We start from the raw sequence: 71,677 nt of genomic DNA, 5'->3' as shown, positions 1-71,677 counted from the left end.
CTTAGAACAATGTCATACAATGAAATGTGTGTTTAATCTGATAGAGTTTGGAGAACTGAGATATGTACTTGTGTTGACGCACCTTGCTACTGATGCATATTCAGAATTCCAGTGGGCCTTGAATTATGAAAAGGATGATTCTGAGACAACACAGCTACTAGAAATGGTGACTGTCTTGTAAATGCCTTTGATGATCAGAGCTAATGTTGCACAGGCCGATATAGTCATTAGAATACAACCGTTTTAAATACATTATGGCAAAAAGCCTGTTCCTGATATAGTTTACAATCCTACAGGTCCAACCATTATGGAGAAATCAAACAAAAATTTAAGGGAGGTGTTCCTACAACAAAGGGAGGATAAAAGTCACCCAGGGTTACATTAAATGATATTTTATTGACTTTAAATATTTTAAAAGTCAATGAAGCAAGTAACACAGCTATTAAAAAAAACTCACTAAGATGTTAGAAAGTACTGCTGAATTATATTAGTCTATAGAAATCCTGATTACAAAATGGAAAAAGGGGGGGTTGGAGATGAGGTGAGGACACCATTGTGAACTATGTTCAGCTAAGAAGACATGCATAGGTAGAGAAATGATTATAGGCATCAATGTATTCCATGCCTCTGAAAGGGATGAGATTGAATAGAAATAACTACTGCATGCTGCCTTGATTTCCAAATATTCTTCAACAAAAGAAAGAAAGAGAGGGAATATGGGAGGGGGAGGGAGGGAGGGAAGGAGATAAAGAAGAAAGAAAAAAAAACAAAAGGGAAAAATATTACCAAATGCCTACCAAAGGACTACAAATATTCACCCTGTAAACCCAATATAACCACATGTAAATATCAGAGAAACCTAAATTGAGGAACAGTGTACAAATATGTCTCCCAATTACTAAGGTTGTCATAAACAAAGTCTAAGTATCTCTCACAGACACTTTGCCTTCTGGGGCCTGTGATTATTCCTTCCTTTCTACTCCTACTCCTCTGCTGAATGTGAGCTTTAATCCATGACTTGTCTGTGATGAGTTGATGAGTCGGAAACAGGAAAGGGGAGAGGCAATATTACCTTGGGGAAACTGGAAAACACTGGTCTGTCCAGTTGCCAAGGACAACATCATTGTGGTGAGTCACTTTGAAAGAAAGTACTCCCAGTATGTTACAATGAGAATGACACGGTCCCTGTGTTCTCCTCCCCAAACCCTGCAAACCCAATATAACCACAAGTAAATATCAGAGAAACCCAAATTGAGGAACAGTGAACAAAATACCTGACCAATAGGTCTCCCAATTGTCAAAGTTATCAAAACAAAGTCTGAAATTTTCTCACACACCAGAAGAGGTATCTAAAAGTGATGATGGTATTGTTTATCATATGATCCTAAAACAAAGAAAAGACATTCATGAAAAACCTAATAAAATCTAAATAAAGTATGCCATTCCCTTAGTAATGATACTAATCTTAGTAGTCGTAGTGGCGGTAGGTTCTAAGTTTTGGAAGCATATCATTGTATTAGTTATTTGTTGCATTGCTATGATCAGATATCTGATAAGCAACTTAAGGGAGGGTGGATTTGTTTTGTGTCAGTTTGAAGGTATATCCCATCATGATGGTGAAGGCACAGAGGGAGTAGAGTTCTGAGCTATGGTGTCAGGGCATGAGGCTCACAGCTGGGAAAATTAGTAAGCAGAAACCATACAAGAAATAGGGTTAAGAGCACTGACTGCTCTTCCAGAGGTCCTGAGTTCAATTCCCAGCAACCACGTGGTGGCTCACAACCATCTGTAATGAGATCTCGGATGCCTCTTCTGGTGTGTCTTAAGACAGAGTACTCATAAAATAAACACATCTTTAAAAAAAAAAGAAAGGGAGGAAGGAAGGAAGGAAGGAAGGAAGGAAGGAAGGAAGGAAGGAAGGAAGGAAGGAAGGAAGGAAGGAAGGAAGGAGCGGGGTGGGAGGGAGGGAGGGAGGGAGGGAGGGAGAGAGAGAGAGAGAGAGAGAGAGAGAGAGAGAGAGAGAGAGAGAGAGAGACCCCAGTAACAATGTTCCTCCAAGTTGGCACATCAATCTGAGGATTACAAAACTCAGAACAACATCACTCGCTGGGCACACAGTCCACATGATGAGGGAGGTACGGCAGCAGGAAAGGGAAGAGTCTGCTCACACTGAGTCTGAAGTCAGAAGGCAGAAAGTACTGAATGCTGGTCTCAACTTTCCTTCTCCTTAGCAGTCACTCTGGTACCATAGCCCGAAGAGTGAATGGTACCACCCACATTTAGGGTGGGTCTTCCCAATTAACCCAACTGAGAAACTCCCTCATGGACATGCCCAGATGTTTATCTCCTAGGTGTACTTCCTGCCTCTGGAAGGGGCGAGACAATCAATAATAATCACCTTCTAATTTCTTTACCCCCTATAAGATTTTATTTCAGGGCTCCCCATTCCTCTCCAAGGGTTGATGTCTTTGTCCTTGTTGGGTTTTGTTTGCTTGTTTTGTTTTATTTCATTGTCAACGTGGCACAAGCTACAATTATCTGAGAAGAAAAAGGATAGGCAAGCCTCTGGGGCATCTTCTTGATTTATGATTGATGTGGGAGGGCCCAGTCCATAAGGAGTGGAACCACCCAGGGCAGATGGTCCTGGGTTGTATAAGAAAGCAGGCTAAACAATTTAGCAAGTAGCATTTTCCCATGGGTTCTGCTCATGTTCCTGCCAACAGGATTCTGCCTAGAGTCCCTTTCCCGCCTTCACTCAGTGATAGAGTTAGTTACTTGCTAAGTGTCAGATGAAATAAACCCTTTTCTCCCCAAGTTTCTTTTGGTCGTGGTGTTTTATCACAGCAATAGAAACCCTAACTAATACAATCTGTCTTTATGAAATTAGGAAATATCAGACTTCCAACTTTTTGTTTCTTTTTTAAGGTCTTTTGGCTATCCTGGAACCCATGAGATTTTGCATACATTTTTAGGATGCATATTTATGTTTCTGAAAAAAAATAATTTTGATAGGGATGGCATTCAATCTGTGGATCACTTTGGGTCATACTACTTTTTATGTTAGCCAATCTTTTGTGTCTGTAACAAAATAATCTGAAACCAAGAACAGCAACAAGAAAATCCTAAAGGAGAGAAGATTTATTTTGGCTGATGGTTTCAAGGGTTTTAACCCATGGTCACATGGTCCAGCTCTTATAGGCCTGTCTCGAGATAGAACATCATGGTGGAGAAAGCATGGCAGAACAAAGCTGCTCACCTTATGAGTCCAGGAAGCAGAGAAAGAGAGAGGGGGACAGAAGTAGGAAGGAGTTGGTGTCAAAAGACACATTTAAAGGCAGGGGTCCAGTGACATACTTCCTATAGCCAAGTCTATACTCTAACAATGAACTCATCAACAGGTTAGCTCATTGATGAATGGAGTCAGTGCAAACAGAATACAATTGGCCATCAGCAGCACCACCAGCTGGTGCCTAAGTCTTTAACATACAGGACTTTTGGAGGAATAGAAAAATATCCTAACAATATTAAGTCATAATTCATAAACATGGGTGTCTTTCTGTTTATTTGGCCCATAAATGAAATGGAAATTTATGGTTTCTTTGGAAACTCACTTGCATCATGTGGAGTTTTATGAAAGCTGTCTGATGAGATGATGTTCTGCTAAAGCAGACATGTAAGAGGATGTTTGGCTGAGGCAGACTCTTAAGAGGATGTGTGGTATTTGGAAAGAGAATAATATAAACTAACAGACATAATATATATTCTATAGTTTCCTTATAGTGTTGCTGTCAGGCTTTGGGACTAATAAAATAGTGGCATCTTGAAATGATTAGAATCCCCTTCCTAGTTTGGGGACAGATTAGACGATGACTGGTTGTGTTTCTTAAATTTGGTAGAATATGTCAATGAAGGCACCCCAAGCTTTTCGTCAATAGGTGCTTTCATAGGTTTTTCAATGCTGGGTCAATCTCATCACAAGTTATAGAGTTTCCTCATGACTCATTCTTGGAAGGCCTTTTATCTGTGGGTGTCCATTCATTTAGGTTATCCAACTTGTTGGTGTCTTGTCATAGCTCTCTTTTATAATCTTATATCTTTCTGCAGAATGGGCACAATAACCTTGCTGCCATTTCTGATTTTAGTAATCTGAGACTATTTAATCAATCTAGTTAAACTTTTATTGTTTATTATTGTTGTTGTTGATTTTTTCCTTCTTTCTTTCTTGCTTGCTTGCTTGCTTTCTTTCTTTCTTTCTTTCTTTCTTTCTTTCTTTCTTTCTTTCTTTCTTTCTTTCTTTTTTTTTTTTTTTTTTTTGGTTTTTGGAGACAGGGTTTCTCTGTGTAGCCCTGGCTGTCCTGGAGCTCACTCTGTAGACCAGGCTGGCCTTGAACTCAGAAATCTGCCTGCCTCTGCCACCCAAGTGCTGGGATTGAAGGTGTGCATCACCACCACCTGGCTTGTTGTTGATCTTTTTAGGAGCCAACTTTTGGCTTCTCTGATTTTTTGTATTGTTTTTCTATTCTCTGTTTTGTTTATCTCTCCTATAATCTATTATTTCCTTCCTTCTGCTGGCTTTGGATTTAGTTTGTTCTTCTTTTTCTAGTTCCTTAAAGTATAAACTTAGGTTGTTGATTTGAGATCTTTCTCAATGTAAGCATTTATAGCTATAAATTTCCCATTCAGCAGGATTTTTGCTGCACCCTGCAAACTTGGATGTTGTATTCTAATCACGCTTGTCATTTCCTCCCTGATTCATCGTTTTCCTTCAGAGTGTGCAGCTTAATTTCCTCGTATTTGTGAAGTTTTCAGTTTTCCTTTTGTTTTTGATGGGACGACAACAGAGTTTGCAATCAAACCCAGGACTTCTCATAGGCTAGGCAAGAATTCTGCCAGTGAGCTGTGCCCTCAGTGTTCCTTCCTTTATTAATTCTAACCTCTAGTGTGTCCAGAGGAGACTTTGTTGAATCTTATCAAATATACGGAAACTCTTTTGATGACATAACATACCTGTATCTTAGAGAATATCACGAATGCCTTTGAGAAACATATATACTCTATCGCTGTGAGGTGAAGCGTTTCATATATCAGCTATTGGATCACAGTGATGCTTGACCCTTCAGTCTGAATGGCCCTAGCTTCACTATTGAAGTGCACAGCTATCACTGTAGAACTATTGCTTCTCCTTCACAGAAGCTCATGTTTGCATCACATCTTTGGAGATTGCAAATGTTTGAGATAGTTGTCACATACAAACTGTTAATTAATGTGAAATTCTCCTTTTGTCTTATAAACTTTTAATGTCTGTTTTGTATGCTATTAGTACACTTCCTCCAGATATCTTTTGGTTACTATTTACACAAAACATATGTTTCATGATTTTATTATCAGTAGCTTTTGTTTCTCTGAATCTAAAGTATAGATACCATATAATTGGATCTTATTTAAAATTCCACCACACTCTGTTTCGGTATTCAAGAAAGAAGTCTATATTAAAAGTTTTCTAAGAAGAGACTTATTTTAGCTATTTGTTTATTTTTTTCCTATGAAGTTTATAGTTTGTTTGTTTCTTGCCTTATTTTGGGTTATTTGTACATAAACGATATAGTTATATTTTATACCCACCACAGGTCTTATATTCAGTGACTCTAATGTCTAACAGATGGATTTGGATTTAAGCCTGTCTATGCTCAAAGGCATTCAACTCTGGATCCACCTTTAAGTTACTGATGTTAGAAACTGGGCAGATTCAAGAACAATCACACACAATGTTTTGGTTTTTTTCTGTGTGTTTGTCTATTGGGTTGAACAGGAAATTGAAAGGGGAGTTTAAAAAGCAACATTAACTTATACTAACTTTAAAAATGAAAACACCAAAGTCAGACCTCCACACTCCTTTACAAAAACTACCACTGTGAAGGCAAGCAGTGATTTGTTGACAAACAGGAACGAAGGAAAGTCCATCCTGATGTCTCACTGCCTGACTACCATGTCCTTGTCATTCACTCACAACTCCACATCCCCCAGAAGTGAGTGGTTTTCAGTGTAATAAACAGAAAATAGTAAACTTTACGACTGTAAGTATTGTTGTTGGAAACCCTTAGCAATACACAGCATTTCTTGGTAGACTCCTCAATATGTAGTCTTTAGAGTGGCATATTAACTGTGACCCTCATCAAACAAGCGATGATGAACACATTCCTATTTCATTTGGACAAATCCTGCTACATCGCGTTCTATTAGTCATGACTGTCACATACAAAAGTCAAGCATACCATATTTATTTTTACTTTGGAACTTTCACATGCTGAAGTGTACTTAAAATACCTAACATACTGATCGGGTTAACTCAGCAACCAGGGAATCATCAAGTTTGGTTGTCACTTTTCATATTCCTGGAACTTAGTAGGAATTAGTTGTACTTGCTGCCCAGAACCAGGAGATGACGGCATTATACATCTATAATCCAAGAAAAGACCCAGACTCAAACTTTGAAATCGATTTTCCATCTACCCATTACTGTTACATCATGATGAAAGAAAACTATCAAGTTGTACCAGTGTCAGTTAGGAACTACGGGAAACAAGGAGTGTTTTTCTCACTTAGAGTGTAAAAAGTCAGCTGGTGAGATGGCCCAGCTTGCTGCCAAGCCTGAGAACATGAGTTCAACCCTTAGGTTCTGCATGATCGAAGAGAGAAAACAGACGCCTCCCTAGGTGAATGCTGTGGCATGCATGCACCTATTCACAACCATACAAACACAAGTTAATAAATGAATATAATAAAATAAAAGTAAAAGCCAGATGAGCCATGTAACTATATATTTTCTTGAGCTTATTAGAGGCCTGAAGTAAGAGGGTACAAAAATAGCTTTCTCTCTTATAATTTATAAAACATGAATTAATTGAGATTATATTATATTGAAAGTATGAATATGTATCTCTTATATGAAATATTAATATAGCGGGGACAATTTTTTGTCTGATAATATAACCACAGAGCTGTTACTGAGAGGGAATTTGGGGAGAATTGGGAGTCATCTCTCTCTCTCTCTCTCTCTCTCTCTCTCTCTCTTTCTTTGTTCGTTTTGTTTTTGAGACAGGGTTTCTCTGTGTAGCCCCGGCTGTCCTGGAACTCACTTCGTAGACCAGGCTGGCCTCGAACTCAGAAATCTGCCTGCCTCTACCTCCCAAGTGCTGGGATTAGAGGCGTGCACCACATGCCCAGCAGGAGGATCTGTGTCCCCCAGGACTGTCTAATGGCCACAGTTAGGATAATAAGAACTACTGCACATCCAAATTATTGAGATGAATTAATTATTCAGAGCTAAGGTTCTATAAGGCCATCCTCAGGGCATTCATCTATCATACATGGGTACCATCACATTATTGTTTCCACACATTGCATCATATGGCTAACTTCCTCAGTATTTACCATTAATTTAAGCTTTCAATGTTCAAACATTAGGCAAGGAGGAAGCCTCCTGTAGGACTTGGTGATCTGCCCTATGGTGGTACTTGGGAGCTTTGCCTTCAAGCCGCTCACTCTCGCCTTCACATCAGGACCCAGCTGGGGACATTAGAAAGCACTGTGTCCACACAGATTCCTCATCCAGCACTCCAGCCTCTTTCTCACCCTGAGTTAATGTTGGGATGCCATCATTACCTCTTCTATGATGAGCATTGTATTCACTGTTTGCTCTTGCCTGCTTATTTCCCAATCCTCTGAGATCATTAGGAGCTAAAATAGTAACTCCAATGGATCTAGTAGTTTAAAGCACAACCCTAGGAGACCTTAAAGATACAGAGAGAAAAATGCCATGTTGTATCAAGTCCTACCTCAAAGACCTTGTTTTACCTTAATTACTCTGATAAAAGCTTTAATTCTGAATCCAGTCTCAAATGTGAGCAAATTCTGAGGTGCTAGCTTAGAATTTCAATACATAAATTCGAATGCATACATCAGCTCAGACCTAATTTCCCCCAACTCCAGTTCCTCCTGGGCTCCAACCCATCCATTCTCTCTGTTCTCTCTATGGACCTGATAATTGGCAGCCACTGTTCATGGCCCCCAGTAAATGAAGCCTTTGACAGCTTGGGTCCCACCAAGCTTGGCTCACCCGTCATTAAGTAGAACCTCTCTAAAGTTTCATGGCCTCTTTGGTTTACTTTCCCACCCCGATGATGTAACTTGCCTTTCTTGCTGCACTCCAACACTTAGTGATGCAACTGACTTCTCCTCAATTTTCCCCATGGGGCTAAAAGTTCATTAGAAGTCAAAATGATGATGCTTACCTTCAGTGTCTTTAGGTCAAGTTGTGTCTGCTCTATGTAGGCAATAAATATTTATGATACCGCTTCCTCACTGAGTAAGGCAGTCCTATCTGCCCTAGCCTGGCACGCTTAACCTCACCAACAAGACTACAGAAGCTGAGTTTAGAGTCTAAAGACTCCATCATGTGTCAGACCTTGAGTCTTTAGTTGCTGTAAAGCTGGAAGTGGGAGAATTTCCAGGGAGGGGCTGGTGATGGGGTGAGAGGCTGGGACAGCAAACATTTTCTGATTTTTCTTCCTTTGAGTGGCCTTTTTTTTTCTTTCTTTTTTTTTTTTTCTTTCTTTTTTTTAGGTTTTTCGAGACAGGGTTTCTCTGTGTAGCCCTGGCTGTCCTGGAACTCACTCTGTAGACCAGGCTGGCCTCGAACTCAGAAATCAGCCTGCCTCTGCCTCCCGAGTGCTGGGATTAAAGGCGTGCACCACCATGCCCGGCCTTGAGTGGCCTTTTTAAAACGTCTCTTTGTACTCCAATAGGCAAGTGATTGGGAGTAGGATGTGATGATCTGTAAAGGCCTTCTGACTCTACAACTTCATTTCTGTTAAAGTCTGCAAAGGTGGATTTGATAATTTAGCTTCATAACTTCCAAAAGCTAAGTGTAGGATAAAAGGTTTCTCTCCAAAACTCGCACACTACCAATTTGCACATGCACAATGAGCTACCTTTACTATCTATATTTGTGACTGTTCTTAAGTCCAAAGGGCTTTTTTTTTTTTCTTTTCTTCCTTTCTTTCTTCCCTTTTAAGACAAGGTTTCTCTGTGTAACTCTGGCTTTCCTAGAACTCTGTAGACAAGGCTGGCCTTGAATTTAGAGATCTGCCTGCCTCTGCCTCCAAAGTGCTGGGATTAAAGGCTTGCAAAATCACCTCCAGGCTTCCAAAGGTTTTCTCTCTCTCTCTCTCTCTCTCTCTCTCTCTCTCTCTCTCTCTCTCTCTCTCTCTCTCTTAAAGATGACACCTCCAAGAATCTCAGGAAAGGGAAAGAGAATGGGTGAGGCTAGGGACCTCACCATCAGCTCTAACTTCTAAGCAAGAGCACATTCTATATGGCTCTCATGTCCAGGCATATGATACTTGCCTCTCTCCCTTCATTTTAGTGCCCCTAGGAAAAGATCATCTGTAGACCAAGATCTCCAGCACACAACATGAGGAAAGATCAATCTTATATTTCTGATCCTAAGTCACCAAAGTTGTTGAATTTGAAACATACTAGAGTGTATCTTTGAAATGTTCCTGCTTAGGAAAATGAAGCAGCAGGGCCTATGGAGACAGCTTCAAAGCTTGGCCAACGAAACATGTGAGGCTGTATAGGAATTAATTGCATACATGTCCTTCTTTCCAGTAAGCAGACTTACCAATGGCTGTGTGCTAAGCAATGGGGACAGTTTTGTTCTTATTTTCATACCTTTAGATTCTGATGCAAGGCCCAGAAGATAGCAGGTTCTTGCTAAATATTGGTTGGCTGAATATCAAAGTTCCTCAGTGACTGAGATGAGCACCATGCCCAGGGCATCTGGCACCAAGGCAGTGAGTGAACTGTGGGCAGCAGATGGTAAAGGGGCTTCACGGAAAGATGATTAATTGAGGTATTTATGTGTTAACCTACTGCACTGTGGCACTTTGAAAGCCTGTAGGAGACTGCCAATCTCCTTTTTGAGTTGCCCTTTTAAGCACTGTAATCTCAATTTGTCATCATTAGGCTCCTGAGCTCTCTCATGCTGATTCTGTGATGGTTTTCTAGAGAAAACATTCAAATGGAATCAGACACGAATATTGGCTTCCTTTTAGGAAGATTACAATACATTCTTCTCCACCAACAAATCCTGGCTTTCCTAAGCTGGCCAGTATTTCCTTTCCAGAAAGCAAATGGGATTCTAGGCTCATGTTTACAGACAGTGTTCCTGTGCTGTGCAGTAACTGCAAGCAGCTACTGTCTTCCAAAATTTTACAGGTAAGATTTTTATGTAAATGAAAATGCAAGTGCTTAAATGATAACTTAGTTTTATTCTCATTTAAAGAAAATCCTCATAGATATAGGGGTGTTCACCAAAATACACCATAGAAATAAACTGTCCTGTATTGCTCAGGACCAAAGCAGATAATGGGACATTGGGTTGTCAGTTTAAAAATCAGGGAATTGTTTGCTAGACCAGAATATATCAGTGACCTCAGAGTACAGATGATGCCTTATATCAAATAAAAGAGCCAAATTATCTCCTCTTTGCAGCTGATAGCCAGACAGTAGAGAAATAAGAAATGTTACTAATTTAAATGAATGGAGAGTAATCTTGCCGCTGGATCAGCCTTGGTTTGGAGAGGGGTTATGAGAGAAGGGGTGTCTGGGAGCAGCAAAAAGAACAGCTGGAAGCTTGGATCTAAGCTGATGGCCTAGGCTCTGCTGAAATGGCTTTACAGACTGCTCTCTGTCTGTGTCTGTCTGTCTGTCTGTTTGGGTGTCTGTGTCTGTCTGTCTGTTTGGGTGTCTGTGTCTGTGTCTGTGTCTCTGGGTCTCTGTCTCTCTGTCTCTCTGTCTCTCTCTCTCTCTGTGTGTGTGTGTGTGTGTGTGTGTGTGTGTGTGTGTGTGTGTGTGTATGTATGTATGTATGTGATCTGCTCTGCTCTAGACAGCTTTCTAGCTACTCTAAAAATGCCCTGGTTGAGATAGCTCTCTCTACTAGTAAAAATTCTAAAAGCTATCTAGATAGCTCATGACATTTCTGATCAGCTATATAAAAAAAAAATTACTGGATCTTCTGACAAGAGCTGTGTTGCTCTCCAAAGATCTCCAGACAGTTCTGATCTCCCTAGAGAAAAATTCTCAAGAACTGCTATCTCTTCTTGATAGCTCATCTCATGCAAACCAAAAACCCAGGTTTTGTTTTTGTTTTTGTTTGTTTTAATTTATTCCAGGTTTCCCTCTGATTATCTTATGAATCACCATCCCAAGGCCCTAGCCCTTTGATTCTTAAGGTACACCAAGCCTTTCAGCTTTCTGCTTTTGTTAAGCACACGGGTTAAACTAGTTGGGTGAGACCCTGCCCTGAAATTACCATTTCTACCACACCTTGGCCTAACCTCAGCTCTGTCCTAGGCTGACTTTGAGCTCAGGAATCTGCCTGCTTTTGTATTTTTCTGACAAGCTGGCTAATAGTATATCTATTTCTGTTCCTTAAGATTTGGTACACCTCTCATAATTCATACTGCACCCTTATATTTTGCATAGTTGAGAAACTGTATATATTTTGAACTCATGTACTTAGAGCTCTTTCCCATAGCCATAGACCTTCGGTCCTGAAGGTTCTAGTGTTTACTATCAGTGTTTGTGGTGAGATTAGTCATACCTTCACCTCCTGGAATCATGTGGTCTGATTATCATGGAGTCATTAGCATTAACAGAGAGGACATTCCTTGGAGAAATGTGAAAATATATACTTTATTACACAAACAAGCCTTAGGCTCACAGAAGCCATCGACATCTCCTGGAGGCTCACACCAGGGTCCTGTCCCAGGGGCAGGAACCATGTCACTCTGTCCCCACCAGGATCACACTGGGCTTGGCATCTTGCAAACAAAAAGCCACATTTACATATCCACAAATATCCATATATGTATCCATATGCATGTGTTATGTATCTTTAAAGAAATACTAAATGAGAGGTAAGGGATTATTTGTCTACTAATGTGGAACAGCATTTAATAACTACCTAGATGACAGGTGCCCTGTTCAAAATGTTAGTTCTGCTAACTATTAGCAGATATACTATTAGCCAACTTCTGTTGTCATGTGGTTCCTGGATACATAACTGCAGACATTGACATTTAATACCTCTACTGTCCCTCAAGTGGTAGGGCTGCTATCAATCAAGCAGAACGTAAACTTCCTTTTGTAGCAAGAAGCAGCTGCCTGCCATGGTAGGAGGAAAATACCAGCAATGCCAAGGGCCTGCAGCTGTTCTCTAGTAGTTATAAACAGTACAAAACAGCCAGTATTTGTCTCACATTGTAATTATTTGTAAAAAGCACTGTGATGGGGGAAAGATGCTACATACCACCTAAGTCATGTACCAGGACTTCTTCCTGCCACCCACTCTACCCAATTTGGGCTGCCTTTTGGCCCCTTGGAAAGCAGAATTGGAGCTATTCAAGGTTGCAGGTTTTGTGTCTGGAGAGAGAGATCTCACATCACCTTGGAGACAGGATGCACCCTCAGTTGAGAAAAATCACCACCAGAGACCCACGAATAACCTGAGAGACAAGAAATCTCCCTTTGTGTTTCTGAGTGGGGTAGAGGAGGAGTTAAAGCTATCACTAAACCAAATATAAATGTCCAACTCTGTTTGGTGACACAGCTTAGGCAAGCTGAATGGGGTACTCTTTGCCATAGACTTCTTGGGTCCCAATGGAGGTGTAAGAAAAGCCAGTTCGAATCCCGTGTGGCTCAGACAGACCTCAGGTCTTCCTGGCTTAATTCTCTGTGCAGCAACTTTTTTGGAGGAAGGTTGTGGAGGTGTGACAACAATATGAAAAACCCAGGCCACTCGTACTATAGGAGTGGGAGGTCCTGTTCAAGGAATCAGGAGTTACAGTGCTGGGTGGTTGCTCTGGGGGGGAGAATGTCTCTTTTGGGCTCCATCCTTTAAAGCAGGCATTACTCTGAAACAAACAAACAAACAAACAAACAAGACAAAAACGCAAGTGTACTAGTGGATTATTCGTCCTCCGTCACCCTGAGGTCTGTTCACTGTGTAATGACTTTCTCCAACTTATAGGGCTTTGATGATGACTAATCAAACCAAAGATAACTATTAACAAAGGTAAAACCTGATGTAGAATGTTTGATAACAACAGTGTTATTTCATGTTAAGTGGACTTCCCCATGATGGTGAGTGTAATTTCTCCTGGGACATTCCATTCTCTCAGGAAAGCCCCTCCTCCCACTAGCCCGCATCCAGGCTGCCTGTGCATGCGCCTTTGCTCCCAATTCAATTTTGGCTTCATATAGAGTACATTTCTTTAAATGATCAAAACAAAGCTCAGACCTTTCTTTTGGGAAGAGTTACAAAACTACATTCAGTAGACAAGTGCAAGGTGGCTAAGGCACTGTGCATTGCCTAGTACCATTCTGAACCAAGGTGTCCCTTTAGGCTTTTGAAGAAGCAGAAGTGACTCTCAGAGAGGTGGCTGCCTGTGCAGGAAGTGCCAATGGATGGAGTCCCCAGACCAGGAACACCGAGGGCTATCCCATTCTCCCCCACCTTGCAGCTTCCATGGTCAGTTTGACAGGATGATAAAGATCTAGAGACTGTGGCTAGACACTGAAGGGGGCAGAGCTGGTGAGGCTCCTGGGTATTTCTTCAGGCCAAGAGAGCTGGAGTGGCATGCTGAGCCCTGCATGACCCTGGTGGGGACAGAGTGACATGGTTCTTGTCCCTGGGAAAGTGCTCTGGTGTGAGTCTCCAGGAGTTGTTGATGGCTGCTGCAGGTAGAAGTCTTGTTAGTGGAATGATGCACATATCTTCACATTCCTTCAAGGAATGTCCTCCCTTAAAGACCCCATGATAATCTGAGACAACAGGAATCCAGGAGGTGAAGGTGTGGCTAATGTCACAGCAAAATGGGACTTCAGGACAGCCCTTAAGGCTATGAGAAAAAGCACTAGATATCTGAGTTCAAAATATAGAATTTCTCAACTATGCAAAATGTAAGGATGTAATATGAATTATGAGGACTCATGAATCTAAAGAGGCAGCTACTCTATGAGCCAGCTTGTCAGAAAGATACAAAGGCAGGCAGATGTCTAAATTCTTTTGCAATGTTAAGATAAAAAGGCATGCTTGCTCTCTCTTAAGGATCAAAAGGAGGTGCTATGGTCAGGAGATGCTGATTCATAAGATAATCAAAGGGAAACCTGGAGTAAATGACTGGATTGATATGTAAAATAAAGGACTGGACCTGTGTTCTGCAGGAGATGAGCAATCCAGGAATTTTTTAGGATAAAAAGAGAGAACTTCCTGGAGAACAGACAGAGACACAGAGACAGACAGACAGACAGACAGACAGACGACACACACACACACACACACACACACACACACACACGTGCACGCGCACGCACACGCGCACACACGCACACTCACATGCAAGCAGGACACAGACAGCGAGATCTCTTAGAATAGCAAGCAAGCAGAAAACAGACAGAGAGATCTCCAGAGAAAGCAGAACAGAGAGATGCAGACTGGAAAAGCTGGATCAAGCAGAATGCAGGTCATCAGCTTGGATCCATGATTTGACTTCGAGTCGTTCTTTTTTGCAGCTCCTAGACATCCCTTCTCTCAGAACTCTTCTCCATGCCAAGGCTAGACCCTGGCAGTGGTGGCAGAGGAGGAGGTGTGTAATAGAGCAAGGCTCTAGTTGGATCTTTTTTTTTCTTTTTCTTTTCTTTTCTTTTTTTTTTTTTTTTTTTTTTTGGTTTTTCGAGACAGGGTTTCTCTGTATAGCCCTGGCTGTCCTGGAACTTACTCTGTAGACCAGGCTGGCCTCGAACTCAGAAATCCGACTGCCTCTGCCTCCCGAGTGCTGGGATTAAAGGCGTGCGCCACCACGAGTTGGATCTTACATCAGTCCTGTCCTGTCAAATGCCAAGATAAAGTCATTCAGAGTTTGCTAGTTGTTTGGGAATAGAGTTACCAGCCATAAAAGGTTTCGCCTAAACATTTTAAAGGGACAAATTCATTGTTATAGTCTCCTTCTCAACAGGCATAGAGATGTATTTAGGTCAAATCATGCCAAGCAAGGAAAATAACAACTAAACAATATCCACGAGGATATTGCCAGGCAAAGTGTCTTACCCAAAGCTCAGGCAACAGAATATCAAGGAGAGGAACCCTAGAAAACACTGAGGTCTGACTAGTCAGCAACATATGGAGGAGTGGAGCCCAGCAGTGCAGGAAAGCACCCTTGCAAGATTAATGCTCTCCTCCCTAGTCCTCCGTCCTCTCTTCCTTACCTTTCTATCCCCTTTCTCTGCTCTCCCTCCTCTTACAACCCCTCTCCCTTGCTCTATTAAAGTCAGTTTGTATCTTTTTTTAAGGGGAGTCAATAGGTGTTTGGCCACTCCTAATTAAAAGAGCCATTACACATACAAATGATATTGCTTTAGAAAGAAAAAAGAGTTGAGTGTGGCAATGCACACACATTGTCCTAGCACCTGGGAGGCAGAAGCAGGAAATTGTTGAGTTTGAGGATAGCCTTGGGTATAGAGAATCATCTACATCACAAGACCATCCCTCAAATAAAGAGAAAGTGAAAAGGAAGAGGAGGAACGGGAGGGAGGAGAAAGGTAGGGAGTGCAGAGTTGCATTGGCCATAGTGTCTTATCACAGCAATAGAAAAGTATCTAAGACAGAAATTTAACAATATCCTGGTTGTGTTTTTTTCCTTATCTAACATATAAAGGTTCTCAGATTGGGAACTGTTTTGTATGCTGGATGTCACATAAAACAACTTTTCTTGAGGGTGGCAGTATAACTCAGTGCTGGAGTATGTTTGAGGCCCTGGCTTCTATCATCAACACCAAAACAAATAAATAAGCAAACAAACAACTGGCCTTTTGGCAAGGGCTGGCTGTGCTGACAGTACCTGGCAAATAGTCTACAACTTGTGTGTGTGTGTGTGTGTGTGTGTGTGTGCGTGCGTGTGTATTTTAAAAGGACCATTTTCCACCCACCATGAGGAACTCAAGGTTCTGTCTTTACATGATATTGATTTAGAATCTTCTCACTATTTCCTCTGGATGCCCTGCCTGTTCACCTAGGAACCAGTCTTCTGGTCCTTCTCTGAAGCACACTGCACATACCTGAAGCTCTGAGATCTGAGCTCTCCAAGACTCTTGTCAGAAAGAAGGAAACATATTCAGAAGGCTGATTGAGGGCTGGGAACAGGTGGCCTTCCTTCTGAAGGATGAGGTCATTCTCCACGGAGGCCAACCCCACGGCCAGGCTATTGGGTAGATTCCGAGGCCTTAAGTAGTCATCTGAGCCCCTTTCTTCTGGACAGAGCCACAGAAACAGAGAAAACAATCTGTGCTTCTACTTCTGAATTCTGGGCTTTGCCTTGTGTCTGCCTTTCTTTTCCTTTCAGTCATGCTTTGGCCAAGGCATATGGCACAACTACTCATTTGGACTGTGGGTTTAAGTTCTAAGATGAAGCTAGGGAGTGAGAGGAGACGAAGACTCTTGTTAAGAAAGTCTCACAATCAATCAATCAATAGCAACTGATCAGTCAGCCCATCACCCACACGACTCTCAACTTCTGATGCTTTTTTCCCCTCCTCTTCTCAAAAACGAAATCTGAGGATTTGAGATGAGTATACTAGAAAGAGCCGAGTCAAATGCAGGCAGAAATGCTAACTCTGACTGTCAGGAGACAGGAATGAGGAACTTGCCATCTAAAGTATAATAGCAATAATATTAACAATAACAGCAACAGAAGCATAGGCACAGAAAGAAGTATTCCAAATAGAAGGCAGATGGAAAAACATGATTTGTGCTTGTGATTTATGAATGTAGACCAACCTATGAACAAATTGTGCTTGGAGAATTCCACCTTTCTACTGAAAACAACGGCCTAAGGAGAAGGAAGAGGAATAAACACTGGCCGGTTGCTTTTAAACACATCATCTAGTGATCGGGTAAGGAGGCAAATGCTGAGAAAGTGACTCATCTGGTCCATGGTCTTTCTAGGAGTTGGGGATAGAAGCTGACCATGGGATTTCCCTACTAGAGTCCCTTAACTATGCTGATTCTAAGCAGCAGGCATAATTGCATCATGACACTACGGTACAGAGGGGAGGGGGTAGGTTGCCCATGTGATTAGGAGGAAGAGGAGGAGAGGGAGATAGTGCAGGACCAGTCCTGTAAAGATGAGGAGCAGAAGTAGGCCAGAATCTCATCCCCCAGGAAGGAAACAACGCAAGCGCACACTGAGGGAGGGAAGGTGGGGGGAGTGCCTTTTATTGCCCTGGACACGAGTGTACAGGGAGAGCAACCATACTAGACAGAGTCGAGCTCTTCCCAAACATTTATTAGCACTCTAAATTTTTAAAATACTTTTCTTCACATTTTTTGTTTACTATTTATTTTTATTTATCTATTAGGGTGTGTGTGTGTGTGTGTGTGTGTGTGTGTGTATGTGTGCACTCAAAACTATGGTTAGAGGAAAACTTACAAAACTTGGTTCTCTCTTTCCACTGTGTGGTTGTCAGGGACTGAATTCAGGTCATTTGGTTTGGCAGTGAGTAACTTTCCCAGCTAGGCCAGCTCAACAGCAGTTCTTTTTTCTGGCTTGCTTGCTTGTTTGTTTGTTTGTTTTTAGAACCTCCCCACTGGTTTCTCAGCCAAGATCCCCATAAATTATTTTGACATATGTTTAGTCTATGTTATACTAGTTGCTGCCCCAGGTCATATGACTAAGTAGTGAATAAGACAGAAAGACCTCTTTCAGGAAGTTATTAGCTTATGAGATAGGTCAATATTAAGCAATTAAGTATAATTTCTGATCCTAAGTATATGAAAAAAAATATGACACAGTAATGTCATAGGTACCTGGAGTATACCTTATAAACTGGATGGTTTAGTTGAGAGAAGAATCTGTGGGGAGGTGACCTTTGTACTGAGACCTCACAAAAGCTATGCAAAGCTATTGGGGGTTGAGAAGTCAATAACACAGGACCCTGTGTAAGTACAAGCCTAGGATGTCTAAGAAAAAACAGAGCAGCCCCTGGGGCTGATTCCAGGAAGGGGGAGGGTGATCTGAGGCCTGCAGAATTGGGTTTGAAACATGGCATTATCTTCATCCAACAAGTTCTGGCATCTACTGGGTGTAGGGCGTTGTCAAGAATACAAAATGGAAATGAGAAACCTTTAGTTCAGTGGTTCTCAATCTTCCTAATGCTGTTACTCTTTAATACGGCTCCTCATAACTTGATGATCCCCAACCATAAAATTATTTTCCTTGCTACCTCATAACTGTAATTTTGCTACTGTTTTAAATAGTAATGTTAAGTATCTGTGTTTTCTGAGGGTATTGGGTTACCCCAGTGACAGGGATGTTCAAACTCCCAGGTCTTAATGCCTATAAAGGAAATTAAAAATTTACAAGGATAAGCTGGGCGTGGTGGTGCACGCCTTTAATCCCAGCACTCGGGAGGCAGAGGCAGGTGGATTTCTGAGTTCAAGGCCAGCCTGGTCTACAAAGTGAGTTCCAGGACAGCCGGGCTACACAGATGTCTCGAAAAAAAAAAAATTACCAAGGATGATAGATGGCCCACATGCTAGAATGCATGCACACGCTAGACAAAACCGCAATGCAGGTACGTGGGGGCTTTCTGGGGGCAGTCATTGCAACACACTGCCCTGAAAAAGACCATTTAGAGTCAGTTGTGTTCCTCTCCTCGACCAGGGTCACGTCTCCGCAGAGGTGAGTCACCTAGCCCACCTTTCCCAGAGCATGCTCCTTTTCGGTCTGAGTTGGGTGGGGCAGGGCCCACAGGAATCCCCCGCCTTGTTGGCTCAGAAAACCCAGACAGGGGAGCCCCTCTAACAGGGGAGTCAAGGCCTGAGACACTGACCGTAATTGGCACCAGGGAGCCCCAGGGGAAACCGCCTTTAGGGACTTGGGGACCCCCTACCGTGGCGCCCGCTTCAGTCCCCCCTCCCCCCTACACACACACCCGGCGCGCGTGCGCAAACTGTAGGGTTGCAGGCTGGGGCTCATGCGCGAGCACGAGCGCTTGCGCGCTGGGCGTCCGGCCGCGGGGGCGAGGGCCGCTGTCCCCGACGTGCGCACGGCCGGACAGTAATGTCGCGTCCCGGGTGGAGCGCGCAGCGAGCGCCGCCCTGGCGCCGCCTCCCGCTGCCCCGCCCGCCTGCCCGCCCGGCTGCGCGACCGGTCTCCTCCCGCGAGCGCGGAGCGGCGAGCCCGGCGCGGCCATGGGGAGTGGGATGAGCCAGGTAACGTCCGGTCCGGGCCGCACCCTCTTTTCTGCAGCTTCCGCAGCCCTGACCCGCACAGCGTGCCCTTTTGAGAGCGGGGACCCATGCTGGAGCTGGTCTGTTTTCCTCCCCTGAGACCGGGCCCCTTGACGTCTGCCACCCACAGCATTGGTGAACCGGGCCAGATGGGCGGCTTCTGTAATTTCCTCTTTTCCCCAGATTTGTGTGCGCGTGCACAGATAAGCCACTCTGGTGGGGGAAGTTCACGGAAACCCTAGACCTGACATGGCTTTCGGTGTCTGGAGCTGGTTGACCCTGGGTTGTGGGGCTTCCTTAGGGCAACCTGTTGGCTGGCTGTTGTGGCCGCAAGGCCTTCTAGAAACTCTTTCTTTGCCCTGTGGTGGCCCAAACCCTCTGGGCCAGTTTTCTCACCCCCTACCCCCCAGCCTGAGGATGATCTGGGGGTGACAGTCCTCTGGGTTCTCTTTGTGTCAGTCTCAAGGTTAAGGAACTTGCTGGTTCAAAGAGAAACCTTACTAAGGCGTTGGATGCCCAGGACTAAGACAAGTACTTCTACAAGTATTTTAAATGGTCCTGGGTTTGGTTAGCTTCTGGCATTACCCCCATCTTGTCTCTACTTACTTTATCCATCATGTTTATGGGTTCAAATGGTGTGGCTCGCTTTCTCCTCTCCTTTCTTCACCCTTTCACATTTGTCTCTGCTTTGTGGCGAGGGGCTCTGCAGTGGTTTAGTTACTTCCATGGGAATGATTATTGAGGCAGAGATCCAAGACCGAGGAGGGAAGGAACATTTCTTTGATGGAAGCCTGCATGCTCCTTGCACAGTCTCCATGATTTTGTGCGTTGTGACTTTTGTGTGTTGGTGACTAGGATTTAATTATTTATTATTATTATTATTATTTTCACCGGTGATCAAATTTGAAACAAACTCCCTCTCATGAATATATGCTTGTATTATGTTCCCATTAGCACAGGGATCGGTCATCGCTCTGAGCTTTCTGCTTTTAAAATTAGACCGGTGAATATGTCTACCTGGGGCTGACAGGCTCTGTTTGCTTTCCTTTGGCATTTCTAGTTGGCACCACTGTTTACTGTCCCTTTCTGCAATTGGTTTCTAGTATTTTATATTCTAATTGAAAGAATGGGTTTAGGTATACAAATGATTGATTGCCTAAGGGATATTCTTTTCATACTTCTCAGCGAAGGTGGCAGAATTCATATCCACATTGTGCTATTTACTTTTTAGAGTAGATTCCTTGACTATTTTATTATCACAACCAGCTGTACAGACACAATTTCTAGTGTAGAGATGGAAAACTATACGGACAGAGAAATTTAGATGCTCCAGTGGTTCAATACTTACAGTCTGTACTGAATATATGTTAGGTGTAGTGCTTTTGGGAACAGAGGGAGGAAAGCCAGCAGAAAGGACCAAGAAGTCTGTTATAGACCTCCTCAATGTAGGACACTGCTTGTTCAGTACAAATATAATGTGAGCCAGATACATCATTTACATTCTCCTAGTGAAATTTCTTTGAAAAGTTAGAACAGAAGATCACCATGTAAAGAATATTATTAAACTGAGAATATTTAAAATATTTCAACACGTAACCAATAAATAAAATTATTTATGTAATACCTTTTTTTTTTCCCTGTGGAGTCTTAAATTCTCATTAGGTACTTGCTACATTTTAAATGCTCAAAAATCAACCATTGGCTAACAGGCACTGCCTCCCCCAGATTACTATGTCCCCATACCTGTGTATGGGGTGGATGGGGCTAGGGGAGTTTATCAGGCTCTAAAGATAATTTCTAGGGTGTAAGCAAAGTAGATATCATCCCAAAGGAGGGTATCTTCAGTCCAGGCAAAAGCTCCCTGACAGAGAAAACATTTTAATCTGAGATCAGAAGGTATCACCGGAATTACAAGACAAGGTAGTAACGAGGTAAATTACTGGATGCTGGTAACCAAGAGCCTTACCCAGAGGTCTCGAATGTGTTATTGTCTAACCTGGAGCAGGGTTTCTGTTTTTCCCTAGTTGGGAAAAGAAAAGGGAAAAAAACATAGTTTTTGTTGTTGTTGTTGTTTTGGTTTTTGATTTTTGGTTTTTGGTTTTTTTGGTTTTTGGTTTTTCAATACAGGGTTTCTCTGTATAGCCCTGGCTGTCCTGGAACTTACTTTGTAGACCAGGCTGGCCTCGAACTCAGAAATCCACCTGCCTCTGCCTCCTGAGTGCTGGGATTAAAGGCGTGTGCCACCACACCCGGCAAAAACCAATGTATTTACAGAATCAAGAGAAGATGCTAATGATGGAGATGTGATTCTAAGATTACAAGCAAATTGTGTGATGCCTTAGAATTTAAGAGTGTCATTTGGGGACAGGAAATGAGGACCCTCAGGCTCTGACATCTTCTCCTCCAGACATTGCCAGTATTGTTTAGCTCACGAGCATTCTCCTGTAGTCGTGTGGTCTCTTCCTCCCCGGTGCCTTTCCTGGCAGGCAAGGATATTGTCCTGGCATTTAGTGGGAGGCCTACTATCCCTTCAGCTGGGATTTTCCACGAGAAGCCCTCTGTTGCTAAGAGGGCAGGGATATCAAAAAGTCCAGTTTTCGCTTCCTGGATTCATAGATGCTTAAAGCTAAAAGACCTTCAGTGGTTAGCATAATCCAGTCTCTGTTTTCTCTCTCAGATGTGTAAAACAGTGCCTCTCCCAGTCACTACTCAAATTCTTAGGAAAAGCAAAGGAGAATTTTAGGTGAAATTTTACAAACTGTAAGTAGTACATGGGCTCTGTGATCAGAGTTCTTGGTTTTGTCCACTGCTGAGCACAGTGGTGGCTCAGATGTGGCTGACCTGTGTTTAGAATGACTTCTGTGTGAGACGAAAAAGGAGTGAGGAAAGGATTGTCATACAAAGGAGGTGCACGCTCCTGGCATAGGGAAGGGTCCTCAGCAACTGCTAACCCGGCGTTTGGGACAGCATTTGTTTGCTGTGGAGGCCTTTGCTTATCCCAGGGAGCTAGATAGGCCTCTACCCAGTGGGTGCCATTTGTGTTCTCCTATACTGGGAGAAACCCCAAATCTCTGGACCTTGCAGTGTCCCCCCCGCCCCCCAGGGGAGTGGGGGACACTTGTTCCCAGTTGCCTACCTCTGGTCTTGTGTTCTTTGTCTCAGAATCCCCTGAGACTTATTAGAGCTGGAACTGAGTAATTAATTATCAAGGAGTGGCTTAATCCTGTGGGAAGCACTGTTTCAGTATGGGGAGGATTTTTGTCCTGCTAAGCACTGTTTCCATTGTCACCAGCTAACTTGGCTGTGTTACTCATCCATCCATCCAACCATCCACCATTCAAGTTGTACTACTCCACACACATTGCTGCTGCCTAGGCTCAGTGCTAGTTCCCATAGTGAGGAAAAAAATAGGGAAACATGAAGCCTCTCTCCTAGGCATTCTTTCTAGTCACGGAGGACCCACTTTAGAAAGCGAACATGTTCAGGGCTGGTGGACGGACATTGCACCATAATGATACTATCTTTTCTATACCGTCTAAATCTTGTCTCATTTCTTTTTTTTTAAATCTTTTAAAAATTGAACATAGGTCCTCATTTATAGTAGGCAGGTGCTCTAACACTGACCTGCATCTCCAGCCCTTTTTGATTTATTTTGATTCAAGACCTTGCTATTATGGCCCAGGCTGGTCTTGAACTTATGAGCTTCCTGCTGTAGACTCCCAGGTAGCTCGGATTACAGACATGTATTTTGGTACCTACTCTTTTCTCCTTTAGCATTACAATCTTATTTCACATATCATTGAACAGATGCTTAAGGCAATAATCTAAGAATACAAAAGGTCACTTAGATGTCTTTTTATGAATGGATACTGGGTAAAATCTTGGCCAAAGGATATTGAAAAGTCTGTGATATTTCACCTCTCAGGGAATCCACCATAGTTTTCCCAAATGTCCTTGGGTTTAAAACCCAGAAAGTCCTTTTTGACCTAGGATGAATCCAGATGCCACACTCAAAATACTGCTTTATGTCAGCTACTTCATCAGGAGTTTCTCACATCTTTTTGGGTGGTATCCTAGAGTACTAAGAAAAAGTTAAAAATAAATGCAAACATTCCCTGTCTCAGAAAGCAAAATTCCTTCAGACATAAGCAAAGGATTTGCGTTTTTTGTGCTTTTGTGAGGCCGGTGTTAGAGTTTAGTGGTATGTCAGTATGAAGGGTATTGATCAAAAGGAGCTATGAACCCCTGGGTGCTTTCACGTGATCCACAAGTGCTTCTGCCTTTCAGGGTTCTGCTTTTGTTACGGTGTATACTGTCTGCTGACAGGCAGGCACCTTTCTGACCAGGGGCTTCCAAAGAGCCAGTTCCTCTGTGGTTTGCATTGCTATCTCACTGACCCTCTGTCAGCATGCCACATGGTGGAAAGGGCTATCCCCTGCCTTGGTTTGAATGTGGCTCGTGCCCACACAAGGCTATGTTGAATCTCACTCCTGAGTATATCAGAGCAGAGAGGTGATGGGTCCCATAGGAGGCATTTGAGACAGGAGGCAGTGCTCTCATCAGTGGATTGATGTTTTCCTCTCAGGAATGGGTTAACTGTTGTGTTCAGCCTCTCTCTTCCACATGTACCCACTTGCCCTCGCACTACAAGCCCATACCAGAAGCTGAACAAGGTGCTGAGGCCATGTTCTAGGGCTTTCAGAATAGCAAGCCCAACTAAACTTTCCCTCTAGAGGCTGCTCAGTCTTTGGTGTTCTGCGGTAGCAACAGAAAACGAGCAGATACCTGCCTGGTTCTTCATGATCAGCCAGAAAGTAAGGAAACAAGCTCTGGGTACTGATAACTATGGTAAAGAAAATAAGACAAGATAAAAGGACAGAGTATGATACGGAGTTTGTGACCAGAAGAGACATCTATAAGGAACCCCGGGCAAATGGCAGGGAAGGTGGCCCAGGAGAGACAGAATGATAGCTCTGAATGACAAAGATGATCAGGACCAACTCTCTGCTTATTCTTCTAGAGACGTAAAACACCCCCAAGTCACAAGATAGACTTCTTACCCCTGACCCACCCTGCTGTAGACCAGGTACTGATGCTGGGCTGACTCTGCTTGCACTGGTCTCCTGTGTTGTCCCGGTGAGCACTGCTCTGCAGGCTGCTCTACAAACTGTCCTTCTGCTGGAAAGTCATTCCAGTTGGTTTGCTTTCCTCTCTCTTTCTCTGTGCCCAAAGGTTACCAATGGTAACAACATCAGCCAACCGGTGAGTCAGACTTACTGTCGTCTTCAAATCACAGAGCTGACTGGTTGAGAAGTCTTCCCAAGTACTATTTAATCTGTTAGAAACCAGCCTTCCCTGATTTCGTTTTGTAACTCTATATGGAAGAGAGCCAGAGTCTAACTACAGAAATGGGTGGGAGCAATTCGCTTACTAGTCCAGCCCATGACGTTCTAGCTCACTGTCTTGTCTAGAAAACAAAGTTAGAAGATGACCGACACAGCCCTTTCCTTTCCTGGCAGAATGCGTGTAGAGTCCTCACCGTCCATGATTGTCAGTCAACACTTATTCATCCAGACTCTGTCCTGAGGCTCTCTTTATGGCCTGCTTAGTTTCACATAGCTTTCTGCAAGAAATGTAAATCTTGTGCCCTGCCAAAAAGACCTATCAGGATTGGGCTACCCCGGTCTTAATCCTCAGCCTCATACTGACAGATACCTTCTCCAGTCTCGTCCACATCCCAGAAGGTGACCGGGTAGACCTGTAAATTCAGCTATCAGGACATAGGTTGAGTCCACTAATGTAGCCATAGCTTACCATTTGCTAGATCCATGGTATTTCTGTCCCATTTGTTGTGTGAGCACTGTTCACCTGTGTCTCATTCCTGTACTATGTAGTTAGGCCTGCAATGGCTGCTTCCATCCTCAGGACTTACAATATTCCTTGTTGGCATTATTCCCTAAGCAAGACAGTGTACAACTGTTGTCACAGCACATACAATATACCCACTACTATCGTCATCTGGAGATGACTGAACATATATGCTTATTAATACAGTGCTGTTTTCATAAGGGACTATGTATCATTTGATGGACAAATGTCCTAGAACCAGTCCTGGAAGGACCCTGATGCAGTGGCACATAGAGAGGTCATAGACTGTGTTCATTGGCTACACAACAATTACACAACAATCAGACCACAGATGGACCTTCTTAATATCTTACAGTTAAGGAATTTTAAAAAATAAGGTAAAAATGGCGATTTCCCATAAAATCTGGATGCCAGCACTTGAGAGCCCTGCCTGTGTCCATGGAGCCAAGTTAGAGGAATACTATTACCATCTCCTCAGGTGCAGGGAGACCGGGGGACACACTTAGGGTAGGACTGAGATTGAGAATGAGTCATGGAAGTTGTCAGTGCCTGGGCGCAGAACCTATGATGAGTCTATGCTGAAAGCTGTGTGTGACAACTGGAGCGTAGGCGGATCCAGCAGTGGCAGGGAGTAGGCTCAGGGCGGAAGCCTGTCTTTTCACACAGTCTGCTCCCTTTTTGGCTATTGAAAGTCCATACCAAGGACCTCGTCCGTAAGCTGTGAGATCCAAATACAGCTAGCTACTTTAGTAGAACTGGGCAAATGGCCGGGAAGGCTAGGGGACAGAGCTCAAGGGTTAACTTAGCTGGAGCAGACTCCACAAGGGGCCAGTTGAGAGCATTCTGTTGGGAATCCAAGATGTCACTAGCACAGCTGAAGTGTTTGTGTGCAGCCAGCTCACTGCCTGTGCTGCCAAGGGATACACCAAGTGGCTCCTGAATTATTGTCCATACTCAGATCATATGCTCAAACTAGAGCTGTAAAGTCCCATGGGAGCTGGTATCTGGCCCCTTGTGGCCTCTGTAGTAAGGGTTGAGCTCCTTCGACCCCCAGAGGAAGGTGAGAATGTAAGCCTGCCCTCACAGATGTCTACCCATCCCATTGACAGAGGTGCTGTGGTAGAGAAACCTTATATTTCCCACATGACGTTAGCTTTCCTTTTTTTGCAATGACATTTCCAAGGTGCACTTTCCACCCATCCTACATTTCTTGGTAGCATTTCATAACGGTTAACGTAGAAAATGTGGAGTATCCTCAGTGCAGGACCAACTCTCCGAACACACCTCCACTGCCTGCCCTTTCCCCTCATTCCTGCATAGGATCCATGTGTTCTCTTCTTGACTAGGCCTTGGTCTTAGTCTACAGGGTACAGTACAACCAAAGAATGAGCTAAGCCAGTTCAGGAACTCCCCAATCTCAGCATCCACCAGTGAGCCTCCTCTCAGGGATTTTTTTCCTAGCCACTCCCTTTTTTTGTCCCTCTTTTCTGGGGACTTGAGCTTAACCTTTCCCTTGTCTTCAATAGAGTCTTCCTTGTCATTAGCATACTGTTTCTAGTAATGGGTAGGTTTGCACATCTTCATGTGGGTGTGTGTACAGGTGCCCAAGGAGGCTGGACCTGCTGGATGTCTGGGAGCTGTAGTTACAGACAGTATGAGCAGCGAGGTGTGGGTGCTCAAGATTGAACTCTGGTCCTCCTTTCGGAGATGCTCTTAACCACTGAACCATCTCTCCAGCCCCTTCCTTGCCATTTCAGCAAGTGTCAGCATAACTCCCTTCTCAGCATTGATTGTGAACATCTCCATTTCCACATGGTTGAATTGTGATGAACTTATGATCATTTGTTTGTCCAGTATTGCCAGATTATGTAAATTGGCCAGAAGAGCCATGTTCTGAATGTCCCCTTTAGTATTTTGTTGTCACAGCCTAGTAAAGACAGGAGACCCTGGGGAATGGGAGATGAAGGGAGAAAAGCTCCAGGTAGCCAGAAGCTGCTGGGGAGCCCAGCTTGGTCAATCTGCAAGATGAGCACACACTGTTGTTTTAAAACAGGAGGGCTTTGGTACCTGTTCCACTCTGCTTCATAAAAATAGAGCCCTTGAGAAGGTAGCACTGAGGAGGCGGGAGGCAGGGGGCAGGAGGCCTGCTGTGACTACAGTGTCTGGGTATGTGCAGAACCAGCAGACGAAGTATAACTGGAAATTGTAGCAGGGAGGTCACTGGACATGGTTTTAGTTTACAGAGCATTTTTGTAATTAGATTTTATTATCTTTGCAAAAGACTGACAAAGATTTGCCTTGGTACTTTGAAAATCACGGGGTGTTTGTAAAGTATTTCATCTTAGCTCTGCTGAAGTCTTCTTCCGTAGGGGCTTGGGGAATTCTCTAGTGAAGCAGAGAAGCGGGTCCACCACAGTGTCACTGAATGGGGTCACAGAGCACCGTGGTACTGTTAGTGGCCCTTGGCAGGGGGCACTGTGTACAGAGATCTTGAGCATTACAGAGCATGTTTGCCAAGGCCGTGAGGGAAGTGCAGTGTGAGAAGGGTGGTGCTCTCTCCCAATGCCCAGAGCAGCTTACCGTCCTGCTCCTGAGTGCAGGGAGTTGAAAGATTACAGTGTAACCGTTTGAGAAAATTCTTAGAAGCTGAGGTCAATGAGGTGCCCGAATTGGGTAGGTATGTGAGGGGTCCTGGGCTTGCCTGGGACAGCTTGCGAGAGCCTCACTCACCTTTGGGCAGAAGCACCGTCCACTTGGCATCCTGTGACAGTCATGCCTATGTCTCTCTTCCAGATCCTGCCGGGCCTGTACATTGGCAACTTCAAAGGTGAGTTATTACTTTCTGCTTCTTTAATGATGATAAATACATTGTGTATCACAAAGTGTACCATTCTGGCTTTCCATGTACTGGTCAGAAGCCCTAAGTATCTTCTTCACATGGCTGTGTGACCATCATTACCCTCATCCAGATTGGAAATCTGAGCCCCTGGCCTTCCAGAGCTCAGTGGGTTGGGCACGTGTGACTTGGGGTTTGAGTGTCTCGCACTACCCTGGTAATACCTTTTTGAGGGACCCCAGGAAGATTTGATTTCAAACTTATGGTACTTTATGCTGTGTGCACAGCTCATTGCCACGGTGACTGTGGTTGTGGGTTTCCATTTTGGATGTCTAGTGATTTGAAGTCAGTACGCACCAAAGGTTTACTGTCATCACTCAACCAAACTGATGAAGGATCGTGCATGCTCAAGTGGACATCTGAGCTTCATGAGAGAGAGTTACCCCAGAGTAGCACAGGCATGCAGACGTACTGTGACACAGCAGAGAGCAGGCAGGGGCCCAGCAACACTGGCCATTCTGGCTCTTGCCTGTCTCCAGGGACCCAGCAGCCCACTGGGTCACGTGTGGTAGATGGGCCTCTTTATTCACAGATTTACAGTTCTATCTCCAAACCACAGTTTAAAATGGTAAGCTGTTACAAAATCTATTTTATGGGTAATGAAACATTTTAAGTTAATTGTGGTCATAATTGCACAACTCTGAGTGTGCTAAAACCCACTGGCATGTATGTATCCTCTTACCAGGGTGAATCTTACATGAGTCACACTTCTCCTTGACCATCGTCAAAGGCTGAAGCATGGAGTATTACAGCACAATAAAGTTAAATAACAGTAAAAAAAAAAGTCCATTAAATATATTGTCCTTCAATATCTGCTAGGGACTAGCTCCAGGACCCCTCACAGAAATAAAAAACCAAAATCAAGTTCTTTATTTAAAATGATGTGACATCCACACAGGACCCAGTGCGTCTCCTCTGCACCTAAAGTGTCTCTGGAGGGTTTCCTAATACAGGGCACGAGTTGTGTTAGAGTTGTACTGTATTGTTTACCGAACAATGACAAGAACAAATGTTTGTATATGTTCAGTCCAGATGTAACTTCCTCAAATATCTCTGATCAAATTTTGGTTGGACCTCTAGATCTAGACCTCCTGCATTCAGGGAGGGAACTTTGTATGAGGTCAAATAGTGATTGCTGAAGTGTAAATCTTGTAAAAGTGGAAGATCATCATGTTATGTGAAACAGCCAGACTCAGGAACACATGTACATCCTCTCACACGGAAGTGAGATGCAAGGAGAAGGGGGTTGGTAAAGAGAGGCGAGATGAAGCACAAATCAGCAGTGGGGAATGGGTTAAATACGATTAAAGTACTTTATATACACATCAAATGTCAGAATGAAACTCTTTATTTTGTGCAAATGTCATCTGCCAGTAAGTTTTTCTTAAAATGTAAATTCTGATGGGCTTGGGATCTGGAAGAGCCCTGAAGAACAACAGTGTCACAAACCTGCCCCATCAGGCTTTCCGTCCAGCTGTCTGCAGGCTCCAGTGTCTTGAGCTTTGTCTGCATGCCTAAACTGCAGATACAGGAGGAAATTGTGACGTCCTACATTGGTGTGACTGTGTGGGTGACTGTGTGGGTGACTGTGTGGGTGACTGTGTGGGTGGGTTCCTGAGTCACCCCTTTTATTTTAGTCTTACTTTTTATTAATGTTTTTGAGGGGGTGGGGAAGGTGTGTGTAGACATTGGTGCTATGCTGCCAATGCAGAGGTCAGAGGTCACCTTTGAGGCTTTGGTTCTCTCTTACCTTTGCAAGGACTCCAGGGATTAAACTCCAGCTCTCAGGCCTTCAAGGCTAGTGACTTTATTTGATGAGCCATTTAGCCAGCTCTTCCTCGACACAGTTCTCTCCTGTTTGTGTTGGTTAGCTCTTTGTTACTATAACAAATAGCTGGAGTAATCAACTTAAAAAGAAGAAAGGTTCACTTTACTTTGTGTTGAGGAGGTTTCAGGCCACAGTCAGTTGACCCCTTGCCTTTGGAACTGTGGCAGCACATCTGTTGGAAGTGTCCCTTGAGAAGATTTGTTCACCTCATGGTGGCATCGAAGTAAGACAGAGAGGAAGAGACTAGGGTCCTGTTATCTCCTTCAAAGACATGGCCCACGTGACTTACAAGTCACCTGTTGATGGACCCACCGCTTTCCCAGTGGCACTAACCTGAGGATCACGCCATTCACGCATGAGCCTTGGAAGACATTCTGCACTGCATTCTAGAGGACGACATGACTCAAAACTCTATCACTCCAGTTTCTTACAGTGGTGTGGGGCTGTGGTTGAGATCACTGTGTGTGAAGTATAAAGCTGCTTTTCAAGATGGAATCTGAAGCTTTGGTGGTTGAATCAGTGAGGAGAACCTTCAAATTAAAAACAAACTTTAACATCATTTAAAGACCTTTTCCTGCCACTGCAGAATATTTAGACCATTGGTCCTTAGTTTTTGCCCTATACCAGGGCTTGTTGGGAATGCACATGACCTTGTTTGACTGTAGACCTAGAACAAGACGGGAACCTAAGAACTAGCCTTTCTGATGTGCCTCCCAGAGAGGTTGTGTATGGTAAACCCTTAGACACACCCACACATGCACCATGGAGAGCAGACATTCTCTCATCATTCCACACCCAAATAAGCCTGTTCACTGCACATCCAACTATATCCATTTCCAGCTATCTATGTTTATACAGTTTCTGCTGTACTTAAATTTGGTGCAGACCCTGGGCAGTTTCCCATGGCATTAGATCTTCTCAAAGAACATCGTGGAACACTTGCTTTTTGGTCCTTTTTTTTTTTTTTTCTTGTATCCCTTTGAAGAGGTTGGCCAGGGGCAAGCACTCAGATGAGTGAGCCTTCTTTCTTGTTGAACTGTTTTGTAGATTAGCCAAGATTTCAAACTCAGAGCATCTGAAAATTAGTCTTCTCTTACATGTGGGCACATTAGAAGGGAATGTAATTTTGGTGCCATAGTTTCTTATGAAGATAATTCTGATAGCCAGTTGATAATTCTGTGTGGAATTTCTAGAAAATGTTCTAGATTTTTGTTGCTTTGATTTTGCTGTAACGTTGATTTAGCTATTATAAACCTTAGTCTTGTCTCAGGGTAAGGATTATCCATTGTACTGCTCTGTCTTCTCAGTAAATGGGTTCTTGGACTTTACATTCATCTTAAGGAATCTGTAAGAGGTAACTGTTTTTTTAATAAACATGCTTAATATGTATGTATTGTGAAAAAACATACTATACTATATCTTTTATTTCTTTTGACAGCTTTCCTAATTAAAACATTTTTAAATCTGAGTAAATACTTGAGGTCAAAAGTTATACCAGTCAAAAATAAAGACAAAATAAATAAAAGCAAAAGTCCTAATTTCACTTGTCTAGATTATTCTGGATAGGATCAGTTATAAAGTTTTAAGAAAAAAAATATGCAAGTTGTGTGATGTTTTCTGCCTAGACTGTAAGAGTGGTGAACTCACAGAGAATGATAAAATGTCCATCTCTTGTCTTTCATGGCAGATGCAAGAGATGCAGAACAGTTGAGCAGGAACAAGGTGACACACATTCTTTCTGTGCACGACACTGCCAGGCCCATGTTGGAGGTAAGAAAGAACCAGGGGTGTGTGTGTGTGGGGGGGGGGGGGGCTATGTTTGTGTATGTCAGTCTGTGTGTGTGTGTGTGTGTGTGTGTGTGTGTATGTATCTGTCTGTCCATGTGTCTCTGTGAGTGTGTGCGTGTATTTATATTCTGTGGAAGTGCACATGACATTAATGAAAGCAGCCATATTCTGACACTAGTCTATTCCTGTGGTCACAGGACAGATTACTTTGGTATTCGAGTTAAATGCCTGGCCCACTTGAGGACATGCTGTGTCCCAACAGAGGGCGTCCTTATTGTACTCCTGCTGCATGGTTTGCTTGGCTCTTTTTTCTAAGTTCCCCAAAATAAACTTACATTTCCTTTTGAATATTAAGAATATTTAAAACACAATGTACAGCCTAGTGGTCGGTCAGAACCTGTACTTCCAGCACTCAGGCAAGATGGTAGTTTCAAGTTCAAGGCCAACCTGGGCTACATGGTAAATTCCCGCCTAGCTAAGGCTGCAGAGTGAGACTCTGTGTTAATAATTAATTAATTAATTAATTAAAATTTGGGTTGAGGGCCTCTTGATTATAGGGTAGCCTAGCACACATGAGGATCTAGGTTGCATCTCTAGAACTACAGGGAAAAAAACATTTAAATAAGTAAAACCTATTGCTGCTTCAAAATTATTTCTGCTTTAGTAGGATCCTAATGAATTCAAGTTGCTCATATCCTGCGGATGTTTGCCACAAAAGGTCTAATACCATTTGTTTTAACTAGTAAGGACAAGAAGGCAGGCAAGCCACCCCTGTGACTTTTTTCTTTCCCAGGCCTGGTCTGAATGGACAACATCAATAGAGAGCTGTTGCGTTTTAGGTTTAGGGGAGTAAACAGGGTGTGTCTGCTTGTACACTAATTCCAAAAACATCTTCAATTTTACCCTGTTGGACGGTTTGAGCTGTTGATCAGGAGCAAAATCTATTTCTGTTTCTGCCGTGGCACAGCCCAGGTTAGCCTCTTTCAGAAAACAATGCCTGTGTGGTTGTGATACATGTTTTTTCTATTTTAGGGCTTGGCGTTAGGAAGGGAGGGGTACTTGTTCTGAAACAAAGACTCCTGGTTCAGGCTGTTTTCATTGAAAGTCATATCATGTAAGAATAGGTAGTATGTGTATAGGTATGGACGTATCCATTTCCCTTGGCTTTGGAGCCTCTGGGTTTGAGCCAGTACAGAACAAGCTAAAGTGCTTAGACAAGAACGGAGGCTGAGAAGCAGTCTGTAAGGCTGCAGCAGATGCTCACCACTGCCCAGATCTACCCCACGTTAGTTATCATCCCAGTTGGAAGCTCACACTTCCTTCTGCTGTTTCCATGGGCGTTTGCGAGGGCGCTGTATTAGTCTCAGTGGGAATGACGGCTTTTTGTTTGCTTGTTTTCTTTTTCTTTTTGAGTTCAATAGTATTCTGAAAATAGTTATTCCTGTATTAACTAACTAATTAATTAAATTAATAAAGCAATATTAAATGTTTAATCTGTTAATGATAGTTTGTGTTTAAAATACAGACATTTTAAACTACACCGTGGTCATGGCTGACTTCCTCTTAAATCACAAGATGAAGCTTGAGGTTTCCTTTATTTTAATAAATTGCATCGCAGTCCTTCCCACCCTCCCCCACCAAGCCTGCCTTACTCTTGTGTACTGATTTTAATGGAACACATTGTCGTATGCACACCGTTCTCAATCTCTTGACTTCCACCTGAGTACAAGGTCTTGAAGGGTCAGAAGTGAGACAACTCCAGCCATTCTGTCACACACAGAAACTCTGGCTGGACTGGAAAATAAAACAGGTGGGATTGCAAACCACGTATAAAGAAGCTACTGTGTGTGTGAACCCCATGGCTCAGGACAGACTGTGGGCCTCCATTCTGAGCACATTACATGTCCACCGTATTCTGTGCACTTTGTCTATAGGGACAAACTGTCTTTACAAAGAGAAGAGGGGCATGGAGAGGGGAGCTGCTGTGCCCCTTGTTACAGTTCTGATATTTTCGGACATCCTCCTCCTACAGCTACAGTTTTCCAGCCTGTGCTTTCAGAGTCCTCAGAATGTTGTCATAGCCACTGGATCCTATCATTACTCAGCTTGATAGTAAGCGGTCCTGTTTACTAAAGGTTACACTGCAGCTCTATAGTGTAACGTAGTTTAACATTGCCCATCTTACATCATTCATTTGGTATGTCATAGGTGTGTGCCTCTATAAAGCTGCTTAACAGCCTCTCCAGTTACATGTGTGGGGAGTTTCCTAGAGTGATGTGTACACAGTAATTAAGTTACTGGAATTCCAGATGTTTAGGGACTTTGTTTAGCCATCTTCTTTCTGAAATTCCAACTTCAACTCCACCTTCCAAATTCAAATCATGGCCTAACCAATCTTGAGAGCAGGCTGTAAAGTTGTTAGCATGGGGTCTTCCACAGCTGGCCCTGATCCTTGAAGGGAATGGGAAAGGAATTCTCTGAGGACTTCAAAGCCAGGCATATTTATGAAAATCCCCTAGCTTAATCTGGGCAGCCTTTCTCTGGGATGGACAGGAGGTAAGAAGATGGTCTCGTCCCCCAAATGAAGGGATTTGGGTCCAGATAACATCCAAGTAGGATTTCCAGAAGCAAGGCTGCCAGGGAGCAGCATGTGCGAGGCTCTATGGTGTGAGGACTTCTAGGGTCATGTCAATAAACCTCTGGGTTTTAAGGCATTGAGGTTCTTGCCATCTGTCGTTAGGGTCTTCAGACCAGCTTTCAGTGCAGGAGAGGGCAAGTGAGAGCATGTGGTCACATCATTGGTCCTGCTTCAGGAATTGATGAGGGGATTCTCTGAGGGTAAGCGGCTGTGGGTATGTGATGTCATGCTTTGGGAAAACAGGTTTAAGGAGTTTAGAATGCCATAGGCTCCTGAGAAAATCCTGGTTAGGCTGAAAGGACCGACCTTTACGAGTTGCCACAGGGTAGACACATGTGGAGTCTCTCTGAGCAAGGGTCTTGTGAGCGTGCTTGTTCATATGATACATGATCTCCAGTCTTGTGTAACTATATTATCTGAATGAACAAAGGGTATTCAAACATCTGCCATACTAAGGCCAGAGGCGACAGCACCCAGACCCTGCACCTAAGACCGCCTCTGTACAGAGTGCACCTCTCCATACTGATTTTCTTTCATGACTGTGAGAGTCTGTTCTAGGTAAAAGGGAAGGCTCTGTAGTTTTAGTCCCTCTGGACACATATTTCCTTTCAGGGTGTAACAATCTGTTTTCTGTCATAGTTCCAGAGCAGCACAAAGCCCTAAACTGCATCCACCACACAGGTCAGTTGAAACTTGCTTAGTTGGTTTGCATTATGCAATACAGATTTTATTTGTCAACGAAATAAGACACTTATTCTTTATTTGATTTTAGTTTGACTACATGTAACACACCATTATCTGGTAGATTTTGGACAAAGTTTCTAGAATAGCTCTTGGAGTGTCTAAGACTCCCTACCACCATGCCTAAAGGGAAAGACTTCAAGTCACTGATCTCAGTCCTCCAAAGCAGCTGAGCCACTGTCTTTGGTCATCAAGTGGAACCAGGTATTTCTGATGACACAGGGTTTGTGTGGCCTCTCATACTTAGAATAAGACCGTCCAGGGAGAAAAGCCTGGAGCTCCAAGTGTGGTCCTTTGGAAGAGTAGGTCTTCCAGAATGAAGACACTTTGCTTGCTTGATTGATTGATTGATTGCTTGCTTGCTTGTTTGCTTGCTTGCTTGCTTATTGAAATTCAAGAAAAATTCTATTAGTATTTCAAAGAAAAATCACCCAGTACAGGCAAGCTACAAATCTCAGTAACTGCCTCTAGAAGGAGAATGGTAGAGAGAAGGAAAAACCACACCAGTGTGTTGGCATGGAAGTCATACATGAAGCAGACAAGCAGGCACAGCGTTAGAGAAAGAGTATCCAGTGAGAGAAGCCTGGAACCCACAGCAAGAAGACCAGGAGAATTTGACTTTTCTGGGTAATTCAGAAAACGTCTGAAGCTGTACAGCTATGGCCCTGTAAGCTTAGGAACTCTGAGAAGGAATGGTATCTCAATAAAGGACTGGTTCTTCTGCCTATTTCTAAAGTAAGCCTGCCTTCCCAGGAGTGGTTTCTTCGCTAAGGAATTGGCCAGGACCAATTGGACTGTTAGGTCTCTAACCAGGCTGGAGATTCTGTTCTCCTTACCAAAGGACCTTCACTGCTACTCTAACATCCTCCTACTCCCTGCCCTGTCCTACATTTCTGAAGAGGTAATCCTAAAATAATTTAGAGACAAAGTCAGGCTCAGAGCAGAATGAAGACCCTCAAAAACATCATAAAAGGGGCCAAAGAGATGGCTTTGTCAGTAAAGTACTTGCTTTGAAAGCATGAAGACTTGAGTTAGGACCTGGATAAAAAAAATACCAGGTACCTCAGTGCACATGTGTAACCCCAGCACTGGGCAGGTAGAGGCAAGAGGATGGATTGTTGAGCAGCCAGTTTAGCTGAACCAGTAAGCTCCAGGTGCCCTAGAGACTCCGTCTCAAAAAGTAAGACGAAGAGTCATTAAGACGCCTAATGTTGATCTCGGACCCACACACGTGTTCAGGAACAAACATGGACACACATATCACACACAAAAATAACGCAGCACATAAATGTAGGAATCTCGCTCACTAGGAGCCCCAACTCCCTCTGCCTCTGAGATTCTGAGGAGATGTAGTTCCTTTTCTATTCCCACTGCTTCTTCTCTCTCTCTCTCTCTCTCTCTCTCTGTGTGTGTGTGTGTGTGTGTGTGTGTGTGTCTATTGTTAGATATCGAACCAAATTCAAGGCTTCATACATGCTAGGCAGGTGCTCTAACACTGAGCCACACCCGCAGCCCAGCTACTACCTTTTATCTGACAAATCTCAGCAGAAGTGGGTTCCTACAGGTGATCTCTCCTGACTCCATCACTGTGAAACTAGAACGTCCCAGGTCCCCATGGCTGCTTGGGTAGTGTGGTGAGAGGCCCATTCTTCTACCCTAGAACAGAGCTTTTTTCCCAGCATGCTCCTTGTCTGCCCTTTGCTGCTATGGCTGGCGCTTCTGATGCTGATGTCTATAGATATTTCTACATTAGAGAAGAGTGTGCCTCTTAAGCTCTCCCTAGCACTTGTGGGGGTGTGCCTGTTCCCAGTACCAGCACAATTTTATTTTTAAGCATGTATTAATTGTACAAACTAATGGACTCCATTGTGATATTTCTATGCCTGATGATAATATACTTGGATAATATTCACTACCCTCTCTTTTATCCTTTCCATTTAGCAAAATTTCTGCTTTGTTTTGTTTTATTTTTGGTAAAAGTTGTATTCCTTTCCAAGACAGCTCTTCCACATGGAGGCAGGGAGCAAGCAAATGGTATACTCATTCCTTGAGCATCTAGTACATGCAAGCCAGGGACCCGCACTAAAGATACTGAAGTGTGCTCACCATCCTCATCTGCCTTGGCAGAACCTTTAATGCTTAGACAGGATCGTATTCTGAATGTTTTATAAACATTCACACTCATTACAACCTAATGAAAGAAGAGCTATGGCTCAAGGTAGGTGACAACGTCAAATAGAAACAGTAGCCTGGAAGACCTAAGAGTGAGCTCTGTCTTCCATTGGTAAATCTGGAGTTGTTTGCACTGAGCATGCTTCTAAATGGGCCTTAAGCAATGACTAGGAATCCATCTAATCAGCTTACGGTGTCATGTCCAGAAGGAAGCTGATGCAGAGAGCAGAATAGAAGCCCTCTGCATGGCCCAGACTCTTCACTGTGGTCTGTCCTCCAAGGCTTCAAGCCTGACAAGCGGTCTGAATTATTCTTACTCTTTTGTGACAGAACTGATTTCGGTGACTCCACCTGTCAGAAGATTGACCCTGGCCAGGGTTACATTCTGAGGTCTTCTCATTGCAAAGGCAAGGGTCTTTTCTCCTGGACACAATCATTTAGGACTGAGCTTTGATGCCAGTCATTGAAATACATATTATTAGTGCATTTGTAGGGAAAAACCATCAATACATAGATTAATTTCAAATTTAAAAAAACCCCATAGACCTGTAGTTACAGTATTCATGATGTAACAGGTCCTCATCTGATTCTGTTCTTGGGCTGTGGTTGGGAAATGCCTATGTTTTTTAGGAGGTGTTTCTTTACTGGAATGCAGGGATAGTCAGTGCTTTTAGTCAATAACATGCTTGCAAAAGGCCTTGAGTCTGATTCCCCAAACTGATGTTAAAGCCAAGCTTTTTTGTTTGTTTGTTTGTTTTTTGGTTCCTGTGTATAATCCCAGTACTGGGGAGACAGATATCCCTGGAGCACACTGACTAGCCAGCCTAGTCTCATTGGCAAGCTCCAGGCAAAAGAGAGACCTTGTCTCAAAAAAAAAAAAATGGTAGACCTCACCTGAGGAACCATACCTGAGGTTGTCCTCTGACCTTCACATACATGCACAGAGCGGCATGTACAGGTGAAAACCGGTGATTTTTTTTTTCCAATCAGAAACTTGGTATTGTTTGTAGGTGCTGAGGAAGTAATACTGAACAAGGAAAGGCTTCTCCCTTCCCCTGAGAAAAGAAACCCTGTCTTTCTGATGTAAAATTTTCAGAGTTTGTTTCATTTTTCGTTCTATGTATTTACAGAGCACCTGCAGGAAACAACTACTTTTCACTATTAATAGAAATGCCTTAAAGGGACTCCCATCCCATCACGCAGCTTCTTCACATCAGAGAGTAATTAGATGAACTCGACTGAGAAGCAGAATCTACATACATGCATGTTACATGTTTAGTGGGTAGATCGTATGGGTTGGAATTTGGTTTGAATGTTTTCAGTTTTGTATTTTGAACTCTTTTAGCATATATGGGTTAGATCGTAACTAGCTTGTTTTCATAGCTAGGCATTTATGTATTCATTTATTATGTGATAGGCTCTCACAGTGAAACCTAGGCTGGCTTACAGTCCACTGTCTGCATTCACACACCCTCCTTAATGAGGACATACTAGGATTAGGTGCTGCATCTGCTTGGCCAGTCCTCTTCTTTGACCATGGGGCTAGACTCAGTGGCTGGTAGAAGTCCCTGTAGGAACTGTGGTCCTTCTGCCCTACGTCCCTCTGAATTTCACCTGAGCAGTTTTGTTGGCTTCTGAAATATGAAGAGACTGTCTCCTTCCAGCCAGAACCAGCGTTGGAGGGCGTTTAAAGTTTAAGGGAGAGTGCTTCTGTTGCTCCTGCTCGTCTTCACAGTGCGGCTCAGTAGGATGATAACACAGGAATGTAGCAAATACGATGCAGTCTTGCCTGTCTCTGCCAGACTTCATCCCTGCTGCATGCTCAGCAGGGAAAGACAGGCCTTAGGCTTCTCTCATTTCTGCAGTGCCTGCGCCGGGCTCTTGGTTGGGACATGAATTTTGTCCACCCATGACATGTTTAATGTTCCAAGTCTTTCTGGTCCATGTAATGCCTGTGGACCAGTGGGTAGGCACTCCACTCCTTTGTGGAGTTTTCTTGGTTCTGATGGTGTGTAGTTCAGCCTGGCACACAGGGATGTAGATGCCTACCAAAGAACAAAAACCTGCTTACAGGTTCACCCCATCCCAAATGAGAGCGCTTGTCTTTGGTCACGTGTGGCTCATTGGTGTAGGAAAGCAGAGCTGCATTGAGATGGGCTTCATTCGAGGAGGCTGTGAGGAGGCTGTGAGGAGGCTGTGAGGAGGCTGTGAGGAGGCTGTGAGGAGGCTGTGAGGAGGCTGCGAGGAGGCTGTGAGGAGGCTGTGAGGAGGCTGTGAGGAGGCTGTGAGGAGGCTGTGAGGAGGCTGTGAGGAGGCTGCGAGGAGGCTGCGAGGAGGCTGCGAGGAGGCTGTGAGGAGGCTGCAAGGAGGCTGCGAGGAGGCTGTGAGGAGGCTGTGGTGCCAGAGGGGCTGATTAGTGTGTTGCAGCCTCCAGCACACAGCTTGCTGCCAGGGCTTCTCACTCGCCAGGACCTGAAGGCATACATGGTATCTAGTTTCGTGGCACTACGAAAGCCTCTCTTGTCGAATTACTAACCTATAATCCCCTCAGAAGGGTCAGTGACTTTCTCATTGAGCTCTGAATGGTCCGTCAGCTGCCTTTGGTTGGCACTGGGAGATCGGCCCCATAAAAAAAGATCACACAACTTCATAACAGTCACTCAACAGAAGCTTTGCCATACTCGAAGCATGCATGTGGAGTTGAAGGAGATGGTGTCTGGGACTTTGTGGTGCCTAGAGGTAAGACACTGAGGTTACATCCAAGCATCCCTGTTCTGGTGTAGGAAGAGGGAGCTCCCTGGGCACACACTTGGGTGTTGCCTTCTCCTCTGCCTCTCTTGTCTGATGCCCACTGTGTTCCCCTGTACCTGGGACACAGAGACTTAGCAGGCAGAGAGTATGTGAATGTGCAGGCTTACCCAAGTTGTGGAAACTGTAAGTCACATTTCTTCTAGCATAAGGAGAATATACTCCCCAAACCACTTTAAACACACAAGAGATGTGCAGATTTGGGGTACACTGAAGTTCATGGACACAATGTTGATAATGGCACAGGAGTAGAACCAGTCTCAGTCCATGCATATGCAAAAATACTTGAAGCAATCCCCAAAGACGGGATGTGGTGTATTTAAAGAAAACAGCTCTTTAAGAAACAGAAGCAAATCAAAACAAATATCTATAATATGATCTCTTATACAAAATGTAAAATCATCATCATATTTCTATTACATATACAAATAGAGTCTGAAAGGATCATAGCAGACCCCCAAAAATGAAGGAGTAGTTTTTTCTTTATGTTCTTTTAATCTTTAATTGTCTTGTTCCAGTAAGAGCAGTGGTTCTCAACCTTCCTAATGCTATGACTCTTAAGACAGTTTCTCATATTGTAGTGACCCCCCAACCATTAAATTATTTTTGTTTCTTCTTCATAGCTGTAATTTTGCTACTGTTATGAATCATAATGTAACTATCTGATGGGCAGATAGTCTTAGGTAACCCGTGTGTAAGGGCTGTTTGACCCCCAAAGAAGTCTTGACCCATAGGTTGAGAGCCACTGCAACAAGAGTATCTCTTTGAGTGGTGGCCAAGAGAGATTAGTGAACAATATCCTTAGTGCCTGTGATAACAATGGGTATATTGCATGTGCATATTCAGGCTTAGCTTGTAAAAATTGTGTGTGTGTGTGTGTGTGTGTGTATTATCACCGTGTGCCATGGATTCTTGTGTGATATGTGGCATCAAACATCCTTTGTGGTCTGTGGTCAGCAGATACAAAGAAAGTATATCATCTACTTCAAAGGCAGAAGCTAGCCCAGGACATGTCTACAACGACAGAGGCTTTGTTTTCAACATCAAACAGTCTGTTTCTACTGGGTTGACTGGACATAGGAATGCATTTATGCCCTTCTTTCAGGATTCACAGATCCACCTAGTGCTGCAGCTTCAAGCACTGGGCAGTGGTTCCTCTGTAGATGCCTGCTGTCTCCTCCAAACTGGCTGATTTTGTTTTTTACCAGCCTTGCACAAGCACCAAACTAGCCACTGGTGGTGAAGCCCAGTGCCTTGGGTAGCAAGCAACTGTTTGCCCTGGGCTTGGTTTCTAACTGATGGTTGTTTCTTGCAACCTTAGCAGGTCTCGCTTCTCTAGGAAAATTTCTAGATGTCATCTCAAAATCAGTGGTACCTACTCTGCTCAGGGATTACAGTACCTCTTGTGCGTTAAAGAGAATTTGTTTGAAGCCAACCCCAGACTTAAATAGATATGACTCAAATAGAAATAATTACTGTAGGGATCGAAAACTGTCTAGTAATTGTTCTTTCTTGACTCAGCTTGTGTGGAGCAGCCAAGTGCAGAAGAGATTGGCTCTTATGTGCCTGCTGCTCCTCTGACAGCATCCTATCTGCAAATGGAGTACTAGTGTGATGAGACTGCGTGTGGCAAGAGGAAGGCTGGAGCCCCTGATACCAGATGATTCTGAGGAAATGTGTTTCTTAAACCTCCAAAATGAAGGAGTGCTATCTATGTTTGCCTCCTGGGAGCATAGCCAGGCTTTCAGTTGTCCCTCCTCATCAGACTTCCCTGGAGTGCTCCTGCTCCCTAGCCTACCTTGGATTGCTGGATGATACAAAGAAATATCAAGGGGTTCTACATTGATACAGACACATAAATCATCCCAGTGTTGCAGAGTTGCAAATGTGTATCAGGTAGAAGGGTCCCCAAGGCACCCAGGAGAATGTGGCAGCTAGGAAGATTGTACCAAAGGGTGAGAGTTTTGTTTGGTCCTGAAAGATAGCAAGAGCTTGCTAGGTGGTGACAGTGAGGACAGTTGAATGTGATTCCTAGTAAAGAGCAACACATGCGGTGACATGGTAATGCAGTGCAGGGTGTGTCCTGGCCTGTAGGAAAGGCTCAGCAGACAGAGTGCAATGCATCAGAGTGGCTAGACTGGAAAGGCAGCCTCAGAAAGGAGGACCAGTTGTTTGTTAGGCTTTGGAGTCTGGTGGGAGTTAGAGACTCACCCAAGATTTGTGTACCAATCAAGTGACACAGTCAGACTGCTTTTCCAGTAGTTATCAGTGTAGAAACAGAAGGGAGGGAGGAGATACACATCTTAGAGACCCCTGGAAGCTCTGCCCTATTCCTAGTTAGAAATAAGGGTTTGACCTGGACCACTAAGGAGTGAGATATGTTTTCTAGAAATAAAAGATCAGATTGGATCTGGGACTGTCGCACAAAATGATACAGCAATGTTAAAAATGAAAGAATGGGGAAAGATTCAGAAGCAAATTGAGCTAAAAGAAGGAGGGACCAACAGTGGTTCCTTGTTGTCTATTAGACAAACACATGATGGGTACAAAGCAAAGAGTCAGCTACTGTCATGTCAGAAGGAGTAATCCATCCAAAAGATGTAACAACCATCAACCTCTGGGCACTTCAGAAACAAGTTAGAAATAGCCATTTCTTGGGTAGAGTGGAAAGGAATTATCTCGTATTCAGTTGTGGGGTGGGGCAAGGGAGGTGTCAGAGTACCTTACGTAATAGCTTCATGGCGCAGACACTCAGACAACTGATGGATATGCGCACCGGAGAGCTCTGGGTGATATGTTCCTGCTGTTTTCCAAAGCTTGTTAGAAATGCAGGTCCATTCAGTGCTCCAGAGAGAGTGTAGGTTGGACAGAAATATTTGAGCATTTTCTCAGTAAAATGTGTGGCCACTTCATTGGGTCTGAATAAAACCATACAAAAAAGTGGCAAGATAGGATGGCCAGGGAGTCATGTTTGTTATATTACGGTGTTTGCAGTGTTGTGGAAGATGACATCAGTCACCAAGTCCACATTATGATATAGCTGTCAATGTGTTGTTCCTACTAATCCCTTGTACCTCCAGTCTTCTGGCTGCAGTCTTTGAGGTTCCCTGCAGAGGCACAGGGTTCTCTGGGCTTGGACCGTGTGGCTGGTTTACATTTTGTTTTCCCTCAGGCAAGCATCCTTGGTTCCTTGGTTATGGTCCCTCACCTTAGGAGACCCTTATCCACGTGGCTATTGTAGGCAACCACAAGAGAGGGAGTTAGGCTGCATATCAAGCAATGGGAGAGGACTTAATGGGCATGTGATGTCTTTTAAGGTGTTTAAATGGTAGTTTATCTTAGTTTGGTGAGGTAACCAGAGAGAATCTACAGAGGGAAAGTGTGTCTCTGGCTCTGGTTGGGACAGTGCAGTGTATGCCTGGCAGACACTAGGCACCCTGAGCACTGTGAGGGGCAGGGACAGTGTCTATACCAGGGGGCTCTATGTGTGGAGAGGCCTCAGAGCCTGCAGTCGGAAGTTTGAATGGCAAGCAGAAAGTGCTCAATGGTAAAGAGCTCATTCAGGGCTCAGGCTTACTATGAACACCATCATTGTTTTTCACCATAGGAAAAATGATTATTTAAATAGATCCAGGGTTACTTAAGATTAGTTTAAACAAATCTGCCGTTTTCGGGTGCTCTTCATAAGTCATTGCTAGGTAGTGACACAGGTGGATCCGTGCCTGTCCACACCTGCAAGGGAAGTGATGCAATCTTATTTAGGGTTGAATGTGGAGCAAGTGCATAGCTGGCACCTTTAGTGCAGACAAACAAGCTGTGCCCAGAACGCTTTTGGAGTGTGCCTCCCTCCCTGTGGCCCAGCCCCCCTGGGATGACATATCTCTTGTCCCCTTTCAGCTGTTACCACAACCACAGCAGATTTCAATTTCCACCTTGGATCACAGAGTGGGTGAATTGTTGGCCACCTCTTGACCTTTTTGCTGGGAAAGAAAACAGTGCAGGGTGAAAGTTAAAGCACACAAGTAGGAGGCTCACAGTGCAGTGCTGGGCTCGGTGTTCCCACTATCATAAAACCCTTCTCTTTTCTTCCTCTTCCTCTTTCCCTTCCTCGATCTCCCCTCCCCTTACTAAGGATTTAATTCAGGGATTTCTGCAAACTAAGCAAGAACTCGCCCACTAAATTCAATCTCCAACGCCTTTTCGGACTCTGTTTTGAGGCAGGGTCCATGCTGCTCTTGAACTCATTCTGGCCCAGTCAGGCCTGGAACTTGCAATCCTGCCTCAGCCTTATGAGTAGCTGGGATTACAGAACTACACCACCAGGTCTAGCTTGGAATTTTTTTCCTTCCCCAAATTTTCTTGTAGTTAAAATGAGATGAGCCACTAAGCCCTCAGTTCTTCTGACCATGGCCGGTGGGGGGGATGAAGGGGGCTGTAGGTGAGAACCAGCTGTCTCTTTATCACTTGGTAATTCTGGGGTGAGCAGCTTGCATGGACAGAACCAAGCCCAGGCCTTGAGACTCCACTCCTAGGAACTTGCTAGTATGATGTGACAAATACAACCTAATTTACTTAAGTTCGAGTTTCTGTTCTCAGGAACCAGCTCCATGATCCCAAGGAAAGGCAGTTCCTTACTAAGGCTGCTGAACTTCAACTGCATGTGGCAATCTACCCTCAAGAGAAAATGGTTCATGGCTGACCTAGTATGAGTAGCATATCCTAAGCATCTCTTGTTTTGTTTTCTTGTTCCCTTTAAACTGAGGCTTCCTGTCTCTTCCGATGAAAAACTGTTCTTCATGCTTCCATAACGAGCAATGATATCACAAGTCAGTGGCTCTCACTGGCCGTTCTGAGATCCTGATGACCCTCTGTCTCCTTGGTGGCCACAGTGCTTTCTGCTTTGGGGCTTCCATCTGTGTCCAGTGCTAGAGCATACAGCTGTCGAAATAAAAATAGCCCATCAAAGTGTTCACAGTGAAGGGGGAGGGGTGTGGTAAAGCACTCCCCTTCAGAGGGGGGCCCTAGGACGCTGGTGTCTAAGCTGAGAGAGGAAAGCACCCTTCCAGCTGCACCTGCCATGCTGTAAAGCTCAGGCAGTGCCATGGCAACCACTGCAGCGTTCACAGTTGACCACATTGCAGAAGGATGCTTCTCCTTGTGTGGAGGAGATATGGCAGAATAGCACCCTTGCCTTGCTTCTCCCTAACTGCCCAGCTCCAGAACCCTTGCTACGCTGAAAGCTCCTCACCTTCTTTCTCATGGAATTCAAACACTCTTGCTAAATTTGGCTTCTGCTTTCTGGGAGCCTGAACCCTACCTTCAAGGACTTAGCTAGCCCTTAAGATCAATACTCAATTCTGAGTCAATATTTCCCTCCTTTCCAAACATACCCTAAGTGTGACCCAGAGAAGATCTCTCATCAAATTAAAAAGAAAATGAAGTCTCCCAATTTAAAAAAAAAAAGGAATTGTTCTGAGATATATGTGTGTATGTGGATATGTATATGTGTGTATACATATATATGCATACATATACATAAATATATGCATATTCCTTAATATATACATTGTAACCTGCTCAGTATATATAATGTTACTTGTATATATAAGATTCAGATCTGACAACATAGCATTGGATAACCAATTAGAGGGCTTTTCCCTGGAGAAACTATTTGTCCTGTTCTCAGGATTCCTGTAATTCTTTGTCTGGAGTTGATGCCCCCTGAGGTTTCTCTTTTCCTTGTTATCATGTCTGCTGGAGTCATCCATGTTCGTATCTCCTCTAGACAGCCTTTGCAATGGATGGTGACCATTACAGAGGACCACAGCCCATAAACATGTAGAAGTTAAGTTCTCAACCCTAACTGATACATCTACAACACAAGAGCACCTGAGGCTCAGGGACCATAGCAGAGAGGGGTCGGGGGATTGCAAGAGCCAGAGGAAACGGAAGGTTCTGTGAGATGTTGTTTCATAAAAATGTCAGAGACATTCTAGATTCATGAAGTCTCATCATAGTGGCTACCTAAATTGTTCATTCTTATGAGCACGTTCACCAAGACCATTAGCAATAGGCAGTGAAAGTTGAGGCTAAAGCCTCCTGAGATGAAGGCACGCGTATGCCTGCATGAAACCATGACTCTAGAGCCAGCTCCATATGCCATATCCAGCTTTGGGATATATGGGTTTGAACTTTGAAAGATGCATCTGCTTCTTGAAGCATCCTTTTCTTCACTTAAACACATTTGTGGCTGATTTTCAAGGAGCAAGAGCTGAGAGAATGGAAAAACAGTGATCACTGTGAGAGTTTGGGGTCAAGCAACCCAAGCTTGCATGCTGGGCGAAAGCACCTGCATTCTGGGGTCAGGGAGGAACTCAGAACACAGAGCTGGAGTCTTTGTGAGCCAAGTTGTGGAGAGAAGCTTTCAAAAGAGGCGCCGCAGCCGGGCAGTGGTGGCGCATGTCTTTAATCCCAGCACTTAGGAGGCAGAGGCAGGTGGATTTCTGAGTTTGAGGCCAGCCTGGTCTACAGAGTGAGCTCCAGGACAACTGAGACTACACAGAGAAACCCTGTCTCGAAAAAAAAAAAACAAAAAATACAAACAAAAAAGAGGCGCTGCACTATGTTGAAGTTCTGCTGAGGAAAGGCCATTGGGAGGAGCCTACAAGAGAAGGAATCACAGAGACTGTACAGCAAGAGCTCTGGAGAGGGGTCCAGGGAGGGACAAGACCTGCAGGGACTGAGTCGTAGGCAGGCCAGTGGTTCTGAGTAGGCCACGCTACGAGTGCAGAGGACAGATTTCTATAGGAGGGGGCAGTGGACACACTACAGGACTTGAAGTTGGGCCTTCTTTACTTTTCAGATTCAGAGCCACACACATGGTCAGATAGAATGTATCTTTTACAGGAGGGATGTTTTCCTTTGCGACGCTCCTCCATGTCAGTCTCTACGTAGCATATTCATTCACAATCCTGGCTGTGACGTGCTTAGATGGCACTGCTCTGCATGAAGGTGCACTGCAGAAGCCTGCGTTTTGAGCACATGCTAAACTGGCCTCAGATTTTACGAGTCACAGTTGGCACATGAGCTAACGCTCACACTGAGCCAAATTCAGAAGAGTCGGGGAGGTACAGCACCCCGGATCTCCCCCATGGCCTTCCTATAATCCATCCCTTGTGGGCCAGAGGAAACCCCTTGTTCTAAGGCCACTTTGGTCTTTCTTTGAAACCTTGAACAAAAATAAACATCAGAATCCTCTTCTGTCCCTCTGACAAGTCAGATGTATGTCATCTTTTGACTAACCTGAAAGCAGCGGCAGGTGTAGAGGCTTCTCATTTGCATCTTGGCTCACAAAATCAAACCCAAGGCTAAATCTTACCTCTCCACTCTGACCGTCCAGCTCCCCCGCCCCAAGCCCCACCAAGGACCACAGTGTTCTTGGAAGTTGGTATTTGTAGCATAGTGCCTAAATTTAGCCTGCAGGAAGAGTCAGTGGCATATGGGTACTTTCAGGAAATGCCTTTTCAGTTCAGAGTTGAGACTTGAAGCATGCATTATGGAGTCTCACTACAAGACCACACTTATCTTCAGCTGTGCTCTGCCAAGTGACCAAGAACCTCATACGAATCTAAACCTTACCTAGTCTTTATCTTCTGTAACAAATTCCAACTCCCAGTCAAATGGCACTTAGACTGTTTCTAGATTATTATCCTTGCGAATGTAACCCTCACTTATACTTTTCCCTTTAACGCAGCATAGTGTTTTCAACTGTTATGGGCTGTATGTAAATTCTTAGATTGAAGAAAGACATCAATCCAAACTCATGGACCAGGCACCGAGCTTAGCTCGCACACATACACAATAGAGATATTAGTCTCCATCAACTCGACACCCTTGCAAAGATGGCCTTGTGAAGGAGACTAACACAGTCTCATCTGGAATGTGCATCTCAAGGAAGTTTCAAGTCAACAGTTGTCATCTCTTGGGTCTATGACCTCTAAAAATCTAGTTTTTCAAAGTTTACTTCCTAAGGTTTTTTTTTTTTTTAATGAGATACAGAAGTACAGGGACAGAGATGAGAATGGTCATCCCCAGGGGTAATGAATAGGGAAGGAAAAGAGTTAGTGTGGGTGCAGAGTCTGATCTGGGGGAGAGTAAGTTCTAGATGTGGATGATGGCGATGATTTACAACTATGGAAGTGTTCACTTAGGAAAGGTCAGAATGGTACCTGGTACAGTGGCTATCTATGTAGTCATGGGTATTGAAAAGATTAGATGGGGATTTATAAGTTCAAGACCAGCCTCCGTAGCATAGAGAATCTCCACTTCAAAGAAACAAACAAATCAAACCTGGTGGCACAGGCCTGTTACTACAGCTACTAAGGAGGCTGAGGAGAGGATGCAAGTTCAAGGCCAGTCTTGGCAACTTCATAGGAGCATATGTCAAAATAGAAAATGGAAGGAGGGCTGGGAACCCAGATGTGGTGGTGGTAGAGCATTTGTCTAGCTCGTGCAAGGCCTGGGCTCAGTCTCTAGTTCTTCCCCCCCAAAAAAGTAAAATAAATGTAAGATAGTAGATTTGCATTGTGCATATTTACTTTAACATAAAGGAATGAGTACCGGTGGTCAGTATGGGTGTTGGGTGTTTCCGGGCTCTTGGCTTTTAATCCAGAGAACTGAAGGTGAGTGCTGACACAGATGCGCCAAAGTAGCAAGGAAAGTATTCAGAGCAAAACAGTAGAAAAGATCAGAATACACTGCCATAGAGCAGCGGCCACGGGTAAAGAAAGATGTTCTAGGCCCCATTCATTGTTCAGAGCTTCCCTTGGTGGACTCGAGGCTGGAAGAGAGCCTTTGGTTACTTAGTTGTTTGAGTTGTTCTCTATTTTGAGCGATAGATTGCCTAATAATTTTTCTACTGTGTGTGTTCCCACAGTGCATCAGCTTTTAATTCTACGCATATCCAATTATGCATAGGCATAGGTTAGTAAGTAGGGGATTTTCCCTGAAAGATTCCTTGAGCATACACAGTGTTGCTTTACTGTGAATAAGCCCCAAACCAGCTCAAACGGGAACAGAGGGTCTCTTCTTCACGTTAGGTGCATTGGGATCGCACTTGAGGGATAAAGAAGTTTATCCTATTTCTTAGAGAGAGTTGTACAGATAGTCCAGTGCAGGCAGGGATCTAATGTTGCCAGGCGCTTTATTCAGAGAGGGCTATGTGTGCATAGTACACACGGAAAAAGGATCTAGGCTGCCTGGCACATTACTAGAGAGTGGGAGTGTGTATAACCCAAACCAAGCTGGGTCCCAGGTTACTAACCAATTTCCTTGCCTGCCTCAGTGTTGTCAGTTGTCTTCACCAATAAAATATGCTGTGTGGTTTTGGAGTTTTGATTGTTTCTGTTTTGAGACAGGGTCTCATGTAGCTCAGGCTAGCCTCATACTGGCTGTGTAGCTGAAAATGGACCTGAACTCTGATTCTTCTGGTTCTGCCTCCCAAGTACTGAGATCAAAAGCATGTGCCGGGCACACGGCTGACGCTGTGAGTTTTGTAGCAGTGCATAAAGTCGTGGTCTAGGTTCTGAGCAAAGGAGCTCAGTCCAAATTCTAATTTTGCTTTTAATTTTCATTTTTTCTTTCTTGGAGTGGAGACCCGGTGGTTGGGGCCTGGTGAAGTTACTTCTTAGTAGGGTTTCAGGTTTAGTCTGTCCTTGTGTCATTAGGCCTTGCAAGTTTAGAGCTGGGAAGACCTGCTTAGCAGGCCTCCTGGAAATATGAATGGGCTTGTTGTCAAAGAAGAGATGCCATGACTGTAGGAGGAAGCCCCTTGTGAGCATCCTATCTCGGGTGCTCACATCTAATCGTGGCATCTTTTTTGGCAGCTAAAATAATTTTTCCATCATGTGGATTTCTATTCCCATCCAGAATTTACACTCTTTCATTTGTTTTTAGTATTTCTATAAAGATGCAATTGGTTTTTTTTTTAAGATACGTGGCATTTGTACATATTTTATCACAGGTATTGGACAGTGTGCAGTGATTGAATCAGAGCATATATGAAGCCTCCACTCTCTGCTGTTGCCACCCGTGTGCCCCAGCCACATTCTGGAATAGTTGTCTCTGACATCATCCTTTTTGCCATGACTAATCCACATGCCTCCCTCCCTGAGCCTGCCCAGGTTCTAATATCTACTAGGCCACCTGTATGAGAAGAACATCTTTAGCTCCTGTGTGTAAGGAAGATTGTATGTACAGGCTATAATGCCCCCAGAGTCCAGCCATGTTGCTGTAGAGTTCTGTTCATACATGCTTCACCCTTGCTTCCTTGTGAGAAAGAATGGTTGTGCACAGCTGGATCTTGTGCACAGCAGGTCACCTGGATTCTCAGAGACTCTTGCTATGTCTGGGGTTGGGGCTAGTTTTAGAAATTGCACTTGAAACAAGCAAGAGTTTGGCCTCTTTCCTGGTTTTGTAATCAGAAGCTTGGCTCTGCCTATGTGCATAGCATTTGAACTGTCATCTTTAGTTTCAGTCCAAAGAAAGGCAAACCCCTACCTTTTAGTGGTTATACTTGCAGAAACAGAAAACTGAAAAATGGTGGAACTTTTGAGACTATGGCAGTTCTGGTTTGTTCAGATCAAGCCTCTGGTAAGCTTTCTGAACTTTCTTCTCTCCCAGTGATATGTAATTTCTTTCTAACTTTCTTCTTGACCCAGTGTTGTCTATTGACGTAATTTCAAAACCTAAACACACGAATTTCAGCAGGAAGCTAGCTTCTCAGGGCAGGCCGATCCCTTGTAAGTCCTGTACTTCTGCCTTGTGTTTTCTAGCTTTTGTACCATGTGGTTCTTGGAGTGGTGACCGTGGAGCATGCCATCCCCACACTGTGGGCACAGAGTGTTTACACATCCCCTTGCTTCTTGACTCTGCTGCCAAGCTCATCAGTATGGCTGCTGTTTCCTGGTTATGGTGGCCCCTCAGGAGGCCACAGAGGACAAAGAAGTGTCCCATAGAAACTGTGACTTTTAAAGCGCTAGTGGACCACTAACTGAGCCAGTTTTCCTGCTTTAGTGCAACATGAAACTGTTCTGCGGTTTGAAAAGTTTTGACTTGATATTTAATAACTCCATAAATGCTAACTGGCTTCCCACAAGCCTGCTGTTCTGAAACACCATAGAAAGTACTCATTTTTGTTCTTTATTTTGTAAGAATTTTATCTCAAGGAATAAGAAAAACAATTTTATTTTTATATGTGTTTCAAAATGTAGAGAACATGAAGCAGAAAATATATAGCAATTGCTATATATACTACTGGAAATATTGTTCCTATTTTTACTACTTGTAAGATTTTCAGTTGGATTTCTCTAAGTTCTTTATTTTAACCTCCTTTCCTGCTATCCTTTACACAACGTAACTAAAAACATCACATACACACCCTTCATCTTTCACTCTGCAAAGCTCACCAAATAACTATCCCCTTGTATAGCTCATAGATAGGAAATGTCCATTCTACTCATTAGAACAGGCTGATTTAAGTCAGCCCAGCTTTCTGGTGGCACAGGGGTCTCAGTGCTGCTTTCTGAATTAGTAACTAACTGTTAAAAGCTGTGCACATGTGCAGACATCTGACGCCTTTTTTAGGTAGCTTAGTTCTGCCTTCTGTAGCCTCAAAGATATCTGTGCTTTGTTAATGACTAAGTCACGATAAATAGATGCTTCGGGGGGCGAACAGCTAAGCCTTTTTTGACAGTTTTGACTCCTTCAATGACTTGATTTGCATATTTCTTATTGTAGGTCATAGTGAAGTGGTTTGAGTGTCACTAGAGCATATGTAGACAGCATGCCCTTTGCATGGCCTAAAAACCAGCTGTCTTTCTTTCCCCGTGGTACTTAACAGCGAGCGCGCGCACACACACACACACACACACACACACACACACACACACACACACCCTAGACCAATCTCATGCTGTGACCCTAATGGAGTTGATTAACACCTATCTGCAGCTCTTGGACTTTGAACAAGTGCCAGCCATGGGCCAGGATCACTCCAGGAAGTTAAGTGTTCTTGTGGTTATATAATCTTCGATGCTGCATTGTCTTGTCTTTTTCTCTGTTTTGGTTTAACTGCACACAGCACCCAAATGTAACAGAGAGGCACACATTCCTTTTTACAAGTTGCAAGAGTAAGAAACTGAAGGTGCCACATGCCCTTCTCCACTGTGGGGGCAAGGGGCCTAGAATGGCCACAGTTTACTTCCTAATCCTGTGGCTCAAAGAGGGAGAATATCTTCTACCCGTTTTCTATGGCTGGTAGAGCCTCCTGCACAGTGGGCTGGTTCTACTTTGTGGGCCCCAGCTTCTTTGCCTCTGTGCATCAGATAGCACGCAAATAAATGTGGCACTGTCTGGTATAGCCTAAAGGAAACACAATGATTCCCAGTTTCCCTGCTAACAAGTGGTCAAGGCTTTATGCTCTTAGCAGGCAAAATGCTATATGGCCTAACCTGTGTCCATCCTCTGTGTTTTCTCTGGCTTGATCTATCTTCCCTGTATACAGACTGGGCTGACTTCAGATTCTGCCAGCAGCCAGCAGCATGAGGGAGAGGTAGGCATTTCTGTGTTGGCTTAGAGGAGTCCACTTAGCCTTTTGCATGATGGGAATTGCCAAGCTGAGATGGCGGTGGCACACTTGAGAATCCTGTCCCTCTGGATATGGCCTACCATGAGGATGGAGGAAGTATTTGGGAGGAGGGATTTCAAGAACTCCTGAGCCTGACCAACTAACTACCAGTTCTCACTCAGGAGCCAAAGGAAAGGATGAGGGACTCCCGTGGCAGCTGGAGGAAGCAAGGGGTGTGTGTATTAGACAACACGCATGTAGATCTCAGGGGAACAGAGGAGGGAAAGGACTTTTTTTTTTTTTTTTTTTGGCAGAAGTGCTTTCTTTTCTAGTGTCTTACCCTTCAAATTATACTGCAATTTGCCACCAGGTTTGGAAGAGCTTTAAATGTTTAAAATAACTGGTCAGTGTTTCCAACAAAGCACAGCTCCTGGGGCCCAGGAAACATGAAGACAGGGGAGAAGGGGACAGGTTGGACTGGAAAGTCCAAACCATACAAGGGAGAGCCTACTGCTTCTCTCCCCTCCCCTCCCCTCCCCGCTTGCAGAGCGTACACTCTGGCAAAGTCCATTTGTTTTTGGGTGAAGTGATCCTATTGGGATGAAGAGAGGTAAAATTCATCTTCTCTAAGACTCAGAAGACTGTATTAAAAGATACAACACTGCTATATGTATAATGATTTGCTTTCAAATTATGATTAAGTAACTTTTTTCAAAGCTTGAAAAGGTACATAGAAATGAGGGGAAGTTGATTTTTATTTTTGAGGGGTTTTTCCCATGAAACCCTCCTCCCACCATAATGGTAGATGGGAAGGGATGGGATTGTACCATTCAGGTGTCTATTTGCTGACAACAGATTGGTTTCAGCAGATTAAAAGGACTAAGGGGATTAAGAGGTAGTTAGAGGTTCCGAGAGCTGGAGAAATGGTCTCCATGCTGAAGTCGCAGGACCAGCTCACCGTTCTCATTATACAGCAGTGTGTTCTGCCTCCTCCTGTCCCAGCAAAGCATGAGCTGCCATCCTCTGTCCCTCCCACTAGGCCACAACTTGCCTTCTGTAAGCTTGCTGAAAATAGAAGGGCTGGCCCTGAGCCTTCACCCAAGCATCAGGGTGGATAGGCATGATGCCTGAATCATAGCTGTCCCATTGTTGCTCCAGTGACCCCCATAGTGACTGGATCGGCAGTAAAATTTATAGAAAGACAACAAGTAAATCTAAAAAGTGGATGGCTGTGGGCCAGTGGTGGTGCATGCCTTTAATCCCAGCGCTTGGGAGGCGGAGGCGGAGACAGAGGCAGAGGCAGAGGCAGAGAGGCAGGAGGCAGGAGACAGAGAGGCAGAGAGAGAGAGAGGCAGAGGGGGGGGCAGAGAGGTAGAGAGAGAGAGGCAGAGAAAGGCAGAGAGAGGCAGAGAGGCAGAGGCAGGTGGATTTCTGAGTTCAAGGCCAGCCTGGTCTACAGAGTGAGTTCCAGGACAGCCAGGGCTACACAGAGAAACCCTGTCTCGAAAAACCAAACAAAAAAAAAAAAAAGAAAAAGAAAAAGAAAAAGAAAAAGAAAAAAAGCAGGTGGCTTTGTAATTTCCTTTCCCAGGGGACTTGGCTATATCTGCATCATTATTGGTCATCAAGCTGGCCTCTCACACTAGTCAGTTGTCTTTGACTTTCCAAGATGAGGTGACAAGAGTCTGTGACAGTTGGCAAATCCAGGAGAAGATTTATCAGTGATTCATCTGTCCTTTACCATGCTCCTCTGCCAAAAACGTTGAAATCTGTGTGCCCTTTGTTGACTGATATTGAGGATTTTAGAACTACAGTGTCTGTCTTTACTGTACAGAAATAAACCAGCCTGGTTTCTTTTTATAAGACTTAAGTTTGGGATAATTTTGAATCATTACCTTAGATAAAGATTTTCCCCTCAAATTAGAGGGAAATAAAGAAATACATTAGTTAATTGCTCAAATTTTTACTGTTCTGCAAAGCAGGCAACATTGATATCAGGTTTCAACAGCCTGGTAATGGAATTGTGATTCTTGTGACACTAAGATGACATAGAAAGCTATGGCGTGACATCACTCTCTGCTTCAAGCCTTTTTTGAAGGTATTGACCAGCACTGTCTCCTTTTGGGATATTCAGGATCCAAAAGCAACACAGGACATGTGTACGCAAGTGTTAAGAGGACAGTTGTGAACCTTGACACTGGCAAGTGCTAAGAGGACAGTTGTGAACCTTGACACTGGCAAGTGCTAAGAGGACAGTTGTGAACCTTGACACTGGCAAGTGCTAAGAGGACAGTTGTGAACCTTGACACCGACGTGCCCAACTCTGCTTCTTCTTTGTTGTTGTTTGATTTTTTTTATTAATTTTGGATCCTCAAATTGTATTTAAATTTGTTATATATGCTGCTTGCAAATCAAAGCATGAATATTGTCATGCCCGTGGAAAAGAATCAGGAACCCGAGTTAAAGAGCTTTTCCTCAGTTCCTAGGCAACAAAAGACAAGTAAAAAAAAAACCAACTTCTCCTTTTTCTTGTTTTTTGACCTGAGTAAATGGTTCCTTTTAATACTCCACTGTGTATGATCTTCTTTAGTTTCATTTATGTATTTTTTTTCATCTTTCTACAGGGAGTTAAATACCTGTGTATTCCAGCAGCAGACACACCGTCTCAAAACCTGTAAGTTGTGCTTTGGGTTTTTTTTTTTTTTTCCTGTACTTTTTGGAGAAATTAAAAGCAAGTGCAGTGTGTGTTCCAGCAGTTCCTGAGCCAAATGAAAAGCGAACATAGGGCTCTGCAGGCAAATAAGCAAGCCCCGTGAGAGCCTGGGGAGTTGCTAGTGTCCCTACATAGCTGCTCCCCATGGAGGGGAGGGGGAATTTACAGAAATCAAACTGGAGAAGCCAGTGTCAAACTGGCTGGAGACACCTTGTTACTTTCCAGTCCTGCTGTGACTCATGGAGGCTGAGATGTCCACAGGAAGGGCCTTTTAAATCTAAGGAGAAGGCACAGTCAGTAAAGTACCTTTTCTGCAAGCCCTAGGACCAGAGTTCAGGACCTAAGCACCCACGTAAAGTCTAGCACAGGCCTATCTGCAACCCCAGGGCTAGAGACCTTGAGATAAATTGACCCTCAGAGTGCATTGCTCAGCTAGTCTAGCCAAATTAATGAGTTCCAGATTCAGGGAGAGACTGTCTTAAAAACTGAGGCGAGCGAGGAATGATGGAGAACACACTGGTCATTAACCTCTCGCTACCACACACATGGACTCAAGTGTGCCTGGCACACTTGAGGATCTGAGTTCAGAGCCTACAAAAATGGGAGGTGTTGGAGGATCTCTGGAAACTCATAGGAGAGTTTTCCTGGTCTGCATGGTACAATCCAGACCAATGAGAGACTCTGTCTTAACAAAGATGTGGGAGCACTTGAAGACCATGTATACATTAATGTGTGGGCATGTGTGTCATGCTATATACACTTGGAGGTCGAAGGACAACTTACAGGAGTCAGTTTTCTTCTTCACTCTGGGTTCCAAGGATCTTTTTCAGGTTCAGACTTGTACAGAAAGCACCTTTATCCACCAGCCTTTCTCCCAGTGTCGTCTCTGTCATTTTAACAAGTTAGGATGGACTCACAATTGCAGCTCCCTTAACAGCAGCATTGCAGACTTGATAGAATGGGATGGAGCCTTCCAGACCCAGTTTTAACTCCAACAAGCAACCTTGGTCTCACCTAGGCCCAGCATGGATAGGTGATAGTTTCCCCAAGCCTGCATTTGACCTTGCAGACGGAGATGCTAAGAGTGCCATCACTTTGTGAAACCCTGGCTTCTGATTTTCTGCCTGTCTTGGCCTGGATACTGGGGACCAGCACAGCAGCCCTCTGGATCCATGTGCTAGTGTTTCCATGAGAGGCACTCCAGATTCAGATGGGGTTTTTGAGTCTAAAAGACCACAGGGTTCACCCTGCACTGTGCTGTACAAGTGCTGGTGCATACAGATCTTATATGTCAGTGAGGCAGACTACATACTTGTTCTCTGTCCCAACCGAACAGCTTCTCTAAAAGATGCTGGAATGTTGGCCACCCTACGTCTTCGCTGCCAGAGAGCAGAGAGGTCATGGATTAGGCTGTGACTTTATAGACCTACCTATTGCAGGATGAGTGGCATGGGTATATTGGTCAGTGGGTAGCTGGACAGAGGACAGAGGTATAGAGTTAGACCAGGAAAGGACTAAGGAGGCGGGAAATTGGTACAGACATCATGTTCTTCCCGGGCCAGGGTCTGTCTCTACCCACCCAGACTCTTGATCTTTCACAGAGAGGTGAGACTTTAAGACTGAGAAAGGGACAGGGCAGATTTTACTAGGAAAACAAAGTAGTAGTCTCATCTGGAAGGAGAAACAGCAACATTGGAGAACTTCCTTGGTTACTAGTCGTGTCAAGAAACAGAAGTGGTTGGAAGGGCATGGTCCCTGCGGAAGGAAGTGAGGCGCTGCCTTTCTCCGAAGACCACAGCAATCTTCTACCCTTGTTTTGGTGACTATTTTTGGAATGATTGCTTTGCTCTCATCTATAACCAAGATTCGACCATGCTGTTGAATGTGTCAGTACCTGATTATCAAGAATCTAGCTGGAACTTATCTCGGGTATGTGCTGTCAGGACACATGGCCCCTGGTCTCTGAGATGCTATAAAGACTTTTCTAGGAGCTAAGTGCTGCCTTCATCTTCCATAACCGTGGTCTCATTACAATTCTGCAGTATGGACAGAACAAGCAAGTATCAGAAAATCCCAGATTTCAAGCCAGTCTCACCTACTGTGTCAGGTCATTTTAAGTAGTTGCATTCAGTTCTCATCTGAAAATGCCCATCTCTAGGATTTGGAATGGCACAGTCATATGTAAATGAGAGTATTTCTGTGAACTCTGGCACTTTCAGAGCATGACTCTATCTCTGCTATAGCAGATGACTTCAGAGTTACAGGAACGATTCTTGAGATAAGTTTGGGTAGCAGCTTAAGTTTTACTTATCTGTTGCCAGTGAGGATGGCTGAGTGTCCTCATCACTTTCTGTTGCTATAATAGAACATCTGAGACTGGATGATTAATACAGAATGGAAATAAGTTTGATCCCACAGTTCAGGAGGCCTGAAGTCCAAGATTAGGCTGCCACATCTGTTGGGAGACTTGTTATACTGCTCCATAATACTGTGGTGGAAAAGCAACAAGGGTGTGTGTGGAGGAGGTGGAAGGGAAGCCAAGTGCTTGAGGTGGTCACGGAGACACTACCTCCATGATCCAGACACTACATTCCAGGCCCTGTCTCCCAGTACTGCCGGATTTAGGTCCCGAAAAACAAAGTGGGGAAGGGGCACTCAGTGAATGTGATTCCACGATCGGATCAAATGCTTGCCTCTGTCTGATGCGACTTACTTAGAGTATCCTGCATTCACTGCTCACAACACACTAGGAGCTCTCGGTGAACCTGCACCAACTAATGCAGGTGGCCAGGAGGTCAGTGTTCTTTTTTATTTAAATGTATTCATTTTTAACGTAGATCTTTTTAAGAAAAGATTTGTTTAATTTTACGTGTATGGTTATTTTGCCTTCTGCCTGTTTGTATGTCTGTGTACCATGAACATGCAAACCCACAGAGGACAGAAGGTGGCTTTGAATCCCCTGAAACTAGAGTTACAGACAGTTGTTAAGTGCCATGTGTGCACCAGGAACTGAACCTAAGTCCTCTAGAAGATCAGCCAGTGCTCCAACTGCTGAGAGTAAACCATCACTCCAACCCCAAGATAATTTTCAGTGCTTTGGGTAACTAAAGCAAGAGAAAACGTCAGTAGTTTATAAAACTTGCTCTCAGTAACCCCGATGCTTATCAACAGGCCATCTCTCCTCTGACCATATTGAATTCCTGATGCCCGGTTCCCTCTCTTCAGTGACAAAACAACTCCTGGAAATCTGTACTGCTTACTGCGTTAAACATAGATAGTAACTTTTAAAATGATTTCTAAGTTTTGGTGAAATGCTTTATTTCGTAAATTAGGCTGGGGACATAACTCAGTGGTAGAATGCTTACTGCTATAAACTTTAACTATTTCTTTCTCTGCAAAGCCTGAACCGGCAGGTCTTTAGGCTGATTACGCTTAGTAAGAGGTGTGTGACCTTTGACACTTCAGTTACCTGATAGTCAGTTGCTCTGAGCTGCAGAAATGTTGGTTTTCTGTCTTGGCCTTAATCCTAGAGAATCTTCCCCATCTGACCTTCCATGAACTTGAAGTGCAGAGAACTGGTTTGAGATAACACAAGCACAGAATGTTAGCTCAGTTCCCCCAGCCGCCTAGCCTGCCCAAGTCGGGAAATAGAAAAGTTCAAGTTCTCTGTCTCCTGATAACCTCACAACCCTAGTGTGGTGTGTTTTGCATGATGTTGTCCTAATAAGAGATGGTGGAGTGGGTGTTAAGTGTGTCGGGGGCCAGTGCTGGAAATTGGTTTGCGTTTGTTTTCTCTATGGGTTTTCTAGAGCAAGTCACTTTAACCTTCTCAGTGAATAATCTGCCCATCTCATCAAAGATAATGTATGGAATGGGGTATTTTGTTACTTCTTTAGTATTTGTAAAATAAGATGTATTTTTTCTGTGTTCCTGTAAGGAATGGTAATGCATTTTAAAAGCAGATGTTTAGATTCGTATTCACTTGGATTTGCTTATTTTGTTTGTATTACAGAGTAAGTTGGTGTTTGTAGCCAAGCAGCACTTAGTGGATAATTTTTCTTTCTATTCTCTGTGAATTCTGAGGGAGCTCTCTCAGGCTCCGGGTCCATAGCATTGCATTGTAATGGTGCTCTCTGTGGTGATCTGTGGTTTCAGAGGCAAGCAGGTCTCTGTTTTTGGAGGTCTTGTGGAAAGGCCAGTGTAGGGAGCACACTGAGCTCGGTATGGGCATCGGGAGCGCCCTGGTCTCATCACCACCATGTTGTTGGCCAGTATTGTCTTAGTGGAGTGAATATTGTCTGTCTTCCACTTCTCTTTCATTTATCTTTTTTCTACTTCTTTTATTAATGAGCCATTTTTCAAGGTCAGAGGTAGGTAAGCTTTTTCACCCCTGTAGCTGTGCTTGCAGAAGGTTCTTGAGGTCTTTGCATCCCTCAGCGATGCTCTCCTGGTCGTGGGGTAAATGAGAACTCTGGAATAGGTGTTTGCCACAACAGCAGTCATTCCACTCAAGCAAGAGCCCTCTGGTCTCAGACTGTCCTTGTTACCCTCAAGTTAAAAGATTCTTTTGTGAAATGATGCCATGTTAAAGGGGTTTTGTTTTCTTGTTTTTTAAGCTATCTTTTTAAATGAATGTATCTAGTACAATGAAAAGTATGGTAACACAAAAACATCCTCCAGTTCTTTTCTTTCTTTCTCTCTCTCTCTCTCTCTCTCTCTCTCTCTTTCTTTCTTTCTTTCTTTCTTTCTTTCTTTCTTTCTTTCTTTCTTTCTTTCTTGTTGTTGTTTTCGAATGGTAGCAATTCCTGAGGCTTAAAGTTAGGGAGTCACTGTTGAGTTGCTGGTGATAGATGCTGGGGTTGCTTTCAGAGCTCTAGCTGTGAGATGGGCAGGGGAGCCTGGGGTATCTGGACCAATTCAGCCCTAAGAAGAATCTCCCAACAGAGAGTGCTCTACCCATTTGCATAAAAAGAACCATAGGTGCTTGCCTTTGGTGGGATTTTCTCTATATGCACTTGGATTCTGTTGGAGAGGAAACACATCTTGTATTTCTGTGTTGTTTGCTATCAGTGCAACCTCATCTGATACCACTGGCTTTGAAGTAAGACCCACCACCATTCCAGGTGGCCAAGTCATTGGGTTTCTACTACAGTAAGCAAAGCCCCAAACCTAAAGACTCTGTCACATCACAGTAGGGATCAGAGCATCTAAGACCACGAGTGTTAGGACCAAGAAGTCTCCATGTAAGAGTGTCATGTGGTGTGGCTTACACTCTCCATCCACCATCCTTTATTGAACTCTCAGAAGATCAGCAAGACCCATGTGGTCACTCTCAGCCTCTTATATGGAGAGTGGGTGGTTGAGGAACTAGTCTCTTGAAAAGCAAGAGGATAATTTACAACCACTGGGCTCTCTGTTTAATCCACGTGAAGAATGTCTCTGTACCAGAGCTGCCCACCACCACTGAGGTGATCTCTTAGGGCCCCTGATAGTAGCTCATATGATCACCTCTATGTACTGTTGGGTGAGTATGGTATACCTGTGGGCATGCTTCCTGCTGCAGACAGGCCTGTCACACATATCTTTGTGTGGAAGTAAGGGTAACTGCCAACCAAACGAAGAACACAAAGAGGGAACTGGTGTTCATGTCAACAGCATGCGGTGGGATGCGGCTGCAGATCTGTGCTTCTGCTTCAGACTAGAGTTGAAAATAAAAGAACTCAGACGGTGGGTATTTCCCACTGTGGAGGAGGGAGTTTAGTGACCAGAGCTTGGACTTATGTCATTTTTTTCCCTGGAAATAACCCACACACACCTCTCTCTGCAACACCCAGTTTTAAACCAGAGCAGCGTTGGGCCAGCCCACCTCCTGGCCTTTCTTGTAAAAGGCATTTCTAGGAATGCCTGCCTGGCTTGGCTTTGTGCCTGACTTTTGTGTCTGAGTCAAGTCTCATGGTGGAGTTCCACATGCTCTCCCAAGGCATCACTGTGCCTTAGACTGAGACAGCTGCCTGCCCTGGCACTCTACAGTCCTTGCCCCCAGCACGGTGGTGGCCAGAAACAGCATCCTGTGTGTCACTGTTGATCTAGCCTCTATCTCACACAGACATGCAAACCAAAGGATGCAAAGACTATCAGGGGGAACAAGTGTTCCTGCTACACGATATTGTGGGCTCAGTACAGGTTTGGGTGTTGCTCAATCCAGATGCAGCAAAGTCAGCTGTTGAATCCAGGTTCTGCCTCATAGTCTATAGGAAGGCTGATTTCGTAGTGTGTGAGTTTGGGTCACGCAGGTCTGAAAAACAGATAGAAGAAGTTGCTCCCAGCAAGGCCGCAATAGAGGAATTGGCCTGATTTCTCAGCAAGATCTTAATGAGCCTGTAGAACAATTAACTTCCTGAAGACTCTTGAGTCCTGTGTGTAGTCAGAGCTGCTCAGCTGGCTTTTGCACCACCATGCTCATTGCAAACTGCTCTGAGGCAGTCTGTGGCTTCTTCCTTCACCTGGGCGGCTCTCATTCATTGCTTTCTGGTTTTGCTTTTGTGACTCCAGTGTTCATTTCCTTGTCCATGCTTATATCCTAGTGATTTCCCAACCAGAAGGAAACCTACCAACAGGTAGGACCTGCAGTGGGAGAGAGACTCCAGCACACCCTTGACAACCACAATGTGGACAGACTTATGGACAAAGGAATGTACCATCCGGCCATCCCCTGATGTTCAGCTGGTCTGAAATCACCTTAGAGTCTGTCAAGTGTGATGTCTGGAGTCCACCCTCTGTCTCCTACAAGGAGGATGGACACCACTATATAAGCCATGAGGCAGATTGGAGCCTAATATCTTGGGTCTATTGTTGTAAAAACAACACACCATGACCAACAGCAACGTGGAGAGTTAATGTCATCTTACAGCTTTCAATCCATCATCCTGCAAAGTGAGGGCAGGAGCTGATGCAGAGGCCATGGAGAAATGCTGCTTACTGGCTTGCTCTTCGTGGCTTGATCAGCCTGCTTTTGACTAACACACAGGACTACCTGCTCAAGAGTGTCCCTACCCTCAGTGAGCTGAATCCTCCCACATCCACCATTAATTAAGAAAAAGCACTACAGGTTTGCCCACAGGCCAATCTGGGGAGGACATTTTCTCAATTGAGGTTCCCTCTTCCAAACATGACTCTGGCCTATGCCAGGTTTACATAAAACCAGCCATCCCAGGATGCTTTGTACTTAGGTGAGGTGGCCTGGGCCTTTAGTCCCTCAGTTAGGTGCTGGTATGAGGAAGAGGGCATTGGCTGTCAGTGGACTATCTCTTTGATGGTGTCTTGGGGAGCGATGTTGCCGAGCAGCCTGCAAGTGGTTCTCCCAGGGCTGCCAGCAAAGCTCTGGAATTCTTTGGGAACCTGACTTCCCAGCCTGCCACACTTTATCCTGGAGTTCTGTTCTTCTAAAACAGCTCTGAGACTTGTGTAGCTGTCTGCTGGAAGCTAGAGGATGGATGCAGCACTTACCTTTCTTCAGAAAGGGAGAGCGTTACAGAGCTCCTCTCCCAGAGCTTTCTCTCTTTCTCTGTGTGTGCTCAACTGCCTGCAACTGAATCTTATCCTCGCTAGGATCACTACGGTGTTGGAGCTTGGTCAGAGGCATCATCCGGGTGGCTGGTTTGGCTTGTAGCATGAGAAACTCTGCTCTCTGCTGCAGCCCTCCAACCCATGCCTCCATGCCATGCTCCTGTCAGCTGTTAGTCTGTTCCTGCACTCGCCCCTCCCACCTGGTCAGGCGCCTGGCTCCTGAGTACAAGTGCTGCCAGGTGCCGGGTTTTGGCAAGGACATGGTCTTGCCTGCAATTGGCCATTTGGGAACAAGACTTCAGTTCCCCAAGTCCTGTGTTTACATCTAGGTGTCATTTTCCTGGAAAAAAAAATCACCAGAAACTGGTGTGGTATGGTATGTTGTGCTGTGCTGCCTAGAGATGTCTGTAGCCGTCAGATGTCCTTAGGTGTTAGTACACTTGAAACCTCCACTTTCGGTGATACTTGTTGGCAGGCATGAATGTGTGTGTGTGTGTATGCACTCATCAATGAAAACACATCCTACCTCTTGCCAGCATAACCCAACTGAGCTTCCATTCTGACTCATTTTATTTGTGCTGTCATTCTGCAGGGAGAATTATTCCTGTCCACTTGTCTCTCAGCCTGTCATAACCCCTGGCAAATGGCCAGTACTCAGTGTTTGTAGAGAAGTGATTGAGTGCATAGGCAGCTTTGGAGGTTTCAGTGCTTTGGAAACCATCTGAAGGTAGAATCTACCTGGTAAAAGGTTCCGTGCCTACACCCCTCAACCTTTACTTGCTACATGCTACAGTGCAAATCTCTGTCCATGTGGTGAAAGGCACACACATCGCCTGGGTACTTGACAGTGGCTTTCCTGAATAGTTGTGTGCTGAACAAGTGCCCAGAAAAAAAGTGACCCAAGGGGGTAAGGGTCAGAATAAAGAACTGTAATGCTCACCAGCATTGCAAACTGCAGAGTTTGCAAAGCACACTGATACCGTGTGAGGTCTCCTCTGTGAGCCATCATCCTTGCTGTCTAAGCCATGCTTCCAATGCCTCACAGAGTAGCAGAACAGGGTTGAAACTGAAAGTTCCTTTCCCCATAGCTGCCGTGGCATATAGCACTTCAGTGATAAGACTGAGCAGGGAGCTCTTGAGAAGTCATTATCCGGACTCAGGGATGGCTTGATGATAAAACTCTGGCAATTGGAAACCTTCTAAGCCTCAGCATGCCAGTGAACATGGAAGGCTGAGGCGGCACTGGCCCCAGGCTGGTTTGGCTCTCCATGGGCAGACTCTTAGACATCTTAGGAAATCACAGCAGTGGCTTCTTTTCAACCAATGTGAAACAGTAAATGTACTTATTACTTTTTTTTTATTTCATAGGACCAGACATTTCAAAGAAAGCATTAAATTCATTCATGAGTGCCGACTCCAGGGTGAGAGCTGTCTTGTACATTGGTATGTATGACTCTTGCTTTGTTTGCTGTCCTAAGTTCAATTCCAGTTGAGATCCTGCTATCTTAGTTGCCTTTCTAATGCTGAGATAGAATGCCATGACCAACACAGTGTATGAAACGAAGCATTTACATGGGGGCTCAGTGTTCCAGAGAGAGAGAGTTTATAATGGTCATGAGGATCAGCATGGCTGCAGGCAGCAGGAGTGCAGGCGTGCAGGTGTGCAGGCTACAGGGCATGGTGCTGCAGCAGTGTCTCACATGCATGCTATACTGCTACCCTGCTCCTCAGGAGTCCCTGACTCCTCTTTCTAGAAGAAAACTGACTGGCTTTGCCTTTATTTGTGCTTCGGTCACTGCTAGGACTTCTGGAGGTTGTTGTCAAGGTTAGTGGCACAAAAGACTAGCATTTCTAGCATGGCATTTCATTAGAACAGCCTTTCATGTGTCAGCTGGTTCTGTTAAGCTCATACCAGGCCCCATGGTGGTCATCCTAAAGTCCTGCTTCCTCCTACCCACTCTGGAAGCAACCATGGGTGCTTAGAGATATATTTCTATAATATCAAAGTAACTCCTTTCCACTTGCCAGCTGGGGAATTTGTTGGGTGTGTTTGACTCTAGAAGTTTATTTTAAAGTGATCCAAGCAAACTTAGAGTAAGCATTCTATTGACTGCAACCCACTGTTTATCATAAAGGGAAGGTCAACATTCCATGTCTATGGGTTCCAAACCCATTATTTCAACCATGAATCAAAAATATCCAGGAAAAGTATATCTATACCAAACATGTACGTGTTTTCCTTGTCCTGATTTCTCAGACAATGTAGGATAACAGTGTTTTACTGGCATTGCACTGTGGTACACTACAGTGTCACCCACAGATGTGCAAAAATGCTTGGTAGGATGTGTTAGCTAGCACTGTGTACTATGCCCTTCCTATAAGACTGTGGACAGACACCATGGATCCTGGTGTCCACAGTGAGCTGGGACCAGTGACCCATGGGCAGAAAGGACAACTGTACATGCACACTAGTACACACAATGACAAGAAAGGCAAGCCAGCATACTTAATAAGTGCAAGGTCTGTATGCTCTGATCTTCGCCTGGGGGGCTCTAGGTAATTGCTAGCACTGGCAATGATAATAACTAGCTTGCAATGGTCTGGAATCAGGACTCTGCCGTAGTTTGAATGGAGACTGATCACCTCCCCTCTGTCTTCTATGATGTGTGACATTAATTAACTGAAAGTGTAATAAGTCTTTTGACTGAGTGAAGGCACCTACTCTTGCAGCACAAGCAATATGAGGTGGTAACTCTTGGAGCTGTGCTGGTGACAGCCCCAACAGAATACAATAGACAGAAAGGCCACACCCAAAAGCCATGAGCAAGTAACCTAAAAGCAGAAAAGGAGAGGAGATATTTCAGCGGCTTTAAGAATGGTGTTTTGCTGATTTACACAGATTTATGTTTACATATATATATATATATATATTAATTAAATAATGTGCCAGGTTTTTTATTTTTTGCGATACTGCTGTTTTGCTTTTTTAAAAGTTGGTGATATAGCCAGGACAAATAATAGTTGTTTCAGCCTTCCATTACATTTGGTTTAAAGTGCCTGGGGAGTACAGTTGGGAGCTGTTGACATACACTCTTAAACCCCAATCCCTGGGTCTCTCCAGGCTCCTGGTGAATTAATTTATATAAAGAAATATAGCCTAAGGGGATATATTTGTTTAAAACTCCCATGCAAGTTCCTAATAAAAAGCCCTGGTGGCAAGCCAGTGCTGAAGAAAGAGGTTTACTATTGTTGTCATTAGAATACTCTAGACCTGATATTCATATCCTTTAAAAATCATAGATTTAGACTTCATCTATGGTAGTTAAGAAAACCATGAAGCCTGAGCTAGTTCAGGTCATAGTTGGAAGCCCCAAGCCCCTCTCTGTGCTGCAGATATATTACTGCCCAAGGAAATAGACATTGTCGAGACTATATCCTATAGAAAAACCATGGAGAATGAGGCCAAAGTTCCTGCAGAATGCTTGAGTCCAGTGTCTGCTGTAGAGGACAGCTCTTGGTATGATCCTGAATAATTCTCTAGTAAGCCTTGCCTGCTTCCATGAAACCCTAAAGGCAGACAGGCTCTTTAAAATGGGGTCCCTCAGATGGGTGGGGATGGATCTGAAGTTCTCAAACTGTCCTTGTGACATGTGGCTGACTCTGTCCTGCAGCCTGGCTGGGGTCTCCAGGAGTGTGACATTGGTGATCGCATACATCATGACTGTCACCGACTTTGGCTGGGAGGATGCCTTGCACACTGTTCGTGCGGGGAGGTCCTGTGCCAACCCCAACCTGGGCTTTCAAAGGCAGCTGCAGGAGTTTGAGAAACATGAAGTGCACCAGGTGAGTGGTCTTTGGGAGAACTTTTCAGGTGTTGACAGCCACACTGGGCCATGCTTTCACTTCAAGAATTGTGGCACTTGGAACTGGAAGGCCCACACAAGCTCGTGGGTCCAGGATTCCCCCCTGCATCCCTCAGAGTGTCCTGCATCCTTTGTGCTCCTGCACTGTAGCCACAGATCTTAGGCTTTGTTGTTTGGTTGTACTTGGTACTCCATATCAGTTTGTTTCTCTCTCTGATTCTGAATTGCAAACTTTATCTCTTCCTGTTTTCTCCCTGGGTTCTTTTAATCAGCCCTGGTTATCACAGGCAGGTGGCACGAGAACGTAACTGTTCCAAGGCTGCTAAGTAGATGCATAGCCAACAGATTTCCAAGTCATGAGCTCAGATATCAGCTGGTTAAAGGAGCAGCTATTTCCCTTGCTTGCTATTGGCTGTCAACCACAAAGCTGTGATTGATGCCCAATGACCTTTTATTTCCATGTTCATATGTGGAACTTCACCATTGCTTAAGAGGTGAGAGTCCCTGGGAATTCATGTGTGTGTAACGCTTAGGATTTCCTTCCAACTTTTCCAGTATCGGCAATGGCTGAGAGAAGAGTATGGAGAGAACCCTTTGCGGGATGCAGAAGAAGCCAAAAATATTCTGGGTAAATATAAAGAGCAAGGGCGCATGGAGCCCCGGCCTAGCAGCAGGCGGTGGAGCAGCTTCTCAGCCCTGCCTCCTCTCACCTACAATAACTACACAACTGAGACCTAACAAAGAGAGCTGGTGTCTGCCTTCCTGCTGCGGGTCTTCTGGGTTGCCTACCATGTGCTGGTGTGCCTGGTGTGCTGGCTCCTGCCTCTGAGGACTACGAGAGGAGGTCGCAGCAAGGTGGAGCACTCAGGGCTCCTTCTCAGAATGCCGCCCTACTCAGGCTTTTTCACTCTCCCATCTTCGCCCCATCTTTTCCTCACCTGAACTTGCCCAGCCTGGGATGCTGCCCGGTCACCGTCTTCTCGTATGTGTGCAGCAGTGTGGATGTGCATGTATGTGTCTAAGAGTGTGCATATATACCTACAAATGTATGCATTGTGAACGAGTACACATGTAAATGTGTCTCTGCATGTGGGCACTGAGTGTTTATGGTGCTGAAAGTTATAAACACCCGCTACCAGAACTGCAATGGTCACATTGTTCAGTCCACATGGAAGTCATTTGAACTTGGCCTCTGGAAAGCTACTCACCAAGTAACAGCTTATGCCTGTGCTGAGTGAGAACTCAGGGTGTGGGCAGCTGGAAACAGTGGTGTTCCAGATTCTGAGATGGCACAGAGGAAGGGACATGACCCTCCGGAGGAAGAGTGGCATAATCCTAGAGAGTTTTATGTCTGTGGGAATAAGGGAGGGGCTTTCTGAGCATTGTCTTGGACTTGATAAGTATACTTGCCAGCCCATCACGGCCCTGAGTTCCACTGGTCCTGCTCTGCGTGGGACCAGCGTCAATTGACTTTCATGGTGATATGGTATGGTGACAGGGTGGACCTGAGACTCAGTAGCCCTATACCAGATGTCTGGCCCACTTCCTGTCTGCTTTTAAACACTTCAGCCTCTGGCTAGCCTCTTGTTGCAGGGGTCTCATCTCAGGTTTGCATGTACCTGCAGGAACTGGAAAGAAAGGCAGTTATTAAACTCCATAGCCATTCGTGATTTAAAATGCCTACGCATTCACTGAGCTCATTGTTGTATACTGTGGACTTGACTGCTACCTCATGAAGTTAGTTCCTTCCTTCCTTCCTTCCTTCCTTCCTTCCTTCCTTCCTTCTTTAAGGTTGGGGTTTCTTTGGTACCCCAGTCAACTCTGCTTCATAGTTGAGAGTGTTTGTCATGTTACTATTGTTTTTGAAACCAAAGAGAAGAGCATACTTATGTCATTGAGTGATTTAAAATTTGCAGCTTGGCTTCCGTAAGGTTTTCTAGTGAGTCAAACCCCACATTCTAGCCAGGAGAGCTCCTTAGCTCAAAGTGTGTGGCAGCAGGCACCCCTAGAAGCTCTGCACAGTCCAGTGTCCAGTCCTTTACACCAATTCATGTTGTTTAAGCATGCAGAACATGCAAATGAAAAATACACTCAACCTCTCCCTAAACATACTGCGACCAGGCATCTCTGAAGCTTAAGAAGCCCCCAAGAAGCCCCCAAGGAGCTGGATGGTGGTGGCACACGCCTTTAATCCCAGCACTTGGGAGGCAGAGGCAGAGGCAGGCGGATTTCTGAGTTCAAGGCCAGCCTGGTCTACAGAATGAGTTCCAGGACAGCCAGGGCTACACAGAGAAACCCTGTCTCAAAAAAAAAAAAAAAAAAAGAAGAAGAAGAAGAAGAAGAAGCAGCCCCCGAGGAAGAAGCAGCAGGTCTCCCTGTGTGTGTGGAGCCCTTGGGGACCCAGGGAAAGTGTGGTTGCCAGCTCTCTGTGTGCAGGCCGTGCCAAGCAGTAGCATAAGGAGTGAAGCCTGAGTATGTGTGCACGTGGGTGAACAGCTACATACGTTTCCATAGGTTCTCAACTGTCTTAATTTTTGTTGCCAGTAATGTTCTTTCTCCACAGCTGCCCCGGGAATTCTGAAGTACTGGGCCTTTCTCAGAAGACTGTAATGTACCTGAAGTTTCTGAAATATTGCAGAGTTCAGGCTGGTGCTGCCAAAAAGAAAAGTCACCTAGAGTTTATTTTTAAGAATCCAATAGTGATTTGTATACTTGTTTGTTTTTTTTCCATTTTAAACCGAATGCATGTATAATCATGTTGGAATATGTTAAGAACTATGGATATTCTGTAGCAAGAGAAAATATCTTTGCCTTAACTCCACTGCTGTGGTTGTCCCTTGGACCTGACCGATGCTCATACAATAACCTCACGAGCCCTGTGTGTTTCGTAACAGTAACTACTTGTCATGAACACTACCCAAGGAGGAAGCCTGCACCTGGGAAGCGTGCAGTGTGAGCTCCGCCCTCCTGTTAAGTCCTCCAGCTCGAGACATGTCTCTTGGTATGTGTTTTATCTACTGGTGTTATTCTATATGGTAGAATTACCAAAAGCTATTCAGATTTCTTAATAAAGGGCAAATCACCAAGCTTGACATCATGCGCAGTGTGGTCTTTTGTGACGTGCAAAGGTCACGTGTGTTTCTCTGGAGGATCCCAGTGCACCTAGTCTTGGCTCAGAAGACGTGCTTCTCTCGAGAAGGCAGAACAGCACATGCTAACATAACACACTGATAACATAACACACTGATGACTAAGAGAAAAACTCTCCTGGGGCTGTTGGGGCTGGAGCTGGAGCTCAGAGTAACACCCTTACCTTGTGTCTTCCCTCCTTGCACCAAAAAGAAACTATGGACGTAAAGAAGTCGGACACGGTGAGACTCTCCCTGCAGAATGAACACTTTGAGTCTTTGGTCTCTCTGGGGTGAGTGCGCGTACCACAGGGATGCACCGAGCAGGCAGTCCACAGACTCATTTCAAATTCATTTTCAGTTCTTAATATGGAGGAACTCAAAACTCAACTGAAGAGCAATTTAAGGCCAGCTACTAAATTTCCCTGTCTACATCTGGTAAGGTTTAGCTTAAAGGAAGGGCAGATGATATTGGGACTTAATGAACATGGGCTTGACCACATGTACCCGGAGCTCCTGGCATACACACAGGTAGTCTCCTTGTAGGAACCTGACACATTTTTGTGTGTCAAACAAGGAGCCTTGAACATGTCTCTCAAACCATCTGTAAAGCTATGGGGACCCTGAGGTGGCAGAAGCCAGGCACATGACAGTCCCAGGAGAGCCATCATGCCTACGTAGGGGTAAGAAAGCAGAGCAGGAAAACAGGTTCCTTGGGCACAAAGCCCGTCCCGTCCTTCTGAGCCAATAGTACTTGTAACCCGATGTCCCTTCCTGCCTGTTTGTCACCACGAAACCACCACTTTGTAAACTTAGATTAGGAAATACTTCGCTCACTGAAGGTTCAGGCCTGAAGCCTGCTCCTACCCTCACGGTAAGTCCCTGGGGAGCAGCAGCCTTGCTTTTGTCAGGGGGGCTCCTTGGATGCAGCCTTGACCGCCTTACACTAGAAGCCTAGGGACATCCTCTTCATGACCCAACCAGGTACTTGTAGGCCATGCTGAAGATGACCCGCACACCTTTAGGGGCACTTGAGCTTGTAAGATGAGCTGGGCCGTGCTCCAGTGCAGTGGCTCTCTTCAGACACAGACCTGCTGTAGCCTGTAACGTAGAGTCAGTGTCCACAAAGGGAAACAGAATCCGCCTCGTTAGCATTTGTCTTTATCACAGCTGGCCCTAGGACAGTAAGCTGCAGTAGCAACGGACAGCAAAGGAATGGGCAAGAACCAGTGCAGCCACCCCGGCGCAGAGTGGGAGGGAGCTTAGGGAGACAGGAGTGTTAAGGGGGGAGGCAGTGAAGCCTCATTTGAGACCTGTCATGTAAGTCAGTGTGGTGTGAAGGAATGAGAACCCAGACTGAGGCTGCACGTGTGGGGAAACCTGAAGGGAGAGAGCTCAGCACTCAGAGTCACAAGCCATCCCCAGTGACTACAGAGCCACAGTGCAGAGGCAGTGGTGATGAGCTGCAGACCAGACTGGAAAAGGCCTGGCTCAGCCAGTCTAATACTGGTACAAACTCAGATTCCTAACTGGAAATGCTAGGGACTGGAAGTGTTTCAGCTTTGGGGTGGTTCCCTGATTACAGCATTTTCATGACCCTCCATAAATCTAAAGTTGAGCTGTTTCATATGCACCTTAAGCACACATACATATGACATACACAGAATCTGGGGGTGATTGTTTCATACA

The 71,677-nt window shown here is 44.4% G+C and overlaps 1 protein-coding gene across 3 annotated transcripts; it reads left to right on the top strand.

The window, feature by feature from the left end:
- The first annotated feature begins 19,097 nt into the window (after window positions 1–19,097).
- On the top strand, window positions 19,098–69,952 carry Dusp22 (dual specificity phosphatase 22). Of its 3 annotated transcripts, XM_021180127.2 has the most exons (8): window positions 19,098–19,336; window positions 28,016–28,049; window positions 31,634–31,716; window positions 55,343–55,392; window positions 64,366–64,440; window positions 66,669–66,840; window positions 67,416–67,488; window positions 69,424–69,952. In XM_021180127.2, exons 1-8 carry the CDS (start codon window positions 19,316–19,318, stop codon window positions 69,468–69,470), a joined length of 555 nt encoding a protein of 184 aa, XP_021035786.1. In that variant the 5' UTR covers window positions 19,098–19,315; the 3' UTR covers window positions 69,471–69,952. The 3 variants fall into 3 exon arrangements, with proteins under 3 accessions (XP_021035786.1, XP_021035785.1, XP_085687323.1); XM_021180126.2 differs by having other exon boundaries at window positions 67,416–69,952; XM_085831197.1 differs by lacking the exon at window positions 19,098–19,336 and adding an exon at window positions 19,408–19,434 and having other exon boundaries at window positions 67,416–69,952.
- Window positions 69,953–71,677: the final 1,725 nt, after the last annotated feature.

The sequence above is a fragment of the Mus caroli genome, unplaced genomic scaffold, assembly GCF_978045245.1.
Source record: "Mus caroli unplaced genomic scaffold, Mus_caroli_1 scaffold_15, whole genome shotgun sequence".
NCBI classification, from domain to species: domain Eukaryota; kingdom Metazoa; phylum Chordata; class Mammalia; order Rodentia; family Muridae; genus Mus; species Mus caroli.
This window is presented reverse-complemented; position numbering and strand designations above follow the sequence as displayed.

Excerpts from the sequence above, each read along its gene's own strand:
- Dusp22 (XM_021180126.2), top strand. The coding sequence starts at position 19,316 with ATGGGGAGTGGGATGAGCCAG. Across the intron at positions 31,717-55,342 it reads CTGCCAGGCCCATGTTGGAG|GGAGTTAAATACCTGTGTAT; the intron begins GTAAGAAAGAAC and ends ATCTTTCTACAG. Across the intron at positions 55,393-64,365 it reads GACACACCGTCTCAAAACCT|GACCAGACATTTCAAAGAAA; the intron begins GTAAGTTGTGCT and ends TTTATTTCATAG.